This window comes from Marmota monax, unplaced genomic scaffold, assembly GCF_021218885.2.
Source record: "Marmota monax isolate L192 unplaced genomic scaffold, Marmota_monax_Labrador192_F-V1.1 WCK01_AAM20220418_F8-fsc00052, whole genome shotgun sequence".
In the NCBI taxonomy this organism is placed as follows: Eukaryota; Metazoa; Chordata; class Mammalia; order Rodentia; family Sciuridae; genus Marmota; species Marmota monax.
In genome coordinates this window covers 10,565-82,653 of record NW_026693473.1, presented here as the reverse complement: position 1 = coordinate 82,653, position 72,089 = coordinate 10,565, and positions in this window count along the sequence as shown.

Below are 72,089 nucleotides of genomic sequence, written 5' to 3'. Positions count from 1 at the left end.
CTATGCAAATTGAATTACTCAGGTATTGCCACTATAATGCTGTGAATCAAATTATCCCCAAAGATGAATAGTGTATTAATAAGCTTTAAGTTCTTTGGGGATGCTGGAGCAACCCTGCTCAGGGTGAGAGACACCTGGATTTAGCTTCAGGCTCCAGGTTAATCACAGGCCTTTTCCATTTGTTGCTTTGGCTGAGTGACTGTCTAGGAGTAGTTCCTTGATGGATGACTGGAGCATAAGAGAGCAAAAGGAAACATGAAGCCTCTTGAAGACCCACCTTAGAACTCCAATGCTTTTACTTTCACCTACATTTCCTTGGCAAAAATCAGACATGTGGCTAAATTCATCAGCACTGGGGAGGGAAAATGTACTCTGCCCACTATGAGGGGGATACCAGGAAGTCACATAAAAAAGGACATGTGTAAGTAATTCTTATGCAAAAAGGGCATGAAGTGTTGTAAATAACAACCTATCAGTGAAGAACACAGGAAGAAAATCTCCCTGAAATGGTGGAAGAGAGGAAAGTTTTCATTATTAAACAATGAAATTATAGATGTAAGGAATTTAAGTAGTTCAGTCTTGGAAAGGTGAACGTAATTAAAAAGAGCATGTCTTGAATGGAAGACAGCCAATTAGAGGATTTGAATGTTATTACAAGTAAGTTATTAACCATCCAAGTTTTACAAGTTATTAAAAAAATTTCCCCCAAAAGGTTTATCAGTTAAGAAAACTCTGATACAGAAAGAAAGAAGAGAGGTTGAGTGAATAAGCATAGGAAGGAGAGAAGAAAAAAAGTAATTCTAGCCAAGAAAAAGACAAATTGTACTAGTGAGAGACATCCTGGGAGGGTCAGGAGGTCAACATTCCAGAACCACTCTTCCTCAAGCAGACTAACTGGTCTCTAAATTTCAGGCATTCTCTTTAGCTTAAAAAAAAAATCATTCTCAACATTTTAAAAAGATTCACTGTGTAAAGGCAGTAAAATGACAAGAAATACAGAATCTTAAAAAAATTACAGCATATTCTGCTCAGATTGACTACCCAGTGTCTATTCTCCTCTTCATATTAAGAGAATCCATTGTTCATGTGGGTGGCTATGAACCCAATTTAACGTGTATATTTTTCAACCTTTCTTGCTGCTATGGATGAGTCTGTGACATAATTATGACTAATTAGATATAAGTTTTAGGGTGAAACTTTTAGGTAAGCTTTTACCAAGGGGGTATGTTCATCTGAAATCTGCCTTTTGACCTTTCTGCCTAGACACAATTGTTACAGACAGAGTGACTATCTTGAAATCACAGGTGAAAAGCATGAAACCACAGTCAGTCACTGAGCAGAAATATTGGAGCATTACTCTTTGCTGGCATCGGGGAGCCTCTGTGCCAGCATCACTACCTAATTCCCATGTTTATTATTATGTGAGAAAAATAACCCTCTACATGTGGGTTAGCCACTGTGGTTGCTTTTCTGCTACTGGAACAAAATAAGTTCCCTCAGAGAGTGGTGGAGGGTTACTGTAAGTCACCCTAATCAAACTTTTCCCCTTATTTTACCATGAATGCAATAGCCATTCTGAAATTAAAGTGATGTCCTCAAGGTCAGGTAGCTAGATATCTCTACAATCCTTTTTGCACTGTTACCCTTACTATCGGGACTAGAGAAGTATAAGTGAATTAACCCCAAACAGTATCCAATCAAAAGGATCCACAGCATAGCCACATTCTGCTCCAACTCCCTGAATTCAAAGCATGTTTCTGCCCATGTTAATATGAACTTGAGCATGCCAGGCTCTTCTGAATTGATAGGCCAGAGTCAGTTGACCTACAATTCTATTGGCATTCCCTGTGCTCTCCTGAAAGAACCAAACAGGAAACATACATAATTGTGAACAGCCATGCCAAGAGGCAAGCCTGGCATTTTGGAGACTCTCAGATGTATGTTAACTAGAAATGGGTAGTGGTTCAGGGAAGCCAGAACATCTCCCTCCATTTCCCAGAAGGAGAAGCAGCTGGAAAACCAGCTGGCTTCACTTGTAGGAGATGTTCTTTGAAGCCACAGGTGGGTTTTAGCTGCCAGGAGCACAAACACCAAAAAAGCATTATGAGATCAACATCATGGTGTGAGGGCTAGAAGTTCATCTGCTGACTGGAGATTAGGAAACCCCATTCAAGTATTTCATTCCCTCCTTTGAAACTATTGATTAAGGATCTTTACATAGGAATTTGTCACCCCTATCTTTGGGATTTTAGTGAAGTAAATTTTATGCTTCCAATTACCTAAAGAAGTCTAATGCCATGGGCCTGAACCCCAACCTTATGTGTGCACATGTGCACACACACTTGGGGGCCCATTGTTCACATTTACATTATGAGACTTGGAGCATATTTAACATTTTCCTTTTGCAAAACAGAGGCAACTATCCCCCATTTGGGGGGAAGAGTGGGCAAGGGAGATGTGTCTCTAGCTTTTAAACTGCCTCACTCAAATTCTTTTTACAAATAACTGTAGTTTTCTTACTGACATCAGTTAAAAGGCCTTTCAATTGAAATTGTCGAAGTGACAAGATAAACGGGTACATTTATCTTAAAGCTTTAGGAATACACAAGGGAATGAGTCTCTGGAAGAATTAGAAAGAAGCCATGAAAATCCTTAGATTGAGCTAAATATGCAAATGCAGTGAGTTTACTCAATTTTAATTTACTTACAGGAAAATCAAAACACCATAATGGTCAGATCCAAACACTATTTTCTTCTTTTTTTAATTACCAATTTTTTTTCTTTCTTCCTGTCTTCCCTTGTATATCTATAAGTTATCATCTAGTGTTTTTTTTTCCCTTTCTACATTAACTCTTTTAAATGTGCTTGAAGCTGCTATTTGTAAGAACTTGATGAATTTAAGTTCTGGTAGTGATTCTCATATTAAAATACTGATGAGAGAGCACATGATAATCTCACAAATGAAAGGACATTTCAGAATAAATTAAGAATATTTTATCAATTTAGAGGGGAAAAAAAACCCTTGTTCTTGCAGGACAAATCAAATTTTATAATGATAGTTAAGAAGTGAAGTTGGAAGTATTCAAAGTAATGAAAATATTTTATTTGAAAGAATAATGAGAACTCCAAGCTACTTGAGGTCTCCCTGTCTCTGAAAGCTTCCTGAATAGCATTTCCAGATTTAGCAAATAAAAAATGCAGAGTGCCAAGTTAAATTTGAATTTCAGATGAACCATGAATTGCACAGAATATAATCATACTAATAATTATTTATTGTTATTTGAAATTCAAATTTAACCTAATGTCCTGCATTTTATTTCACAACCCTATGCCCCATTGGCTCTCCTTTTTGACCATTGAAAGTCTCCTAAAGACTTTGGTCCTCCTTTCTCCATCAACATCTCTTATGGAGATAGAAGGGCATCATATTAGCAGCACTGATATGGTTCTAATTAGGCTCCCAGAAAGGGGGCCAGGGAGCTAGTTTTACTCTTTTCAATTTCAAAATTTCAGTATTTCCAGAATTACAATTTTACTTAAATTTAAGTTAATGATACTCTGAGTTTTTCCTGTCCACCCCCTGCCCCACATCAGGGCATATTGAAATAATCTCCTAGGTGTTGATTCATTGATAGTAAAACATAAAATCATGGAAAATGTATCTTTTTCTGATAAAATTCACCTATGTTTCTAGGTAATAAGATTTTATTTCACAATGAATTTTTTTTTCTCCATCCCAAGTGCAACAATTCTTTAGTGGATCAGGATGAACTCTCTTCATTAGAAAGTCCTTTCCACTAGTCAGACTCTTAGAGAAATGTCTTCTTTTTTCTTTTCCCCATAAGAAGGAGTCTAAGTTATTCATTCCTAGCAAATACTAGAAAATCTTTGAACACCATAAAGATTGTGAAATGGACTGTCCAGATTGAAGATTGGATAAAACTTGTAGGGTAATCAGAATACTTACCACGATTAAGTGAATTAAGAAATACAGTGAGGGGCTGGGGATGTGGCTCAAGCGGTAGCGCGCTCGCCTGGTATGCGTGTGGCCTGGGTTCAGTCCTCAGCACCACATACAAACAAAGATGTTGTGTCCACCGAAAACTAAAAAATAAATATTAAAAAACTCTCTCTCTCTCTCTGTCTCTCTCAAAGAAAGAAAGAAAGAAATACAGTGAACAACTATAATACCTGCAATATATTAACTGAAGCATTTTCATTAACCTAGAATGGTTTGTGGAGGAGTTCTTATTGTTGTTGTTTGTATGTTTGCATTTTTTTTGCCTATGATTTTGGCCCAGATCAATGTCTTATATTTGTCTTGGTCAATATTATTCTTACTTACTTGGATTTAGATTGTGTTTACCTGAAAATTAACTAGGGGTGCCAAAAAATGGTACACAAAGAACAGACATGTGTGTACATATATGATTCAAGTTATTACCTATGAGTTGCATCATGTAGGGGTTGCTAATTATTTATTACAGATAGATACACATCAAATGAATTTCTCGAATAATGACTATGAAAGTACTATATTCTATCAATATTATTCATGCAGCAAGATTTACCTTTGAGTTGTTTCACCAACTTTTGAATGATGAGCATTTCTAGGTGGTGCAGAGAGATGTAATGGAAGTATAACATGGGGCAGCTGTCACTCTGTGCTCATATCCTCATGCAGTAAATAATAATCTATATCTTTTCAAAATTGTTTGATATGTGTATGTGGCTTAATAATCACTGTTGTTGAATGTTTGCACAAAGCCTATGCACCTTTGTTTTAACCAGAGAAGCAAATTTCTTGTCTTAGCAGGCATCTAGGACATGGTAGCAAATTTGTCATAGAGGAATGGTCATTATGATGGTATCTATTAGACTAAGCTGGAGAGCCTTCCTAATTTAGCATATATTAAACTAAAGGATGTGGCATAAGTCAGGTTATCACTGGGTAAACAGAAGTAACGAGTGATCTGAAGTCCAAGGAGTAAATCTGAATTATTTCATGATAGCAATTATAGAAAAATGTGTGTGTACACTCAGGCATGCACATGTTTGTGTTTTTACTCAATGTGTCGGTTGAATTTAAAAACAAGTTGAAGGCAACCCAACTTACAAAAAAAGAAAAAACAAACAGCAACATAGAACCTGCACAGTACCAAAAAAAGCTTCTAAAAGATTTTCAATTATGCTTAAAAAAAAAAAAAAAACCACACACAACAAAAAACTGTGCTACTTAGAAGAGATGCACTTAAAACACAATGGCACCAAAGAGATGAAAACACAAATTAGTATCAGGCAAACTCAAAAACAGAAGAGAAGATCGTAAAAGTTCAAACAAAGACAAAGGAAAATTGTGCATTTCTTTGATAATAGTAAAATCTGTATCAAGAGGTTCTCAAAGAATATCAACCCAAACAAGACAATGAAGTGCACAAAACACCACTTCATTCTGATAAATGATACAGTCCAAAATAAAGGTATGAATGAAAAAGATTTATGCCTAACAATAACTATAGAAAATATATAAACTAAAAACTATTATATAGATGAATAGATCAGGAACACAAATCTCTGTAAGTCCTTTATATAACAAATAACAAAAGAGATGATCTAAATAATATATTTAATATAAATTACCTATTGAATAAAGCATAAATACATAGGCATCTAACTTGGTAGTCATTATACAGAAGATTTGTACTTTCTAGCCTCTATTCTATTTTTTCAGTAAATACTTTAAAATTTTAAAATACAGAAGATATAGGCTACATTTTCTGCATTAAATTAGCAAAAAAAACCCTAAAAATTAAAAAAATCTGCCTATGTAATCTTATCACGTAACATTAAAACAAACACACTGACAAAATATTCCCGTGAATAACTTCAGAATTTAAGAGGAAAGTTAAATTGCAATTCATAATTCCTAACATTTGTTAAGTATTCATTATATGTCAGGCACTGGACAAAGTACTTTAGATACATTATATATTATAACCCATAATCATTTATTTAGAATATCTGCCCAGGGCTATACATACATCCTTACCATGATTTATGTTCTCTTCTAAGCACTAACTCACTTCCTGACATTAGGTGACATATTTGTGTGTTTATTTGTTCATTTCCAGGCTCCACTAGAATGTAAGCTCCACGAGGGCAGGGGTGTGGCTTGTCTTCCAGCCAAGCATTCAGGTCAGTGCCTTGACAGGGTAGATTCTTCTAAATATTTGCACATTCTATGGGGTAGATACTATCATTGCTATTAATTTTGTATGATAAAAGCAAGGTATAGAAGGGTTAAGAAACAAGTACTGAGAGACAGCTACTGAGAGACCAGAGTTTGAATTATGGGACTTATGAAAATCTAGCTCTTAATCTCTGCATTGCACATATTTTGAGAATATAATGATAATAAAATAACAGTAAATTATATTAAAAAAACAAAAATTAACTTAATAGGAAGGTTGTAGCTTAAATGTTTTTATTATCAAAGAAGAATAAAATGAAATACAAGAACTTGTATATTGATTTATGATGTCAGAAAAATAGAAACTATGAAAACAGAAGGAACAACATGGAAATAAAAATATAAATGAATGTCAACAATTTCTATGAATAATAAGTAAAAGGTAAATGTCAAACAAAATATTTTTTGAAACATAAAACAAAGAGATGATGATATTAATTCATAAAACTTGTTACAATTCAGTAGTAATATACTGCCCAGAGGAGGAGAAACAAAGATTTCACTCCAGCCACTGAATATAGCACAACATATCATTTTAAAAGAAAAATGACAATTAAAACAGCAAATTCATTTACAAGATTTAGCCAAAATTGTCTCACAGGTAAAGCCATGGCCTAACTATTTTCATTACAAATTAAAAGTAACAGGAAAATCAATAAACCATTTTATACTGGACAGAGGACATGATTTCAGGCATTTAACAAAGGAAACTCAAATAATATACAAGGCCATCTTTCTATATTTCATGCAGTAATTGCAAATTAGTTATTCATGCAATAATTATCAAATGTATGGATAGTCCAACTGTGCTGAGGATGTTAAGAATCAGGCACTTTCAAGTCTTTGCTTGGTAAAGTGAAATTGGTATATCCTTTTTTTCAGTGCCTTGTATTGTAAGCCTTAAAAATATTTATGCTGTTAAACAATATACCATTGTTTCTATATGTGAATAAATGAAAATGTTGTTGAAGGTTTAAATCAAGAATGCTCATTTCAACATTATTATAAAATAGTCAAGAAATTAGAAAGAACTATCCAGTAATAGAAAATTTGTTAAATTGTGGTAAATAAAATTCTCACTCGACATGTAATTTCTCAAAAGTTATCTAATCAAATCTGTATCCAGTGCCCCGCTATTAGCGACCACCTCGGCTGTTGTGATATGATAGAAAACACAACATTCCTACCACTCAGGGATTGTTGTCTGATAGTGATTTAAATTTCTGCTTAGATAGCTGGCATATCCAGAGACTCACCATGTCCTTCCATTACAAGGTGGTCAGGATGATATTGTTAAACCTCAAGATCTGTCCATATCCCAGTTCTTTAATATTATGGCTGAGCCCTTAGTGATATGGCTCCTACTTACCTCTCCCACTTGGAAAATTACAACCTCCAATTATCCTCAGAAGGCTTGTATGAGTCAGTTTAATGAACTTCAAAGAATCCCTGGCACATATTAAGCATTGAGTAAATGCTAACTCCTAGTTGCAAAACAAATAAGCACATATTAATAATAAAAAGAAATTGAAGTACAAAATACTTAAGTAATTTCTTTAAGATTACACAAACATTAAGTGGTTGGAGCCAACCCATCTCTGTCTGATTGCAAATGCTGGTCCCTTAATCACTGGAAAATAAAGCTGAACCCTAGTTTTACTGAGAAGCCTAGTCATACATAGTGCTAGGGGTAGCAGAGGAAGATGATGATGAGCAGTGCTTATAGCCGGGTAGACGTGGAATGTCAAAGATCATGAAGGCACACAGTAAATAAAGTTTTGAGCATCAGTATATCTGGGCTCCACTCATGTTTTAAGATGATGTTCTTAACACTAGTACTGTTTGGTTGGGCTAATTTCTGTTTCTGGTTAAGGATAACAAGCTGTGTGAAGTTTGGCAGTATTTATTGCTAAAGGGACATGAATCACTAAAAACTGTCTGCAAAGTATATAGGAACTAGCAAGTTGGAACACAACTGTAATCCCAGACACTCTGGAGGCCAAGGTGGTGAATCACACATTCAAGACCAGCCTGCAATTTAATGAGACCCTGTTTCAAAATAAAATAGGCCTAGAGATATACAGCTCAGTGGTAGAGTGTGTTCCTGGTACACACAAGGCCGTGGGTTCAATCTTCAGTACAGTGAGGGGGAGGGGAAGATATGTAGCAAAAAGGATTAGTGGTTCCTGATTTTTCTTTGTAGATAGTGAGAGATTTGGAAAAGATTATAAAATAATTTTATGTATTCAAAAGCAAACTCGTTAATCCAGACTTAAATGACTTTCAGGTACAGATACTACATACTGCTGGCTTATTATCCAAATCATTAGTCTAACATTGTGTGGTAAGCACAAAAATACCCCTGTTAGGGTTAATAGTTCATGACCTCTTATAGCACTGTAAATTTTGCATAAAACTTTGTGAACACTTACCTCGACCTGTGTTTGTGGGTGCATTAGGACTGAAATGCCAGAGGTTTTGCCTTCATTAGTGGTGGGAGCTGAAGTATTGTACAGGGAAGCAGCTCCACCACTTTGAAAAAGGGCCAGAAACATGAGTGGGTGCAGAGATGCTACTACATTAAATCAGGCATATAAACAACTCCAAAAATGTTCAACCCAATATGAGAATAGACTGCTCTTCATAACCCACCCACCTGGATCTATATAGTAGCAGACACATTATCAGCAATTCAAGAAAAAAAAAAAACAACATGAACAAACAATTCTGTAAGTGTCCTGATATTGCACTTTCTGTTGTCCCTGAAAATGATCCTTACTCAGATTTTGGGAAGTTTAAGTGACAAACTCTTTTAAAAAAATGTATATATATCACATCTTCCATCAATCCTCATGGAATTTAGACTTCCAAAACCTAAAAAAAAATTACAAAATTATATTCTGTATCAAATCAGATAAAAGTCGAGTTGTTTCAGACAAAGAGTTTTTCTTTTCTTCTTTTTAAAAAATTCTTGACAGACCACCATTATATCAGGTGAGCATTGCAGCAAGTAATGATATTTAAAATTAAGGAAAATTTTCCATTTCACTGATGCCAATTTTAACATTTCACAATGGGTCTTTTGGCAGTCTAATTATTGTTCTAATTCTATCAACATTTTTTAATAGAATTTTCTTCTAATGATTAGTTAAAATTTTTCATTTGGACTTATATCACTTCATTAATCTTGATTAGTTATAAATTAATCAAAAAAGGCTTTGTCTCACATTTAGTTCTCAGAAATGTTTTTCTATATGTATTTTGTGAGTACCTTACTAAGTCTATGTTAGCATTTTTTTTAAATGAAAAAGATTCTTCATCTGGGAAATGATATAGTTGAGCAGATAAAATCATGGACTCTGAAGTCAGTCTATTTACATTCAAGGCCAGTTCTTCCTTATTTTAGCTGAATATGAGGGGGCAAGTTATTTAACCTTTCTATTCTGTTTTATTTTAAAACTGGAATTATATTAATACTATTTAGCTCAGGTAGTAATTATAAGGACTTAATAAAAATAACTGCAAAATGCTATACATCTGATCAGAGACAGGTGTATAGTAAATATTTAATAAGGTTGGAATTTGTATTATTTTTTCCACTTTAAAAAAAATGTTTTCTTAGTGAATTATAGTTGTACGTAATGGTGGGGTTCATTTCACCATAATCATACATGTATGGAATATGATTTTCTCCATTTCTGTCCTAATTACTTCTTCTTTACTTCCCCTCCTCCCTCCTCTTCTCCCCTACCTGTACTCTTCCTACTGTATATTTATTGTTTTTTTTTTTTTAATTGATGCTTTATAGACATACATAGAGGTGGAATTCACTATGGTATACTCATACAGGTTTCATAGCTTAATTTGGCCAATTTCATTCTGCAGTTCCTCTCTTTTCTCAAACTTCTTCCCTCCCCCTCAATCCCCTCCCTCTATTTCATTTATCTTCTATTTCCATGGGATTTATTTCCCGTTTCCTCCTTATTTTGCTCTGGCTTCCACATATGAGAGAGAACATTTGATCCTTGACTTTCTGAACCTGGCTTATTTCATTTAGTATGATGCTGTTCAGTTCCCTCCATTCCAGCACATGCCATTATTTTGCTCTTCTTTATGGCTGAGTAAAACATCATTTTGTATATAAAGAATTTACATCATTTTGAAATTAGAAGCAATTAGTAAACGGTGAGGGAAGATTAGGGTATAGCCTGAGGAGGTCAGGCAAAGAACCATGGACAGGAAAACTGATACGCCAAAGATCCAAAGAGCAAAGAGGATTTGACCCTTTGTGGGATAGAAAGAGTTCAGGGTGTCTAAACATGGAGGAGGGGAAAGTATAAAGGTCCCCATATCACTAAAATGCACTCTAAGGTCAGGCTATTATATCTTCATTTTACTACCTCCTCTAATTGCTGATTATAATACTGTTTTTAGAGAGTGAATGAATTTAAGTATTCATTTGTATTTTACATGCAAAATGCCTAAAATAGTTCCTGGGACTTAGTCCTTACTAAATCATGAGATTATTTATGTGCCTCAATTTATTTTTTTTTTAAGAGAGAGAGAAAGAGAAAGAGAGAGAGAGAGAGAGAGAGAGAGAGAGAGAGAGAGAGAGAGAGTTTTTTAATATTTATTTTTCAGTTTTAAGTGGACACAACATCTTTTTCTATTTGTATGTGGTGCTGAGGATCCAACCCAGTGCCCTGTGCACGCCAGGTGAGCGCGTTACCGCTTGAGCCATATCCCCAGCCCCATCAATTTCTTAATTCACATTTTACATTCCTTTCTTTATTTGGGGGGAATATCTGAGCATCAAATTTCTTCCTGGAGTTCTGACGATTTCTAATCTCCCTAATTCTCTCCAGCCTCATTTTTCCAAGATCCAAGCCCTGCCTTTTTCTTCTGTGATACTGCATTAAAGTTATGGATACTCCCAATACTTGTGTTTATTTATACAATATTATTGGCTTATTTCCACGTGTCACCAGCACATCAGAGTTGATCAACCCTCAATTAGACCACCCAATTCCTTGGACACTGGGAAGCTGCTTAATCCCCTTAAGGTCAAACCCCAAGAGCTTAGCACCCCAGCCCTGGCCCTTCTGGTTTTTGTCAGCTCTTCCCCAGGAGATCTTGCATTCATGGTCCCACAATTCACCACATCTGTGCAGTACAGCTAATTATTTAATTAAAAGAAAGAACATGTAAGAAGGTATGGTAAAAATCACCGCTAAAATGAGGCTTAATTTTGCTCATTTCAACCATGCCAGCAGAAAGAACTTCATGTTTCTGCAGACTTAGATAATACCAAGGACTGTCAAATCTAGAAGCTTTTTCTTACAGCTATTTTTTTCCTTATATATCTCTGTCATACAAATCTGATGCAAGGCTTTTTACAGTGTCCTATTGTAGGAACAGGGATTTAATCACATTAATATCTTAAGAGGACTTCTTAAGAAGGTGAGTCACTTAATCTTTCTGAACCTCAGTTTCCTCATTTATGAAACGAGGATAATATGAGGATCTAATATAATGAAGATAATTATGCAGTGATCAAGGACAGAATTATCGGCTTAAAAGCTGTAGGAAGCAGGAAGCAGAGTGGTAGCATCTCCTTTGTCAAAGCATTGTCCTTATCTCATTTGAAACCAGAGAGACAGCTGTAGAAAACTGTCCTACTCTCCATTAAGAGGCAAGAAGAATAAAATTGAAAGGCAGATAATAGATGGCAGCAAGACCTCCCTAACTTCCCTCTGAATTTCTTTCAAAACACAAGAAACCTCCCTTTGACTCATCTTCTGATACTTTAATGTAAGCCTTTGTTACTTTTGGCCTTCACAATAGGAATACTAAAGAGCTTTTTACTTTTCAAATCTTTTGTTATTTTTTTTTAATCACCACAAAGAGATGCTTCAACCTTCTAGCTATGTTTCCCTTCTTCCTATATTTGATCCTATTTAATTTATTGTTGAGGTCACTTCAAATGCACTACCACCCATTGCCCAAGTTCATTGAGTGTCTGCTCTGTGCTCAATTCTCTGCTAGCCATTGTAGAGTTAAGAGAGGAATAGAAGGCCCTCCTCACTTGGTTGTGATATGGCCATAAGGTAAATCTTATCATTTTCATTTTGCAAATGAGCAATCCAAGACTCAAAAAGGTAAATGACTTAGCAAGGTAATTACCTAGTATGGGGAAAAGCCAAGATGTGAATCTAAGGCCTTGTAACTCTAAAAGCCCTGAGATATGTATTGGATGTAGCCTGGGAGTCAATCAGGTTAACCCAAAGAAGAGCGCATACTGAGGTTCACTGGTGAACTCAATGCCTTAGTGAGAGTAGGAGACAGGCTGCTCAGGTTCATGATGAAGTTAGAGAAGAGGAAGTTTGGGCCACACAGAGGCCTGGTCATGATGGAATAGAGTGGAATGAATATTAACCAGAGTTTTACCATCAAGAGCCTGTGGTAAATAAAGAGAGACTGAATGAAAGCAAGAAGTACTCTGGCTAGAGAGGGAGGTGGGGTTAAGCAGGAATGAAATGTGGTAGAGGTTATGTTTAAGTTTAAAAAGGATAAAAAGGCATTTCTTCTTGTGCTTGGGGAACAAAGGACATAAAATTAGGCAGAGGGAATATTGAGACAATTTTTTGAATGCCTATGGCATTGTCTTGTTTTTCTTACCTAAGTAGGAGGAACACTGTCATCTTTTGAGGTCCAGGGCACAAAGTAATCCAGGATATCTCTTTAGATCTGGGGGTTTGAGAAAAACTACTTGAAGCATAATAGTGAGCAATGTGGGATAAAAGTTTTTCTGAGAAGTGGCAGTTGAAATAAGCACAGAAAATGTCCTTCCAAACCAGTTCTCTGGGGTTTATTATATTCCCCTGGCAGCACTCAGAACTTGGGGAGGACTGGAGAGAGTAGGGGATATGAACTGATTAAGGTGATGCAGTACTAAAGGCAGTCGGAGGCCTTGGGAGTTCAGCTGGGGCAGTGTCAGCATCTGAGGCTCTGAGGCTGGGCATACGGGACCTGCTTCAGCAGTCATGCAAGTGCCCTGAAAATCGGTTGCTTACTTACAGGGATGGGGTTGGGTGGAGGATGGGACTGGTGAGGAGGGTGTGAACAAGAAACACACCCATTTGTTGGATGACTCAAAAATCCTCACTGCGCAGGCCCTTAAGATCAAATCCTCTGACCTTTGTCATGTTGATAAATGGAGAAAAGATTGTCAGGATCACAGGATCACCGCATACAGTTGAAAAAGGAGGCGGTCTTTCTTTCTCTGTACTTTTTTTATTTTTATTATTTTTCTTGTCAGTATTTAATTGCCACCTTTATTTCCTTTGAGCATCAAGACATCTGCTTTCCCAGTTGAGAAGTACAGTGCATGGAGAAGACAAAGAAAAGATGAATACATTCTGCTCCCCCATGAGTCAGTTTCTTTATCCTCCTCCTCTCTCTCCCTCCTTTTAATTATTCACCACCATCCTTTTTCTTTATTCACTTATCGTCTCATCTCAATGTTCATGTCACATTGTTATTCTTAAATCATACTCACTGGAGGGGAGAGACTGTTGCCTAAGACCTAAAATATGGAGGTTACCGATTTATAATGCACATATGTAAAACGGAGCTCTGCAGTGTTCCTCTGGCCTCTTCAATACCACTCTCGGAATCTGCACCAGAGCTGAGCACAAGGACATGAAAGTTTTCCATTAGCCTCCCAGTCTTTCTTTCTCTCTCTACCCCTCCCACGGATGAGGACCTTTGAGCACAGACGTTCATAAATTAAAGTGTGTTGTTAATTATTCTCAGACACCAGTAGCAGTTCTTTCAAATAGGACATATATTAGACTTCAAAACGAAGTTCTATTCCTAGCTCTTTAACACGATCTCATCAGTGGATTTCTAAAGAAGAAATAAAAGGGATTTAAGAAAAAATAAATAAACAGTAAATATAAACATGTAGAAGTATTTCTTCATGATACACATCAAATGTCCCATTTTTGTTGCCAACTGTTTGGAGGGTGCTTTTGTCACTAGAAACAACTGAAGAGTAAAACAATGAAGCATGTAGTCTGGGGTAAATCAGGGTGGGGTGGGAGATGAGGTCACTTCTTCCTAAAGCACTTGCATTCCTTCCTCTCTCCCACTGTCTCTCTATCATCATCGTCTTCTTTGTGTTTTCATTTCTTTACCCAGTCATTTATTTATTTATTCGACACTTATTGAAAATTGTGCTAGCTTTTCAGGACAAAAAGATGGATGAGACCTGGTCCCTGCTTTTGAAAGTTTTCAGATGAAAACACAACCAGTAATTCAATTAATATTTTAAAAAGCAATTGGAGAAGATGAAAACTGGTTCCAGGGTATCAATGTAGCAGAAAGCCCCACGCCCCGCCCATGGGGCAGTTCTCTGCCATTCCAGAGTCCCTGGAGGGTGGCCATTTATTACCTTGATTTGTTCCTTGTTTTCTAGGCTTTCCTCCTTCTCAGCATACTCAAGGCCAGGTATCACTGATAACCCCACCACAATAAACTTCATCTCTACAGAGCAGGTGCACATGGCATGACCTCACAGAGATTGACTAGGACCAAGAATGTCAATAGGAAACATAACTGTCAAGAGGAACAAATACTCCCACTCCCTGGTCAGTATATCTCTCTGAGTGGAGACACATGGGACACTGAAGAAACATCAGAATACTGTTTGAGGACATTGACTATTTATGCTCTGCTACATTGGGTGTTGGAATCATATTTACATTCCATGACTGTGTTTATCTTCCTCCAACTATTAAGTGAGTCTTCATTTTTATCCTTTCTCATTCTGTTTGAATAACATGTAGACATTTTATTAAAGCATAATTTTGTGATATAATTTCATATGGGGAGACTGAGGCCCCATGTTACCTGTCATCCATTCCAGCTTATCCACCCCGCTCCAAAATGAAAATTGCACTCTGCATGTGCCAGCATAAGAACATGGTGGGTAATGGTGGAGCTATAGATTTTCTAGAGAATAACACTAGAAGTAATTTAAAAAATATTTTTTCCTAGGTAATTCTTATACACACTAAAGAGTGAGAGCCATTGTTCTATAAGAAGAGATGGCATTAATAATTCATTTTCTAGGTCTTGTTCTAGAACAATTGAGGCACAACTGCAGATTGAAAATTATCCAATCACTCTTGGCTACATATTACAGGAATGTATTCTCTTGATCCTGAATAGAGACCTTAAAGTCTTTACCTTTATGAGAGACTGCCTCTGGCTGACTATGTCCCAATGTCAGCAATTCAAAAAGTAAGGCAGAGTTCAACAGTTTCAAAGTCTACTTTTTGGACAACAAACTTGAAGTTGGAATTGGGACATAATTAATATCTAAATGATAGTGAAAGGGAAATTTGGGCTGATGGGGCATATCAAACAAACTATAAGGACAAATCAAATATTAAAGCTATAGGAGCTAATCTAGTAGATAAAGCAAAGTAATAAATAGCTATGTCATGCAGGTAGATTATCGAGGATATGATTTGAAGCTGTCAGAGCTACTTTAACAGCAAGGCTTTTGGGCTGATCTTTCCCAACACCAAAAGTACCACATTAAAAAACCAAAATCTGGCACTTGTGTCACCAGATCCATTCCTCCACCTGATCTTTTTTTTTTTAATATTCTTTTAGTTGTAAATAGTCACAATACCTTTATTGATTTTATGTGGTGCTGAGGATCGAATCCAGTGCCTCATACATGAAAGGCAAGTGCTCTACCACTGAGCTACAACCCCAGCCCCACCCCACATTGATCTTTGACTTTGGATTTTTCTCTTTTCTATTCATAGACATCATTTGCAGTCTTGCTTTGTGCTCCAAATTTCAAAATCAGGTATGTTTCTGCAGCCTGTTGCTGACCAAACTAATCCAAGGGTAGCTTAAGCTTGAGTCTCCAATTTGTAGCCTGTGATTAACAGACTATCTCCAATTTTTGGCAATACATTTTAATGAGAGTTTGATTTCTGTGCTATGCTTGCCACTCCTGAAAATGCAACCGGAAAAAAGAAAAACTACATGACAATCTTACTCCCACAATTCTTGTGGATCAGCTTTCCTAAGGAAAGACAAGGGACAATCTAATCCTCTGATCCTTTATTTCTTTTATTCTGAGTCAGTAGCAAGTGGCCTGTCATACCTAAAAGTACTCAGCCTCTGAAAACCTTTTTCTCCAATTGCAGGCTCGCAGGAATGCTAACTTTTCCTTTCTGAGAAACACAGCACTATTCAGACCAAAGGAGAATGACTGCCTTCTTGGCAAAATTCAGAAAAAATGGAGCAACGACAGTAATAACCCTTGGTAATGATGTATGTCAGTGTTCCCCACTTAAAGCAATGTCTTGATATTAACAAAACATGAAGGCATGGGATGGGGCTTGGAATTGTGCTTAACTGCCTTGGCAGGGATTTATTGTTCTAAGAAAAAGATAATAGCAGAGATCCTTTTGAAATGTTTTTGACATAGAAAACGCATGAGGTACACACATAATTTTTCTTTTACTCTTAAAGGGCTCTACTGATATCTCTCCTCAGTATAGAGTAACTCACATCCAGGGTGAAGATCATTGCTTCATTTGTTTGATTTGTCCCTCATTGGAGGAGTCCACTGAGGTTGCTTCAAGAGATATGGTGGTGTAAGTGCCTTGGAACACTATATGGCAGCCTGAGACAACTCCAAAGAACCTGATGTGAACCTGTCTCAGAGTTTTTTACATTTGGATGCAGAGAATCATACTGAAGTTTGGAGAAAGAAAGCCTTTAAATGGAATTTATATACACACACACACACACACACACACACACACACAAAGGTTTCTGTGAACCTGAAAAATAGGGGGAAGAACTGGGGAAGGGTATTGGCCAAATTATATTGTTATACTGTGTGCATGTACTAATATGTAAAACAAATCCCACCATTATATACAACTATAATGCATGAATGAATAATGTGGAGGGAAAATCTCCTTCAATTATATTCTGTGATGGATCTGTTAATAAGGTATGAAATGTCCTCAGTTCTCCCTAGCCCTATCTCAGGATACGATATGTGCTTCTGTGGTTAATTCATAATAAACAGTGTGATACTTTTTGGATTATTGGATTATTGTGTGTGTGTGTGTAGGAGAAGGAAAATTTATTTAAATAAATTTTGCATGGTATCATTCTTTTAAATTTAAGTTGGCATTTTTAAAATTATGATATTTTATAAAATGTGATAACACAGCAAATGTGAAGAAGAAAATATAATATCATTGCCCAGAGATTGTGATGCCCATATTCTCATGTTAATTATATAAAGATATTATATATGCCATATAAATCATGCATATATACAGATATATTTATACTTGTGTATATATTATATAAATATGTGAAAATACAAAGGCATAAATATGTGTGCATATATGTGTATCTATAGATAGATGTAAAAATGGATTTTGCAGTATACCTAGTTTGGGGATTTTTTTTTGCTTTGCTTAAATTACATTTTGTTATATTACTGATTAATAAAATGCACTTTAATGACACAATCTTTTATGACTGTATAATATTATGTAGTTTATATATGCCATTATTTATTATTCATGTGTGTGTGTGCGTGTGTGTGTGAAAGAGAGAGAGACAGAGAGAGAGAGAGAGAGAGAGAGAGAGAGAACTTTTCCCTTCTAAGAAGTACAGCACTATTAGAGAGAGACCCTTTCCATAGATTCGTTATTTTGTAATTTTGCATTTCTTTTTTATTTTTAGTGGGTGTAGCAATCTAAAGAATAGTCTCCAAAGATATCCATGTATTAATCCCTGAAGTCTGTGAATATCTTATATTACATGACCAACAGGGAGTTTGCAAATGAAATTGTTATCAAACTCAAAATTTGTTATCCTGAATTATCTGGGTAGACACAATATAATCACAGGAACTCTTAAAAGCTGAAAACTTTGTCTGGCTGCAGTAAAAGACAGATTTGGCAGAGGGAAAGTCAGAGATACTACAGTCATGAGAAGGATTTGGCATGCTGTTGCTAGCCTTGAGAATCGGGGCCCATATACCAAGACTGGGGTCGGAGGGGCCCCAACTGACAGGCATCAGTGAAAGGGGGACTTCAGTCATTAGCTGAAAGGAACTGTATATTCTTCCCAGAGCCTCCTGATAAGAGACAGCTCACAACTTGATTTGGGTCTTATGAAAGCCAGAGTAGGGAAACCAACTCAGCCAAACTACTACAAAAACATGAGATAATAAATTTGTGTTATTTTAAGTAATTAGGGTTATGGAAACTTATCAGGGCAGTAATAGCAAACTACTATAATAGCCTAGAATATATTTTTTATTAATTATCAATTTGTTTTTAATATTCAATTGAAAATCATTAGTTTATTATTGTCTTCAAAAATCCATTCTTTGAAGTTTTCATACATGAAGCTAAATTTGGCATATACAATGAATGGAATAAAAACAAATATTGCATCATTACTATTTTTTTCCAGAGCAATGCATGTTATATTCAACCACATAATTCATTAGAGATTGCTGAGAAAGAGTTATACACTGTCCTCCTAATTTGGGTGAAGCTGTTTTTGATAGACCTTTTGGATGAACTGCATAATACTGCAGAAGTGACATTATTGTGCCTAAAAATAAATATGATGTAAAACCAATTAATCATTTGACTTCTAAATTATATGTTGAAAAGGATTCTAGTTTATAATGATTTTTAAATTATATTTACATATCTATTTCACTGTCACTTAGAAAGGTTCTGGCAGAATAAATTCAAAAGAAAAATATTCTTTTTATGATCTTGATTTCTGAAATTCATCTGACTATTCCTATGAAATGATTGGAAATAAATGAATTACTCTTTTATATTTTGTGAAAGTATGTGGAAGAAGGAAAATCTACTTTTTGCAACATTAGATAAATAGAATCAGCACTTAATGTTTTCAGAAAACACTACTCTGAATTCTCTAAGAAATCTTAATATAAAAGTCATTCGGGCAGGGTCTTTCTTTCAAATAACAGCACAGGCACACCTAGAAAGCAAGACTAGCAATAAGAACAATAATAGTAATTCACAACAACTTATTTTTCCTAAAAAATATTTCAACTCTAATATAATAAAGGTATTGAATTCTAATTAGTGCAATGTTACTATCAGACACTTTTCTCTGAAGATAACACTGTGTTACTGCCTGCAAAAGTAAAGTTTTTTAAAAAAGGCAAAATCTTTCTCATCAACAAAACCTAAAATTCTGATACTAAGAGCTCTGCATTGGTTTTATACATGGAAAACAGTTTTGAAAAATAAAGAAATAATGAACAATGGGAGAGGCCCCAGTATTAATGCTCCTGGTTAGGAATGAGATAGTAAGGAACTAGAGTGAAAGAAGCTTGTAAAGGTTCTTAAATGTCTTAGGATTTGGGGAAGAATATGATAATCCAAAAAGAAAAAGGAAAAAAGAATAGATTTTTGTATTTGCTCATTTGTGATGGTTATTACAAGATGAATGGTCTTATTTTTAGTGTCTGAATGTCCAGAGGGACTCAGTGAGCCTTCCTAAATTTCCCTATAATAAATATACAATTGAAGTAAAATTAATGTTGTTTCTTTGAAAATGCAGACTTAAGTCCTATACTCAAGGTTCTATCTTTTAATTAAATTAATTCCAGATCTCTCTACATAAAATATGGACTCTCTTAACCGATGAGAGAGGTTGCATAGACTACAAGGGGTAGCCCCCAGCTAATTTCTTAAAAGAAGTCCAATTATAGAATATGCCCCACCAGCCTTTCCAACTCTCAAGGCCCACGCTTTGTAAAGGGCCACTAATTGTATGTTTAGCCTCTTGCCTCTTCCTATTGCAGCTTCCTGTCTTATTATATAATTACAAGCATACTATTTACTACTGCCTAGCATAGATGTCACCTGGCCAGTGAATCCCTAAAGCCACTAAGCCTCTGCTAATACTTAATGGAATTTGGTGAGGTCAGAGGGTACATAAAGCTTAAGAGTTGTTGGGTTAGAGTCAAATTGCTGAAATTCCTGTTTTTTTTTTTTTTTTTTTTTGCTTTTTAATTTTTTTTAGCTTTCACTGGTTCCATAATCTAGAAAATCAGATTTTTTTTTTGCAGTTATGTTTTCAGTATTTTTGTTGTTGTTTCTCATATCTGACAAAATGTTCCACTCCTCACTTTTCTCAGGGATCTTTTGAATTTTAGAAATTATTACAAGATCCATAGTCTCCAATATAGTCTTCATCTTGCTATATATTCCCTCCAACTAAGTGCCTTGATTAAACCAGGGTTACCCTGCACATGCCATATTTACTCAACTTATATCAAATGGAAATTAGTTTTCCTCCATTTCACAGATTTGCAGGTAAGAACACAGGTGACTTTGTCTCTCCCCAGTTTTCTGAAAGACCATTATACACCCAGTTTGATATTAAAAAATAAGCATAAAATTCAATTATGCATAGTTTCTTGCTATTTTGAATACACCACTATTTTTTTCCTCATCCTGTCATACAACAGCTCTTCATTGTCCTACTTCATTCACTGAAACATCTTTCTCCTGATTCCAAGTCTTTCTCTTCAAGCCAAGCTTTGTTCATACACCTAAGAACGTGAAGGTCACAATAGGGGACCCATCTGTCAGGGCATCTCGGTTCTTTGCTTTCCTCATATCTTATGTCCTCGCCCTTACAACATTTTAGCAACATTAGATTGCATTGTGATTAGGAACTATCAGTATTTCTTACTTAACATTGATAGAATGGCTTTTTAAACTCATCTTCGTGTTTCCATAGCAGATATCCTCCAATCTGCTTTGTATACTAGAGTAATCTTTTAAAAAGCAAAATTAGAATTATACCATTTCTGTTTTTGAAACCCTTTGAAAAACTTCAGGTCTTCGGTCAACATGAAAAGAGTTGAAAGTGTTCATTGTTGTCTTATAACAAGTAAAAGTATAGAGTAACTGAAAATCAATTACTTTTCTTGTTCCACTTAGAGAATGGAGGTCACAAGGCAAACCATAAGTATATCCATAGAGAATGAGCCTGCATATCTGCAGCAGAAGTTGAAGGTCTCTGTTTAACTATTGTGAATATGTTTAAGTCTAGATTCAGTATTTGAGCAAGACTGGCATAAATATAAGTAATTGTGTAAATAAAAATATATGCCAATAATTCTATGGTTTTTACATATTTCTTCAGCTTAGCTTTTTGTAAATTCCCCAAATATTCTCTTGTCTTTACATGGTGCTCTTAGGTACTGGAAAGTCCAAGCATCTCAGCTCACCATGGTTTCCTAGTAAGACACCTACATTTTAAGCTCTTAACTGCACTTTTTATTGCTGTCAAAGTTAATTAAAAATTATCCATGGCACAGCTTTTTCAAGTCTTTGTTCAGCTTCACCAGATAGGAAATCCCAGTCTCAGAAAAAAAAGTTCTTAGGAGTTTCAGAGAAGTCCTGAAGTAATTTCATTAGACTTCATATGCATTTTTAACAAACATATATTTGGCTGAAAGAAAAAAGGTCAAATCTGGAGATTTTATTCCAGGACTTCTCTGAGTCTCATTTTATATATATATATATATATATATATATATATATATATATATATATATATATATATATATATATATATACATTATATATATATATATATTGAGAAGGGTAGTGCCTTTCTGATGAAGCAGAACAAAGACTTCAAGAAAAAAAAATATATATATAGAGAGAGAATACACATGTACCCATATATATTTACATACGTAAATATACATATTTTTATACATGTACACACATGTAAATATACATATTTATATGTACACAAGTATATGAATATATATAAGACTTTGTGTCTCTTTCGTTAGTTTCCTTAAGCCCATGATCTTCTACCATAAAAAACAAAAAATAAAAACAAAAATAAAACAAAGCACAAAAGAACTTTGTGATTAAATTGCTAGTTCATCCAATTCCCTTTATCCTGTATCAATGCTCAATTGAGATTATTTCCCCTACTTCTTACAGTTTTGCAAACTTCTTAGACCAACTCCATTTCCTTTGAATACTATGAATATATCTGGCCACGGAAAGGTAATTACAATGATTGGCTCACGATGGTTATTTTAGTAACTATGCCTGTCATGTATTCCCAGCATATAATGTCATGCAATAATTCACAGTGACAATACTTCTAAGTATTACTTGCACCTTTCCGAAAACTTAGTTACTACACAGATTTTTCCAATATTAAGTTGCTTAGTGCAATATTTCCAGGAAAAAAAATGTATGTTACTGAATTCCTTATCATAAATTTCATAATTATGCAATTTTAACCCTTGAAAAAGGAACTATCCCTAGCTTCATTTATAGTGCTTATAGGGTTCATCACATAGTTTATTGACTAGTTGCTTATCTGTTTCCCAAAATAACTTATGGCTTATTGTGAATAGAGATTTACTTTTATGTATGCCTTAAGCATTTAGCACAACTCTTTGAGTGGGATTTGGTAAATATTTGTTGAATGGATAGATGAATGGATGAATCAATAAGTGAATGGATTGATGAATAAATGAATATAAATAATTAATATATTAAATGTGGTTAGTGTATTGATAGGTAGGCTTAGTTTGAAGGAAATCTATACTTTTTTTTTTTAACTTTAGAAAGAAATTCAAGCCAACAAACTTCTGGGCTTAGTAGTGCCTGGAATGTATGACTTCTGTCTGTCAGTAATACTTCTATCCTTTGTTGCCTCGTACAACACTATAAATTAAGTACTCTTCAACAGCAACTGCTTTTGTTACCTCCTTCAGTTTCCTATCCAATTACATGTAAGTTGGAAAGATATGAGTAAAAAAGAGGTCTCTTAAATAAAACAGGCTAAAAGTGGATAAAAAGCAGCTAGCAAAGCTTTTTTTTTTCTGCTTTCCCTTTTTGAAAACAACTGATACTATGTGCCTTCCTAGACACTTTATTCAATGTCCAGGGTTCTCAAACAGTTTCATACATATATTTATGAAGATCCAGAAGAAAGGTCTTGGGTATACTAAGTGACACCATGAATTAACATTTCCTAAGAAAAATAATGTTAAGAGGCATGGAGACTGGTTGTCTGAAACACATTTTGTTTCTTACTTTATATTATAGAAGTAAGGAGGGAAGATCATTGTCAAAGCAGAATTTTGCTGCAGCCCTATGATAAGCTCTCTAATTAGAATAAGCAGAGTATCCAAGAACAAAGATTTTTAAAATTGGCTTGCAGTGAGTGCAGGTGATGAAGCAGCTGGCAGAGTTAATAACATACCTTCTATAATTGCCAAAGATCTAGTTCCAAACAGAGCAGGTAATGCCATATTGAAAAGAGATGAAGAAAAAATTAGATAGGCATGAGGGGGCAGAATACATGGGTGTGTTAAAAAAAACCTGCATGAGTGTGCAAAGCCTTTTTGATGGTAGGTGCACAAGTTGCTTCATATTAATAAAATGCAAAGAGGAATTTCGGGGGAAAGAACAATAGTGTTAGGTAGGAAAGCCAAAGACACATAGGATATTTGCAAAGTGATAAGAGTTTGATGAAGGAGCAGAGTTCTGGTTGCTGATGCCGAGACTGATCTTGGCTCTGCATAGTTTGAATTGGAAGAAGCATGTTTGCAGAACCCTTGAGATGGAATTTCAGTGTTTATTTGCATATTTAGGGGTAAATATATGACTAAGTGTTTAGATTGGGAAAGAAAAGGATAGGAAAGCATTAGAATGAATTAATTGCTGATTATTGAAATGTGCTAGGACAAAGAGAAACCGTAGGCTGTCATGTTTAAATTCATTAATGAAGACTCAGCTTCAATTGGTAAAAATCCACCATGCAGAAATTTACCTATGTCTCTATTCTATGACTGTCACATCACCATCACCTGGAATCATTTTTTTAATATCCCATTATATTCTGCTCTAATGTTTTTTTCTAAATAATGCACCAATATTCTTAGTTTTGCAGTTGGTAAGGGCATATGATTTGTTAAAGAACATAACAAAATATAAAGGTAATATTAACTAGAATGTCCAGAAGGGCAATCTAGGGTATCAACATAGTCCTTGCATGAAAAGAAAACTCAGTATATGCAAACAGTCAGCAAAACCTGGAGTGTAGAGGAAGTAGAAGAGAAAACTATTTTTTACTGTGCCCCAGGGGGAAAAAAAAACAAAACATTTAGAAAGGAAAACAAGATTTGGAGAAATTTGTTATTCTGTTTGGGTAATTCTGTTCCTGAATTCCCTGTAACTGTGTTCTGCTTGTCTGCCAGGGACCTTCATGTAAAATCTGTTCATCTAAGCATCTGTGTCTCCCCTGGATTCCTTTACCCTTTCCAACTGTACTGTCTGCCTTCCTGGGTATCCCTAAGGTCCAATGCCACCTTTCCAGATCAAAGTTCCAATTACCAGACAAGATGACCCCCAGAGCATGCAACTGTATCTGCTCCAGTAGTGCCTGTTCTTCCCAGGAGGCAATACCTGTGTTTGCTCCTTTTCCACCTCGTTCATGGCCATGACTGGTGTGTTCATGATGAGACCATCTATGCTTAATGGCTTGTTTAATTTTTAGATGTTAGAATTTCAGCATGCTGTTCAGTAATGATTTCTTTTTTACTTAAACATTTGCTCATTTCTGGAGTTTACCCAAATGCATACAGTAAGAAAACTAAGCATCATCAAGATGGCAGGCATAATAATATCAGTTCTCCAATTTTTTTTTATTTTGAAATTTTCTGGCCCATAGGCTGAGTTTGCCGCTAAATTAAATAATCCTTCATATTTAGAATTGTTTTAAGTGAATTGCAGTTAAGCAAGGTTCACATAGAAGAGTTTTGAATTTCTGTGACAAGCGACAGATGGCAAAGCCAAATGCTGACAGCTATGGCAGCTATATATCTGAAACAGGAAACATTTTTCAAGAAGTGGTACATTCATCCCATTTTCCAATTTGAATGTAAAATGCAAGTTAGGAAGCAGAAGTAAAGGATTCCTAAGTAAAAAAATACAACTTACTCTCCTTAGTTTTTGTTGTTGTTGCTGTGCCTTCACCATCAATATTGTTAAAAAGAAAAAAGTGGGTATCATCATTCAACTTCTGTGTTCTACTCATGGCACCTTGGAGACACATGCACTTTGTACACAAGAAGTGGGAAGAGGATTATGCTGTGCATCGCTTTGCTCTGTTGTAATCTCATTCTGATACTCTCTTCAGTCCCTGTGACACCGTGGAGAGATACTGCTATTTCAAGATAAGTAAAAAATGTAAGTAATCAGGTTGCCTTGATTTGGGGGAAATTTCTCATTATTGTGAAAATAAAGCAGGTTTTTTTTTTTTAATAGCTGGGAATTAAACCCAGGAGAGCTTTACTACTGAACAATATCCCCAGTCCTTTTCACTTTTTATTTTGCAATGGGGTCTCCCTAAGTTTCTGAGGCTGCCCAGGAACTTGGAAACAACCTGCCTCAAGTTCCCAAATTGTAATATATAATGAGATACCATGTTGCCACTGAACCCTCATTTGGGCCATCTTCGTTGAGTCTGAAAAAAAGAAAAAAGCCGTAAATTGGATGAGGCATGGAATTTCTATCTACAAGTTGGTTCTTACTCTTCATAGCTGTCCTAAGAAGTTGATACGTTGGACATCAGGGGCTGAGACGACCTCTGTTTGTCACATCCCATTTGCATCACCCCTTAGCTGCTGGCACTAAAAATTTTGTGACAAAACTAGTTGGAATAAATACTTTGCAACAACTAGTCTTCATTCCACTCCTCTCCCAGGCTTACTGCACAGTCTCAAGCACAAGGAATTTGTTTTGTTTTATTTTGTTTTACCCCAACTAGTAATATTTTGCATTTAGTTGAGAAAACACTAATTAATCCCCAGCAGGAAGGGTGTTCTTGGGACTGAGTTCCTAGAAGCCACCAGGGCTGGATCTTTGAGAGTCTGGATCTTTGAGAATATGTGAATAGTAACCATCAGGTCAGGGCTGCTTTAAGGTCTCACTGAATCTTGCATCTACATTGTCAAAGACAACCAGTTACCTCTTCTCTATCTTCTCTGTTCATCTTCACCTCCCCCACATACACATGCACACCTAAATATTCACAAGGACTTTGAGGGTACTTCTTAAATGCCTTTTGAGCCTGTCTTCTTCTTCTTCTCACACCCCGCACCCCCTTAGGGAAGCATTGCAATGGCCTTTAAGCAAATGACCTCCTTGCAGCCAGTTTTCCTTCTTTCAATCCATCCTTTTCCCATGCTTCCTCCACAGACATCTCCAAATACATAAGTCATGACTGTCATTCTTTTGTTCATGCTCTAGTATTTTCCAAAACCCAAAGGATTGTATCTAGAATCTTTAGCACGGGCTATATGGCCTTATTGTTCCACTCAGTGGGACAGTAATTCCCGGTGTGGTCCTGCCATACCACCTGCTAGAAGGTAAGCTGGGACCTTTGCTAACAATGATATTACAGGACCCCACTCTAAGGTGATGAATTAAAGTGTGGGGGGAGGATCTACCAAATATGCATTTTAAACAATAGTTTGAGGTGATTTTTATGCTTAGCAAAAGTAAGGAATGTTACACTAGTTCTAGACTAGGGATGACCATTTAGTGACAAGAAAGCGATTGAGCCTATTCCTTTTGGGTCTATACCCATGCTTTTTCTGGCACTATTGTTTGCTTAGTAAATATTCATTTAATAAACGAGAGATATAAAATTGCCCTAACTCAAAATTCAGTGGGAGGGATGAATGACTGTTAAATGGAAACAGGCATGTATGTAGAAACTTTGTGATGTGCTGGGAAGATTTTATATTGACCTGGATTATATTTCAAGTATGTGTATAAATGTGAAAATCACTTAATATTAATGTACTTCATTATTCAAGTATGCATACTATACTTCAACATGAATTAATAATGAATTAGTTAATTAACCTTGCCCAGCATTTTCCTTCTCTTCTTTTCTGTACCCCAAGTAGATTTTCTCTCCAGTCTTCCTTATCTTGGATAAATGTCCACCTTTCCCTATTACCAATGCTTAACACCTCAGTCATTTTATAAAAACAGATTTCTCTTCTTAATCCTCACAAAAGTACTTTCTAAGTCCAATGTTTCATCCACATTGGCTCTAAGTCTGCCCTCCTTGTCCATCTCAATGACATTGCACTCAGTGACATTGTTACTTAAGTTCCCGTGTAATTAGACCATCCCAACCCAATTTAAACCTCTGTATTCCACAGGAAATACTCTGTATATTTGACCTTTACTACTTGATTTTTTATCTACTTCCCTTATTGTGAAAAAGTCATCATAAAAAAAATTACCCTAACAATTTCCAAGTGTATAGGATTTTCAACCACATGCATGCTGTTGTGCAACACATCCAAGGACTTCCCCCATCCTGTATGACTGAAAATCTACATGCACTAAATAGCAACTCTCCATTTTCTCCCTTTTCTAGCCTCTGAAACCACTATTCTACTTTCAATGAGTGACTATATTTGATGCCTTATATAAATGGAATTAAACTGTATTTGTCTTTAAATAACTGGCTTATTTCAATTAACATAATGTCATAAAGATTTGCTCATGTTGTAACATCTGATGCATCTTTCTTTTTACGTTTTTTTATTAGTGTATTACACTTTCACATAGTAGTGGGGATCATTTTGACACTTTCAAAAATGCATAAAACGTAATTTGTTCCATAGCAATATCCAGTACTTGACGTATCCTTTGCTTCCCCTCCTTCCTTTACTTCTCCTTCATTGACTTTATTGATCATTCTTCTATTTATTTTTTAATTTGTGCATTATATTTATATATAGAAGTGGATTTCACTGGGCTATATGCATACATGCACATAACATAACTTGGTCAAATTCATTGTTCAATTCCTCCCTTTTCCCATCCCTCCTTTCTAACATACAATCCCTTCTTTTACTCCACTGTACACCCTTACATTTCATGAAATTCCCCACCCCTTGCAAATTCCTTATTTCTTCATAGATTCTGCATATGAGAGAAAACATTCAACCCTGGAATTTCTGAGTCTGACTTAATTGACTTAGAATGATGTTCCCCATTTCCATCCTTTTACCAGAAAACAACACAATTTTATTCTTCTTTATGACTGAGTAGAATTCCGTTGTGTGTATATACACCATATTTTCTTTATTCATTCATCTGTTGACAGGCACATATGTCTGTTTCATTACTTGACTATTGTGAATCGTGCTAATATAAACATTGGTATGGATGTCCCTATAGTATGTTGATTTTAGTTCTTTTGGATAAGTACCAAGTGGGATAGCTGGATTATAGGAATGTTCCATTCCTAGATTTTAAGGAATCTTCAAACTGCCTTCCAAAGTGGTTTTACTAATTTGCAGTCCCATCAGGAATGCATGATTGTACATTTTTCCTCAAATCCTCACCATCAATTATGATGATTTGTGTTCTTGAATATTGCCATTCTAACTGGGATGAAATTATATCTCAGTATAGTTTTGATTTGCATCTCCCTGTTTGCTAAGGTTGTTAAGTATTATTTTTATATATTTCTTGGCCATACGTGTTTCTTCTTTTAAGAAATGTCTATTTAGATTGTTTGCCCATTTATTGATTGGGTTATTTGGTGTTAAGTTTTTTGAGTTCTTTTTTATTCTAGATACTAATCCCTTGTTGGTAAAGTAGCTGGCAAAGATTTCATCTCATTCTGTAGACTTTCCCTTTCTATTTTTAATTGTTTTCTTCACTGTGAAGATTTTTAATTTTATTACATCTCATTTATTGAATTTTGGTTTTACTTTATGAACTTTAGAAGTCTTCTTGATGAATTTAGTGTTTGTGCTTATATATTAATGTTCCCCTTCTATTTTCTTATAGCATTTTCTGGTCTAATTCCTATGTCTTTGATTTACATTGAATTGACTTTTGTCCAGGGTGAATGATGGGATCTAGTTTCATTATTCTATATTTGTGTGGATTTGTCTATTTTTCTTCTAATCTACTCCAATGATCTTTATTTCTATTTTTATGTCAATACCATGCCATTTTTATTACCAGTTCTGTAGCATAATTTGAGATAGGGTGCTGTGATGCCTTCAATCTTGCTCCTGTTCTTCAGGATTTCTTTGTCTATTCTTGGTCTTATATTCCTCCACATGAATTTTAGGACTCTATTATCTAGTTCTGTAAAAAATGTCATTGGTATTTTACTGAGATTGCAATGATTCTTTAGATTACATTTGCTAACATGGCCATTTTGATGATGTTGATTCTGCTAATTCATAAACATTATAGGTTTTTCATCCTCTAAAGTCTTCTTCAATTATTTTCTTCAGTGTTTTATAATTTTCATTGTAGAGTTCTTTTACCTTCTTGGTTAGATATATTTCTAAGTCTTTTATTCATTTACTTTGAGGCTAATCTGAATGGAATTGCTTCCTTGATTAATTTCTCAGCAGATGTGTTATTGAAATATAGGAAAGCTATTGAATTTTGTGTGTTGATTTTTTATCCTGCAACTTTGCTGCTGAATTTGTCTACCAGATCCAGAAATTTTCTGCTGGAGCTGTGGGTGTATGTGTGGGTGTGTGTGTTGAGAGGATTTTGAAGTATAGAATCATGTCATTGGCAATAGAGATAATTTAACTTACTTTCTTTTCCTATTTGTCTAACTTAATTTCCTTCTATTAACTAATTGCTCTGGCTAGAGTTTCAAGAACTATATTGAATAGGAATGATGAATGTGGACATATTTGTGTTGTTCCTGATTTTAGAGAAAATGCTTTCAGTTTTTTTTCGGTTCAGTATGATGTTGACTTTGGGTCTGTTACATATAGCCTTCATTACATTGAGGATTAGTTTCTTCAGTTTTTTTTTTTTTTTTTTTTTTAACATGACTCAGTGCTGAATTTTGTTGAAGACTTTCTCTGCATCTATTGAGATAAACATGTGATTTTTGTTATTGATTCTATTTATTCTATGAATTACATTTAGTGATTATGTATATTAAATGAATCTTGTATATCTGAAATAAATTCAGCTTTTCATGGAGTACCTTCTTTCTGTATTTTTGAATGTGGTTTGCTAACATTTTATTAAGGAATTTAACATCTATGTCCATTAGGAATATTGGTCTGTAGTTTTATTTTCCTGATGTGTCTCTACCTTCCTTGGTATCCTTCTTGATATTAGTGGTATATGGGCTTTGTAGAATAAGTTTGGGAGTGTTTCCTCCCTTTCTAATCCATAGAATAATTTTAAGGGGATTAGTGTTAATTCTTCTTTAAAGGTCTTGTAGAACTCTGCTGAGAAACTATTTGGCCCTGGTTCTTGTTGAAAGACTTTTTATTAGGGCTTTGATCTAATTGCTTGATATTTGTATGTTTAGGTTTTTTTATCCTCTTGGTACAACTGGGCACATCATATGTGTGGAGAAATTTATCAGTGTCTTCTAGATTTTCCAATTTCTTGGAATATAACTTTTCAAAATACTCCTTACCATCCTCAGAATTTCAGAAATGTCTATAGTGATATCTCTTTTTTTTACTTTTTTTAGATTCTAATTTATTATGCATGACAGCAGAATGCATTACAGTTCAAATTACACATATAAAGCACAATTTTTCATATCTCTGGTTGTATACAAAGTATATTCACACCATTCGTATCTTCATACATGTACTTAGGGTAATGATCTTCATCTCATTCCACTGTCTTTCTTACCCCATGCACCCTTCCTTCTCCTCCCACCCCTTTGCCCCATCTAGAGTTTGTCTAATCCTCCCTTGTTCCCAATCCCAACCCCATGATTCAGCCCCCTTATATCAGAGAAAGCATTCAGCATTTGGTTTTCTGGGATTGGTTAACTTCATTTAGAATTATATTCTCCAACTCCATCCATTTAATAGCAAATGTCATATTTTTTTTTCAGTTTTGTTTCTGAATAATGTTCCATTGTGTACATATACCACATTTTCTTTATCCATTCATCTACTGAAGGGCATCTAGGTTGGTTCCACAGTTTAACTATTGTGAATTGTGCTGCAATAAACATTGATGTGGCTGTGTCCCTGTAGTATACTCTTTTTAAGTCCTTTGCATATACACTGAGGAGTAGAATAGCAGGGTCAAATGGTAGTTTCATTCCCAGTTTTCCAAGGAATCTCCATACTGCTTTCCATATTAGCTGCACCAATTTGCAGTCCTACCAGCAGTGTATGAGTGTCCCTTTTCCTCCCACATCTTCACCAACACTTATTGTTGTTTGTATTCTTAATAGCTGCCATTCTGACTGGAGTGAGATGAAATCTTAGAGTAGTGTTGATTTGCTTTTCTCTAATTGTTAGAGATGTTGAACATTTTTTCATATATTTGTTGATTGTGTATCCTCTTCTGAGAAGAGTCAGTTCAGTTCCTTGGCCAATTTATTGATTGGGTTATTTGTTTTTTGGTTTTGTTTTTTTTTTTTTTTTGGTGTTTAGCTTTTTGAGATCTTTATATACCCTAGAGGTTAGTGACCTATCTTATGTGCAAGTGGTAAAAATTTGCTCACAATCTGTAGGCTCTCTATTCATCTCACTGATCATTTCTTTTGCTGAGAAGAAGCTTTTTAGTTTGAATCCACTCCATTAATTAATTTTTTCATCTTAATTCTTGTGCTATCGGAGTCTTATTAAGGAAGTAGGGACCTAAATGATATGATGGAGGTTTGGACCTACTTTTTCTTCTATTAGATGCAGGGACTCCAGTTTAATTAATTCCTATGTCTTTGATCCACTTTGAGTTGAGTTTTGTCCATGGTGAGAGATAGGGGTTTAATTTCATTTTATTGCATATGGATTTCCAGTTTTCCCAGCACCAGTTGTTGAAGAGGCTATCTTTTCTGTAATGTATGTTTTTTGGCACCTTTGCCTAATATAAGATAACTGTAATTATGTGAGTTAGTCTCTGTGTCCTCTATTCTCTAGAGGTCTACCAGTCTATTTTGGTCCCAATACAATGCTGTTTTTGTTACTATTGCTCTGTAGTGTAGTTTAAGGTCTGGTATAGTGATGCAACTTGCTTCACTCTTCTTACTAAGGAATGCTTTAGCTATTCTGGTCTCTTATTTTTCCAGATAAGTTTAATGACTGCTTTTTCTATTTCTATGAGAAATGTCATTGGAATTTTGATTGGAATTACGTTAAGTTTTTATAGTGCTTTTGCTGATATGGTCATTTTAACAATATTAATTCTGCCTATCCAAGAACAAGGGAGATCTTGTCATCTTCTAAGGTCTTCTTAATTTCTTTCTTTAGCGTTCTGTAGTTTTCATTGTAGAGGTCTTACACCTCTATTGTTAATTTGATTCCCAAGTATTTTATTTTATTATTTTTTTGAGGCTATTATAAATGGAGTAGTTTTCTTCATTTCCCTTTCAGAGGATGTATCACTGATACACAGAAATGCCTTTGATTTATGGGTGTTGACTTTATATCCTGCTATTTTGCTGAATTCATTTACTAGTTCTAGAAGTTTTCTGGTGGAATTTTTTGGGGTCTTCTAGGTATAGAATTATATTGTCAGCAAATAGTGCTAATTTCAGTTCTTCTTTTCCTATCTGTATCCCTTTAATTTCTTTCGTCTAATTGCTCTGGCCAGTGTTTCAAAAACTATATTAAATAGAAGTAGTGAAAGAAGGCATCCCTGTCTTGTTCTAGTTTTTAGAGGGAATGCTTTCAATTTTTCTCCATTTTGAATGATGTTGGCCTGGGGCTTAGCACAGAAAACTTTCACAATGTTGAAATATGTTCCTGCTATCCCTAGTTTTTGTAGTGTTTTGAACATAAAGGGGTGCTGCATTTTGTTGAATGCTTTTTCTGCATCTATTGAGATAATTATATGATTCTTATCTTTAAGTCTATTGATGCAATGGATTACATTTATTGATTTCTATATGTTGAACCAAACTTGCATCCCTGGGATGAACTCCACTTGATCATCTCTTTTTTATATGTTTTTGTATTCAATTTGCTAGAATTTTATTGAGAATTTTTGCATCTATGTTTATTAGAGATATTGGTCTGAAATTGTCTTTCTTTGATGTGTCTTGGCCTGCTTTTGGAATCAGGGTGATATTGGCCTCATAGAATGAGCTTGGAAATGCTCCCTCTTTTTCTATTTCCTGAAATAAATTGAAGAGTATTGGCATTAGTTCTTCTTTAAATGTCTTGTAGATCTTTGCTTGTGTATCCATCCAGTCCTGGGCTTCTCTTGGTTTGTAAGTTTCTGATGGTGTCTTCTATTTCATAGCTTGAAATTGAACTGTTTAAATTATGTGTATCATCCTGATTCAATTTGGGCAAATCATATGACCCTAAAAATTGTCAATGCCTTTGATATTTTCTATTTTATTGGAGTAAAGTTTTCAAAATAATTTATAATTATCTTCTGTATTTCTGTAGTGTCTGTTGTGATATTTCCTTTTTCATCACATATGTTAGTAATTTGAGTTTTCTCTCTCTTTCTCTTCATTAGCGTGGCTGATGGTTTGACAATTTTATTTATTGTTTCAAAGAACCAACTTTTTGTTTTGTTGATTTTTTTCAATTGCTTCTTTTGTTCCAATTTCATTGATTTCAGCTCTGATTTTAATTATTTCTTGTCTTATATTGCTTTTGGTGTTGATTTGTTGTTTTTCATCTAGAAATTGAGACGTAATGTTAAGTCACTTATTTGTTGACCTTTTCTTCTTGTAAGGAATGAACTCCATGCAATAAACTTTCCCCTTAGTATTGCCTTCAGAGTGTCCCAGAGATTTCAATATGCTGTGTGTGTGTGTTCTCATTCATCTCTAAGAATTTTTTACTCTTCTCCTTGATGTCCTTTTCAACTCATTGTTTATTCAGTAGTATATCATTTAGTCTCCAGGTGTTGGAGTTGCTTTATTTTTTATTTTATAATTGATTTCTAATTTTATTCCATTGTGATCTGATAGAATGCAAAGTAGTATCTCTACTTTTTCATATTTACTAAGAGTTTCTTTGTGGCATAATATATGGTCTATTTTAGGGAAGGATCCATGTGCTGCTGAGAAAATGTATTCACTTGTTGATGGATGAAATATTCTATGTATGTCAGTTAAGTCTAAGTTACTGACTGTATTGAGTTCTACAGTTTCTTTGTTCAGCTTTTGCTTGGAAGAACTATCTAGTGATAAAAGAGGTGTGTTAAATTCACTCAGAATTATTGTGTTGTGGTCTATTTGACTCTTGAACTTGAGAAGAGTTTGTTTGATGAATGTAGATGCTCCATTATTTGGGGTATATAAATTTATTATTCTTATGTCTTGTTATGAATGATTCCCTTAAGAATTATTAAATATTCTTTTTTTATCCCTTTTGATTAACTTTGGCTTGATGTCTACTTTATTTGATATGAGGATGGAAAACCCTACTTGTTTCTGCAGACCATGTGAGTGGTATTTTTCTCAACATTTCACCTTCAGTCTGTGTATATTTTTTCCTATGAGATTAGTCTCTTGAAGGTAGCATATTGTTGGGTCTTTTTTTAAATCCAATCTGCCAGTCTATGTCTTTTGTGAGTTTTGGTCATTAACATTCAGTATTATTATTGAGACATGATTTGTATTCCCAGCTGTTTTTGTTTATTTTGGAATTTAACTTTACTTGTTTCTCCCTTGATGAGTTTTTCCTTTAGTGTAATACCTCCTTTGATTATTTACATTATTGGTTTTCAACTCCTCTTCATGTAATATTTTCCCAAGGATGTTCTGTAATGCAGGCTTTTAGTTGTAAATTCTTATAACTTCTGTTTATCATGAAATGTTTTTATTTCATCATCAAATCTAAAGCTTAATTTTGCTGGATATAAGATTCTTGATTGGTATCTATTTTATTTCAGAGTTTGATGTATGTTATTCCAAGGTCTTCTAGCTTTCAGGATCTGGGTTGAAAAATCTGCACATAATCTAATTAGTTTTCCCCATATGTAATCTGATTTCTTTCTCTCACGGCTTTTAATATTCTCTCCTTATTCTGTACGTTATGCATTTTCATTATAATATGCCTTGGTGTGGATCTGTTGTGATTTTGTACATTTGGTGTCCTGTAAGCCTCCTGAATTTGGTTTTCCAATTCATTCTTCATATTTTGAAAATTTTCTGATATTATTTGATTGAATAGATTGCTTATTCCTTTGGTTTGGAACTCTATGCCTTCCTCTATCCCAATAACTCTTAAATTTGGTATTTTTATGCTATCCCATATTTCTTGAATGTTCTGCTCATAGTTTCTTACCATTTTCACTGTGTTGTCTACATTCTTTTTAAGATTATATATTTTGTCTTCATTGTCTGAGGTCCTGTCTTCTAAGTGGTTTAATCTGTTGGTGATGCTTTCAATTGAACTTTGAATTTGGTTTATTGTTTCTTTCATTTCAAGGATTTCTGTTTGGTTTTATTTTAGAACCTCTGTCTCCCTATCTTTTGCTTCCTGTTTTTGCTTATGTAGCTCTTTTTCAAAATGATCTTTTGCTACCTATATTTGATCTCATATCATTCTTTAATTTGCAGAACCATTTTAATTATGTACATCCTAAACTCCTTCTCTGTCATTTTTTTCTGCTGTGTTGCTCATGGATTCTAATAATATGGTATCTTGATTTGTTTGGGAAACTTTCTTCCCTTGTGTTTTCATATTCCTTGTGTGTCTTCCCTTACAGCACTGTGGATCTGAGGCATTACCGTTTTTACCTTCAGGCTTATAGTACCCCTGTAGGGATCTAATACCTCTCCTTTGAGGTGAAGGACAGTGTTAACAAATCCCAATATAAACAATATACACCCTAAAAAAATAAATGTTTGCTGTTAAGATGTTTACAGTTTGGTCACAATATTCAGAAATGGTGAATTCAAATATTATCTACAATATACTCAGTAGGTTTGTAAAAGGGTTTACAGTTTCTGATGGTGGACATAGAACCAGGGGTGATGATATGCTGAGGATATAAGAAGTGAGGATATAGAGTTATTATATTGTAGGAAGTGTGAAAGGGAAATCTAAAGAGGAAGATTAGTAGCAGTAGCAGGAGAAGTGAGAGAAAATAATGGGTAGACAAGTAAGTGGGAAGACAGTAGAATACATAAAACAAATGCACACATATATTAAGAAAATAAAAAATGTTAAAACAGTAGAAATTGGTGGAAAAAAAGAAAAAGAAAGAAAGAAAAAAGAATATACAACACAACTGAAATATACTATTCAGACTTCCCAGTCCGCAAAATACTAATTCATGTATATGTTGGGGATGTGAGGGCAGGAGAATAGAGAGGGAGAGGGAAATAAATCTTGAAGGAAGAAACAGGTGTTGTTTTCCTTGAAGCTCAGTAACTTTTCTGCTTCCCTTCTCATCCACTAGGTGGGGTTGTCTGTTGTTAGTTGGTATCTTCGCCCTCAGTATGGTGAAGGTAACCAGGATATCACTATGCTGGGTAGCGACTACTGGGAAGAGAGGGCAATCAGAAATGGGAACCTGGCCAACCTGAGTTCCAAACTGGAAGATGCCCCCACTGAAGATGGTGATGAACATGGGCCAAGATGGAGGTGCCTGTTTTCAGTGGTAAGGTGTCAGGTCGGGTAGAGGGAACCGGGCATTGGAATTGGATGATGAGTTAAGAGATGAGCTCTGTAGCTTGCAGTTAGTGGTTTTCAGCTGGCTTCAGAGCCTGTGTGAGGTTCTCAGGTGTAGGCTCTCTATTGAACTTAGGGTTCTATCTCTGCTGCTGCAGAGTCCCAAGATGGCAGTGACTGGGGCAGCCCCATGTTTGTAGATGGGGGTCCATGCAGCAGTGTCTGCTTCTGGGTGTCCTGCATAGGAGCGGCATCCATGATTTCTGTTTAGGAGGGCGGCCAAAATTTCTGTGTGGGTACTGCTGTCTCAGATGGTCTCACTCAGGTGCCTGCTAGTCCTGTGTGGGCGAGTAGTTGGGAGACCTACTCTGATGCTGAGCCCTGAAGCCCTGGATGGCACGGACCATGATTCCTGCACAGGAGCAGGGATGTTGCTTGCAGAGAAGCATATTCTTACTACTTGAATCCCAGGTCAGAATGCTACCTCCCTTTGGCCCACCATCTTGGATCCCCAGTGATATCTCTTTTTCATCTCTAATTTTGTTGATTTAGATCTTCTTTCTCTTTCCTTTAGTTAATTTAGCCAAGATTTTATCAATCTTATTTATCTTTACAAAGATACATCTCTTTTGTACTGATTCTTTTTTAAAAGTTTTATTTGATTAATTTTGGCACTGATCTTAATTATTACTGTCTTCTATTGGTTTTGAAATAAGTGTTTTTATACTTTTCTAGGGCACTGAGATCTTAGAATGTCTACTTTGACTTATTCTTTTTCTTCTCTTTCTTTTTTAGGCACTTAATGCTATAATCTTTCCTCTTTGAACCTCCATCATAGTGTCCCAGAGATTTTGGTGCATTGGAACACCAATCTCAGTTGATTCTAGAAATTTTTAAAATTTCTCTTCTCGTTTTTTTCTGTGATTCATTTGTTCTTTAAAAGAGTGTTGTTCAATCTCCGTGAGTTTATGTGGTTTCTATAATTTCTTTTACAGTTTATTTCTAATTTCTTTCCATTATGAACTGATAACATGCATAGGATAATATTGACTTTTTTTTTAGATTTGCTAAGACTTGCTTTTGTGACCAAAATATACATAAAAATTGATTATTTTGGAAAAGATTCTATGTGCTACTGAAAGTGTATTCAGCTATTGTTGGATGAAATATACCATATATGTCCCCTAGTACCATTTAATTTATATTATTATTTAGGTAAAATATTTGGTGTCTGGATGACCTGTGTATTAATGAGAGGGGTATGTTGCAATCACCAGTATTATTACAGTTGGGTCCATCTGGGGGACTTAATGTCGAGAAATGTTTATTTTATATAATTGAGTGCATCAGTATTTAGAGCATAAATATTTACTATCATTATATCTTATTGAATTGTTCACTGTAACAGTATGTAGGATATTTTCTTGTTTCTACTGATTAGTTGTTGCTTGAAATCTGCTTTGCTAGATATAAGAATATCTACTTCCACTTATTTTTAGACTCCATATGCATGGAATAGTTTTTCTATCCTCTTACATTCCACTTTGAATATATTTGCCTCTAAGACAAGTCTCTTGCAAATATCATAAAATTGAGTCTTGTTTTTTAATCCATTCTGCCAACCTATGTCTTTTAAAGGGAGTATTGAGACATTTATATTCACAATTATTATGCAGAGAGATTTATTAATTCTAGCCATTTGCTTTGTTTCATATATTTAATTCATCCTTAATTTTCTTTTACCTTTTTGGTCTTCTGAAGAAGTTTATCTGTTTGAGAGCTCTGGGATTTGATTTGAGTTCTTCTGTGTGTAGTATTTCTTTTAGTATTGTTATATAGTGCTAGTTTAGTGTTCACAAATTCTTTTAATTTATCTTTATCATGGGAACTTTGTATTTTTCCTTCAATGTGAATAATATCTTTGCAGGATATAGCAATCTTGGTTGGCAACTATTTTCTTTCAGATGCTGGATTATCTCATTTCCAAGCTCTCCTGAATTTTAGAGTCCTGGAGTTGAGAAGTCAGAAACGAACCTCACTGGTTTACATCTAAATGTGACCTGATGTACTCTGTAAGTTTTAATATTCTCTTCTTATTCTTTATGTTAGGCATTTTAGTTTTGATGTTTTTTTTTTAAATTAAAATATCTTTATTTTATTTATTTATTTTATGTGGTTTCTGAGGATCGAACCCAGGGCCTCACATGCATGAGACAAGTGCTCTACTGCTGAGCCACAACCCCAGTCCCAGTTTTGATGTTTTTTGCATAAGTTTTTTTTTAATCTTGTCTCTTTGGAATTCTATATAACCCTTTTGTTTGATGTCCATCTTATTTCCAAGGTTTTGAAAATTTGTCTGCTATTATTTTACTGAAAAGTTTCTTAATGCCACTAGCCTGTCTCTCTATGCTCTCTTCTGCCCAAATGATAATTAAGTTTGGATTCTTCATGTTGTCCAAGATTTTCGTACATTCAGATTATGATCTTTTTTTCTTCGCCTTTTGTGTTCTGTATACCAAGCGCTCATATATCTTGTCTTTGAGGCCTGAAGTTCTATTTTCTACCTAATCTAGTCTACTGGCTATACTTTCAAGGGGATATTTTATTGTATTTTTGTTTCTTTCTTTCATTTCTGGGAATTCTAGTTGGTTTCTTTGCAGAATCTCTCCTTATTAGATGGTCTTTCACTTTATGTATTTGCTCTCTTAATGAATTCCTTAGATCTTTTTTTAATTCATTAATCATTTTAATAATCAATTTTGCCAGGCATAATGGCACATGCCTTAATCCCAGCTGCTCAAGAGGCTGAGGCAGTAGGATCTCAAGTTGAAAGCCAGCCTCAGCAAAAGCAAGGCACTAAGCAACTCAAGGAGACCCTATCTGTAAATAAATTACAAAATAGTGCTGGTTAGTTACAAAATTACAAGTCCAGTGCCTCTGAGTTCATTCCCCAGGAACCTTTTCTCCACTGCCCCCAAATCAATTTCATAGCCTTTTTAAAGAATTTCATCCTCACTCATTTTTGTGTGTTCCTTTTTTAGGGGATTGTATGTTTGGGGTGTGGAGATACTTGTTTGACTGTTTGCTCATGTTTTCCAAGATCTTGAACCTGTGCATCTGTTGAATTGGTTTCCTTCCTTTTTTTTTTTTTTTTTTTGCAAGAATATATTTTGCTGTGTAGTTTAGCTCTTTCAAAATAAGTCCTGTGTTGCTGGTATCCTTTAGCTTCAACACATAGATTCAGTGTAATCCAAGTGTTACTTTCAACTACCAATGTCTGTCTGATGCCGCATAACTGCTGGTCTAATTCATTCTTCTACAGATGCTGCAACACTGTGGATTCCTTTGATACATTGTTTTTGGAATTCTTCTCTGATATGGCTATTTCAGTAAATGTCTATGTGTAGGACTTGAAGTGCCCCTGGAAGCAATTGTATTTGGGGGCTTGTCATTGGTTTGGAGTTTTTCCTCTTCCATAGTGTAGGTATCAAAGTATGTGGAAACTCGAGTGTGATCACAGTTTGTGCATAAAGTAAGGTGAGCTGTCACTTGGCTGAGTTGTGGGTGTAGTTCAGCAGATTTTTCTATCAGTGAATTTTTAGTATTACAGTCTTTTCCCATTCCTTCTCCGAAAAAGGAGAAATGAGCAACAGTGACAATAGTAGTGACCAATATACAGCATTTAAATAAGTGCCCAATGTCTTCTATGACATCTACAACACTAAATACTGCGAAAAGAATGACAAGTCAGCATTTAAAATCAATAGCTATGTACTATATCTAGCATTGAATTATACTACAAATTTCAACTTCATACCAGTATGAATATTTGCAATGGTGGGGGAAGAAATTATGTAAACTAGTTCTAAAAGATAGTAGTATTATAGTTCATTAAAATAAAAGAAAATGAGTAGAAGGGCAAAAGAAAATTTCAAATATTAAAAAAGTGGAAAGAGGGAAAGCAGGAGCTATGTAGTAAGTGGCTTCCATAAAGAAGGTGGAAAGAAAGAAAGAACAAGAGAATTTGGCTATTAGAGGGAAAAGAAAGGCAAAAATAAATAACAAGAACAGGAGCGGTAACAACAAAAATATAAGAACAACACAAAAATCCAACCAAAACAAATAAACAAAAAACCCTAACACCCCGTAAAGTCCAAAGAGGTAAAATAACAAATGAGTGAAGGAAAAAATGATAAAAATAAAGAGAAAAATGTGTGTGTGTGTGCGTGCGTGTGTGTGTGCATAGAGGCAGGCAGGGAGAGAGATGCACAAACCAATCAACACAGTAAGAATGCACAAACACAAACAATAGAAAAATGAAAAAATATACTTAATAAAATATTAAGGGATTGGCTCTGTTGAGGTGTTCAAAACTTTGAAAGGATAGATGTTTGCTGCCTATGACATAATGCCCTTCTTTCATTTTTTTTCTTGGGTTGTACCCCTTAGACTGAGGATGGGGACTATTAAACCCATCAACTTTGAATTGCTCACTTACTTCCAGCTGGATTGGCTTAGAACTGAGGCTGGTTGTGATAGCTTCCAACTTTCCTTCTCACCAGTATAAGGTAGGACAGAATGGGAAAGAGTGACAATTGGAGTTTTTTTTGCCCAGGAACACTTGATAGTTGCACTCCCAAGGTGGGGTTGATGCAGTTTTAAATGTAAAGTTCCAGAGATTAATATTCAGTCTTTGGAATATTGGCCTTTGGAATTTTGTCAGGTGGTAACTGCTCTAAAGAGAATAACTTTACCCACCCTATTGCCAGGCCTATGCAGATCTGTCCTGGGTGTCTGGATCTCAGGAACTTCCTGAGAACTGCACTCCTAGGGCAGAACAACTAAACCTCTACAGGTCTTGCCAACTCCATCACCCATGAATATAATCTTTCCAGGATGAGATCCTAATTGCAAAGTGCCTGCCTTCCCAGCTTCTGGCTTATCCCTGCTCATTCCACACACTACCATTCCCAAAGGGAAAGAGAACTGCAGTCTGTGAAGTATCCCGTGCCTAAATCACCTTGGGTGCAATCCTTTTTGTTCCCACCTCAGTCATGAGTCATTTGCACTTTCAACCTCATGGCAGGCACTTGCTGGGACAGTCTAATGATGCTTGTTATGATCTCCTGTGCTCCTGTAGCAAAAATTCATCCCATGGACTGCTTCAAGATGGCTTACTACATCAGATCCTGGCTCACCAACCAGGAAGCACAGAGTGCTCTTCAAACCCTGGCTCACCATGCACCCTCTCCATTAATTAAGATCAGAACCTGTTCTGTACATTCTCCCATGCCAAATTTTTTGTGTGATTTTTCTCTCTCTTTCTGCCTGTGTCACTCCTCCCTGCTGTGTTGACTGGCAGTGCAGACACTAAGGTTAGACTCAGTGGTATTCTTTTCCATACTCTGTTCAAAGCACTCATATATCTGCATCTCAATGATTCTGATATTGAATTTTGGTGAATTACCTCTGTCACCCACCTGAGATCTTCAAGGCTTCTACTACTCAATATATATACTTTTAAGAGTTTAGCTGTTGAAAATTTCAACTGCATGTAGGTCTCCTAAAATGTATGTAGAGAGTGAGACAGCACTAAAAACCCCAGCATCCCATGTAGCTTTACATATTGAAGAAGAAAACACAAGTCAAAACAGTGAGAGTGCCTTGATCTTATTTTCATGTCAGATTATCTTTTTTAAGCACTACTGGATTTTCTCTAAATAAGCCAAAAGTCTTTGATTCTGTGATCCAAGGAAAGTTCAATAATAAAAAGAAAAATAACAAAAGTCATTAATCTTGATTTTATATTATGTGCCAGTCACTATTCTTTCTCTTAATCATTATAACTATCATGAGCCATTAGTATTACCATCACATAGGTCAGGCAGGTGAGACAAGGAGAATGTAAGTAACTTTCTCACCATCACATATGAGATGGTTTCAGGGATGGGATTTGTCTCTATTTAGTATCCTTGAGGAAAAGCAGATTTAAGGGTGGTAATTACAGGGATCACGAATAAAGCACTGTGGAAGATAAAAGGGGGATGGATAAAATGTCGGTTCTTGAGCCTATTATCGAAAATACCCAAGTGAAATCCACCATTATGTGTATCTACAAGACTGAGGTCTTAATCAGAATAAGATATACTCTGCCTGTGTCACTCCTCATCTTTGATTCCAAAATATATTTTTTAAAAAATTTAAAAGTAATAATAATTCTGGCTGGATGCCAGAATAAGATATACTCCATGCTTGTATAATTAAACCAAAATGGATTCTACTGTTATGTATAACTAAAAAAAACCACCAATAATAACAATAATAAAAAGATTACTGCTGTTTAAATGGTCAATCCCTTCTAAGAGAAGAGAGACAGTCAAATGATTCTCAAAATTGCCCATCAAAGGTTGAATAGAGGTGGTCATTTACCCATTGACTACCATCTTTTTTCATTAAATATTATCTCTGGGGCATTATTTCCCACTGCGATCTCTCTCTCTCTCTCTCTCTCTCTCTCTCTCTCTCTCTCTCTCTCTCTCTCTCTCATACACACACACACACACACACACACACACACACACACACCTTGCCCTTCTGGGCCCTTCAGAACTGTATGGGCCTCCTGTTAGTGAGTTCCAATTGCAACCCTACACTTTAGCATTGGAGAATCCTTGGGTTGCAGAAAAAAAATATACAGGAACAAGTCAAAGCCTATTGCATTTTGTGTGTGTGTGTGTGTGTGTGTGTATTATTGTTTTTTTGTTTGTCTTGGTACTGGGAATTGAACCTAGGCACTGGCGTAGGCTAGGCAATTGCTCTAACACTGACCTACACTCCCAGATCTTTTCATTTTATTTTGAGACAAGGTCTTGATAAGTTACTGAAACTGGCCTTGAATTTGTGATCCTCCTGCCTTAGCCTCCTGAGTAGCTGGCATTACAGGTGTGTGTCACTGCTTCCAGCCAGAATTATTATTACTTTTAAAATTAAAAAAAATATTTTGGAATCAAAGATGAGGTTGAGGGTGTGAGACTGGATATAAGATACATTTAATACAGTTCACTTCTCATATTACTAAAAACTGCTTGTGCCTTACAGGAAGACCTAAATTCTCACTTCATCAAGATAGAGGGCAAATGAAATTTATGAAAGATTTAATATCCAGTCTTTAGTGGAACAAGATGCCTGCTTGTTCCTTAATTGCAATTTATCTTTTCTTTCACATGACAATGCTATACACACTGCCACTGCAGGGCCCACATTTGGCACTGGACAAGTCATTGCACAGTAAGAAAAGATGTTTGCCATGTCTTGGAGGAAATGCTACAAGTGCAAGGTAAATCAAGTACAGTTGGAAAAGTCAATTATAGTTGTGGCTAGAAGACTAGCGGGGTCATAAGATATAAAGTGGCACAAGAAGTATCTGATACAGGATTCACAGACTTTCTGACTCCACAGTCCAGATACTAGATTATTATATATAAAATCTCCAGGGAACCAAGATAAATATTCAACCCCCAGAAACTTTGTGTTCCCAAATCTCTTCATTAGTTTGGGTGAATTTAAAACCATAATATTTATAACATCACCAAATGTGTGATAGATTAACAAGGCTTTGTAGACAGAAATCCAGGATATTTTCCAAGAATCTTTCTTTAAACTTCTGTGTGGTGAAATTCAGCATAAAGCAACTTTAAAACTAACTGATAATTAGCACACAGTAAGGGTCATACAAATATACTGACACAAAACCCATGCTTTCTAAGGCTTTTATGAGAACATAATTCTTTCAAAACCTTTCACAGCCAGAGTTAATTTATAAGCATTATTCCCTTAGGCTTTGAGACATGGCCTATGGACCTGAAGAATAATGTGGCAGAACTAATGTTTGTGTTTTGGCAAGACTTTATTTATTTATTTTTTAGAAATGCTAAAAGTGAATCACCCCTTTCAAGCTCAGAGGGATGTAATTAATGAGTGTGGAGAAGATGGAAAAACCTTCTCCAGCATTGGAAATAAGTAATTTCAGCATAGAGAGAAGCAAGCTCTTAAATAGCAGGAAAATGCCAGAACTACACTAAAACCAAGGTCTCCATATCTTGCTCTGGCTTTGTTCTGGTGGTCTGGGGATTAAGTACCAGAACACAAGCCTCTACCTCTAACTCAATACATAAAGTTATGTGTCCAATTGACTTTTAAAGTTTCATTATATTCATTGGCAATGTGGGAAATAATTAAGGCATTCCTTCTTGCTTCCTGAGGCTGCTGTAAGAGTTAAAGTCTCCGGTATTTGTAAAACTCTGTGCAAATGTTTGCTGTTGTGGTTGTAGTGGTTATTAGATCAAGCCCTAGATTAACTGTGGTTTGACTTCTTGGCTTCCTGGTCATTGTGTTTTCCTCCCTCTATAATTTTCCTGTCCAGCTGACTTCCAGCTTACCAGGGTTATGCCCTCCTTACCCAGTGCACTCTTATTATTACATGCTCTGCTATACAGCTGCCTTTTATAAATGTACCTGATGAACAATTTCAGGCTAAAATGCAATGACTGATCCTTATTTTTCAATGTTAACCTTCCTCCTTGAAGAAGTCTTTAGCCACAAAAACTTTGAAGGTCAGAACCAAAAGAACTGTATAAAAATCAAGTAATTCCCCATTTTTATAAATGAGAAAAATCTAAGCCCAGATTTCAAGGGACCTACATAAGTTCACAGAATGAAGGAGTAGGAAAGACATAATTTCAAACTAATTCTTCCTACCCACTCTCAAAGCACTGATTGAACAAATACATATTTACCTGAAGCAAAGGAGCATTTGGAAAGAATGGCCTGGGATAAATATTTCCAAAGTTGCCTGTCTTTTAAAAGCCCAGCACTTCCATCAGTATACAGAAGGCAAAGCTTAAAACTGCAAAATCCATAAGAATTTTGACTAAATCCTCCAAGAGAGGGTTTTTCAAGGTGGCACTTTTGACATTTAGAGCTGAATACTTATTTGTTGAGAGGAGCTCTCCTATGAATTTGGGGATTTATCAGCATACCTGGACACTGCTTTCTACCTAAAATGGCACTTTCCCCAGTTTGGGCAACCAAAAATATCTTTAGAGATTGCCAAATATCTTCTGGGGATTTACCGGTCTCTTTCAGTCAATTTATCTAGATAAATTATCTAGATTAGCTATTGTGAATTGAGCTGCTATAAACATTGATGTGGCTGCATTATCATAGTATGCTGACCCATTTCAGGTGAATTTTCACTTTTAGTTATTCATAATTTTACCTGATTATTCTTTATTTTCTAAAGCATATCTATATTAACATTTTTCATTCTTTATATTTGATACTTGTGCATTTCTGTGTTGCTAGGGTTACATAAAATTCAATAATAGTTTTAAAGAAGAAACAATGGACCTTTCTTTTTCTTTTTTTTAGTATTTTTTTGGCTACTCTTTTTTTAAAAAATCCTTGAGATGGATATTTAGCTTACTAATTTTCATTCTTTCCTTTTTTCTAATATATGATTTTTCTTAGACTGATAGGTTATTTAACGGTAAATTTATTAGTTTCAAACATTAAAGAAATTATTAGCATAATTAAATCTTTGTGAGAAATACTATGGCTTAATTCTATTGTGATCAGATAAAATAAGCCATATTGCTCCAGTGCTTTGACATTTATTTTATTTTCTTAGATGTGTTGAGTTATGGCCAAGTATATACCAAATTTGAGTAAAATTTTCATGCACACTTTAAAAAATGTGTATTCTATAGTTGATTAGCCTATAAGGTCAAATGAGATACAGATCTTTAAACAAATTTGCTATGCATTATCAGAACTTCATCTCTCCTAATCCTTTGTCTGCTGCCAGTTATCCATGGTCATTTTGGACTTGGTTATTTATCCTTTCAGTTTGGTGAGTTTGAGGTTGTATGTCTGAATCTGTATTTCAGGTGTATTTACAGTTATATAATTTTAAATATTCCTATTTAGTAGATTTTAACCTTTAATCCTACTCTAGAATACTTCTACATTTACACACTTATGGTTGTTTTACCTTAATTGATATGTGCATATTGTATGATTAAACAAATTAAAGATAGTATAATGAAAAAGAGAAAAAAAATTGACTAATAAATGCAGAGGTAATAATAGAAATAGAAATATTGTAAACACCCAACAATATTGAAAAAAAAGCAAGAAACACCAATGGTTTGTAAAACCATTGGATGGAATATTATTCAGGAGCCATATATTTAGAGCTTCTTTTACCCTCAGATTATTATTAATTGGGAAGTGGGCAGGTACTCCATCAGTATAAAAATCTGGTGAGCAACATTTCAGCCAAATGACCAAAATTTGCATCACTGATAATGAAAAAAGATTGAAATCTTGTCTCTATTTATGTGATATACTAGGTGTAACACAGCATCACCCATGTAGTATTTCACACAAAGGTTTTCAACCTAACTTAATTATGAGAAGTCATCAACCAAATCAGAATTGTGAGGCAGTCTCCAAAGGGCTGGGGAATTGTTCTAGATTAAAGAGACTAAACATAAGTGACAGCTCCTTGTAATTTTTGCTAGAATCCGTGAACTATAAATCTACTTTCAAGAATTGATTTTTCTGTGTCCAAAATTTTTAGTATGGAGTAATAGAAGTAGAGTAAGTGCATGTGAATATGAAAAATGTTTAAACACATGGTTATTTTAGGTAAAGTATATATGGTGTTATTCTTTCAAATTTTTGGAAGGTTTGACATATTATCAAAATTAAGAAGGGGTGGGAAAAATTAGATTTTAGAAAATGGTAACAACTCAAATATCTGTTAATAACAGAGTGGATTAATAAATTGTGTCATGTCATTCAATGATTTAATATATAGTAATAAAAATAAAGTACAAGTATAAGCATCAACTTGGATGAACCATTTCATGCAAACATGAAACAAAGTCACAACACAATGCACATAGAATTAGTCCACTAATATAAAATTCAACAACAAGTAAGCTACATAATATATTTTACATTATACAGCTGAAAGAAAGAAAGAAAGAAAAAGAAAAGCCTGTCCATGCAGAGGGGATGGAATGCAAAGCAATCCTGCAGCAACCCAGGTATTACCTAAGGTGTAGGTAGTATTCTAGTTCTTAACCAAGTGGTGAGTGCAGAAGTTGTCATACCACTTTTATTTTAATTGTTTTATATACTTTCATATGTAGGATATACTTTGTAATAATTTATTAAAGTTCAGGAATTTCAGAACATTCTGAAGAAGGTAACCATTTCTATAAAAGATGTAACTTGAGTTTTATTTATCAAGAGTCTTTTTTTTTTTTTTTTTTAAAGATTACTCACTTTCTTCACTTTCCCTGGTTCCTAGCTATAGTGACAGTTATTTGGATAGTCTGTCTAGGACAGGGAGAAGTATGGAACAGGGTCTAGGAGTCACCTTTGTTTCAAATAAACTCTTAGTAGCAATGTCCACTCTAGATAAATATTCCTTTGAAATGCCTGTTTGTCCCACCCATGCACTTAACAGTCATTTCTTCCCTGTCACACTCATGCAGCACTGATTTATTTAGCATCTTTTGCATGATCATATATGACCCTTAGGGAGAAATGCAATTTGATTCACATCCAACTGTCCTTGAGTTTCGCTTGAAAATGTCACTAAAGCTCTTCTTACTTTTTATTGATTAACATTTTCCCCACTTAAATTATTCACTGTAGAAGAGATTAGTTAATTTGAGAACTATCCTAAATTCTTCATGAAGGAAATATTACAGAATATTTTTCTTTTGGTGATCTGTATTTAGACTAGAAAATTTTAAATAAAGTAATATTAATAAAGTTAAATCATTTCTTATTAATGCATACAGGTTTTAATATGCAATTGAAAAGATCTGGGATAGATAAAATATTGGAATTAGTTTGAATCTTTAATATAGTCTGTATCATCAAAGAATTTTTTTTTTCTCTTATCTAAGGAAGGACTTCAGTTTGCTTTCAAATTTGAAAAAAAAAAAAAAAGGAATAATAAACTTAGGTAGTTCCGGTGCTAGCAAATTCTACCAGAGCTGTATTGAAGAGTATTTTAGGAAGAGGTCTATATTGATTCTTCAGAACAAAAAGACCTGCCCTAAACAGTAGTTCTCAGCTTCAGTATCAGCACTGCAGTTTCTAAGAAAGAACTCTCTAGCACACATTGTTCCTGCATTCAGACATATATTTACACATGGTTCCACCATACTTGCAATGAAAAGGCTTCTCATTATAATCGAGAAAGCTTATCTTATACTTTTTAAAAGCATATCACACATGAAGGAATAATCATTAAGCCTTTTATTTTTTTCTGAAGTCTTCAGAGATTTGTGGTGAAAGGCAACATGCACACTCTGTAAATGTCAAATCTCTTTACAGAAATGCGAAGGAGGTATTGCAGGCTGTCATCTGTTCTTCATGCTGCCTACTGACCCTCATTGGGAGCTACCAATTCCCAAAGATTCTGTGCCCACTGAAATAAATAGCTCTCTCAAGCACAAAGTAAAATGTTAGACAACATACAGCAGAACAGCACCCACTTTAATTATACTATGCAATGTGTTTTATAAAGAACTCGGGATCTGAAGGGTTAGACATTGAAGGACAGTTCCAGCTGGCAGGCAATGAAGGAGAATGCTTCAATGGTGGCAAATGACATAAAAACACTAGGGGGGAAAGTGGGAGTGTTTGCAGGCATGTGATGATAGAAAAAGGATGATGCAGATTTTAGTATGCAAAAGAACAAACATATGTGAATGTTAAAAATAAAAATCATATTGCCTTGAGTCCAGGTATATTTAAGTGGCTTTGAGAATGGGCCTCAAAATAGAGTGATATGGCAGAAGTGTTTCCATCAGCATCAAACTTATCCAAATTTTCTATAGGGAAATGGACTTAGACCAAAAGTTTCCTGTATGTTTCCCCAGATTTATTATCAATAATATTCTATTTCACTAACCAAAGTTTCTACTTGAAAGCAAGTACATAGGGTCACTTGAAGTGTAGATAGAACTACTCATTAAGATAATGTGGCATAGTGAACAGAGTAGTTATAGTCCCACAAGACCCAATCATATCCATGATGATGACTTGATATATAGACATTAGGCAAGGTATCTAAGTTCAATAAACTCTATTTTTGCCATCTCTATATACTCAAATATTTTAATCTTGGATGGGAGATTATAATCAGCAGCACAAAGCTTGCATTAAGCTATCTTTGAAGTTCATTGTGTCTTTTTGTCATATTACTTGGTTTTGTACTTGCTAATTGAACTATTGGATATATAAAATAGATGTCATTTTGACCTTCAGCCTTCTTCCTTGACTTAGTTCTTGATTGAATTATTTTATTATCAACAGTTGTTTTTCAATTCTAGCACCCCCAAAGCCTTGTGTGACTACAACAATTTAAATCCCTCTTGATAGACTCAAAGCCCATTGGACAGACTATCCTTCTTCATGTACTGTGTTCATTAATTTTAATCTCCTTTGCAGTCTTAGATCTGTTAGGATTTAAATCTTAAAAGTAGTTCTGCTATCAACCAGTTCAATGTGTAGAATTCCTCAATTACCTCTTCTAATTAGTTCTGCTATCCCATGAACTCATTGTCCTTTCTACTTTTAATAGATCTAATTGCTAGAGTGACCATTCTTACATAGATCTAAAGATATTCTGAAGTGATTGGGTCATTACCTTTCTATGAGTCAGAAAATGTTGATCTATCATTTTTAGATGTATAATGGGAAGATGTCCTGAACCTCTAAGTCTGAACCTTGGACTGAGAGTTTATTTTATTTTAATTTTTATAATATTTTTCAAACTGTGTTTTGAATCTTTATATTACTGATTTTCAAAGTGAGGCCTATGGACAAGTACAATCAATATCACCTGGGAACTAGTAAGTAATCCTAATAATTTGCCTCCACAGCTACTAACACATAAATTGTAGGAGTGCGGTGTGGCAATCTGTGTTTTAGAAAGTCTTCCAGGTTATTTTAAAACATACTGAATTCTGAGAATCACTGCCTTAATGGTTGTTAAGTGAGTTCAGAGGATTAAAACTTCCATTAAAAAATACTATCATATAGTAAAAAATGACCCAAAACTTAACTACTGTGAAATTACAAATTGGGCCTCAAATAATCCATGGATGAAAAAGCAATACAAAACAAAAGCTTAGAGACTTTAAAATGAAACAAAAATTTTATATTTATGTATATAAAGCTACCTATTAAAGTTTTCCTAAACAAATACAATAAATAAAAGATAATGAAAAGTATTTTTATCCATCTGAATGATAAAGTCCAATATATAAAGAATTCTTAGAAGTAATATTTCCTCACAAAAAATAGGCAAAGGATATGATCAAAAAAGTTCACAAATATAAAATTTAAGTGTGCACAAAAATACATCAAAGAGTCAATCTCTGTGACATGTGGACTATACACCTGAATACTCTGTTGAGGTACCACTTCATACTCATCACAACAAACTTTTAAAAAGTATCATAAATTCTTTATTTTGATATTTATTTATTTTTTTCTTAGTTGTAGATAGACACAATACCTATACTTTATTTATTTATTTTTGTGTGGTGCGGAGGATTGAACCCAGGGCCTTGCACGTGCTAGGCGAGCACTCTATTGCTGAGCCACAACCCCAGCCCCAAAAGTATGATAAATTCTAATGCTCATAGCCATAGCTATAAACATCCTTTTTCTAGTTAACTCTCTGTTGCCATAACAAAGTGTCCCAAATAATCAGCTTGAAATGGGGCAGATTTATTTTGGATCCATGATGAGTTGGCCCTGTGGCTTTTGGGCCTGTAGTAAAGCAGTACATCATGGTGGGGAACACATGGTAGAGAAAAGCTGCTAATCTCATGGTAGCCAGGAAGTGAAAAGCAGAGCTAAGAGGAGGGCTGGTGGTCCCAATGTCTCATTCAAGGACATGTGTCCAGTAACCTGTCTGCCACTAGGTCCTACCTCCTAAAATTTCTACCACATTTCAATAGTGCAACAGACTGGTGAGCAATCTTTCAACACAGACTATTGGGGGACATTTAAGATACAACTATAGCAATGCATTATCATATATTTCTGTTAAAATATTAATTATTACAACAATTTTTGAATGATCTTAAAGTTCATTAAAAATGAAAATATATATACTTTAAATCAGCAATACTACTACAGTAAATCTATTCCTTACATGTAAATTACCAAGTTCAAAGGAATTGTATTAATAAATATGTTAATTACAGTATTGTGGTGATGGAAAAATTAAAGAATACAAATTCCCAGCAGTAGGAAAATAACTGAATAAAATGAAATTTAATTTCTAACATGGAATTTTATAGAGTTCTACCTACATGCATTGATTAGAAAGACTAAGGAATTTTTATCTGCTGTTGTTAGTTGAAAAATAGTGACAATGAATCAGAAAGGCCTAATGTTTATGAATCTTTACTTCTTTTAAATTCTTTAGCCAATCAGCCTCTTTGTCCAGTAAGAATTTTGGTTATACTTTTTTTTAAAGACAAGAAATCTGAAATGTAGAGAATTTAATTCAAGGTCACTCAAATAATTAACTTGACAATCCACAGTAGTCTTTGTCTGCCTTCAGAATTTATATTCTTAACAACTACTGCCTCTTTAAGATAGACATAGAGAAGTATATAATGCCGTCCATTGGGGAAAATTACACATATGACTTTATTTAAATATATAGGAATATAGAATCCACAAAAGGATGTCCAACATTTTGTATTACTGTTCAGGACAAAAGTAGTGGCTTTGAGCATAATCTCTTCAGAGGTCGTGATAGTAAAGATAGGAGAATGTACATGAAAGAAAGTCCAAAAAAGGAGGGAAGGAGAGAAAAAGGAAGTAAGGAAAGAAGGAATAAAGAAAGGAATTAGGAATTCTGTATTCAGAAAGTATGTAAAATAATTTTTAAATGTTAGTGTAGTATGATCCCATACATTTAGCATTATATGCTTGAATAAGTTTATGGAAACATATGTATATATGCATACCTAAATATAAATATAAAAATCATAAAAAAATCTCTTCCAAAATGTTTATTGTTATAATGGTTACTTTTACTTTCTCCTTTATATTTTGTGTATTCAAAAAGTGTTGAATGAGAAAACTTAAAAAAATAAAAGTAAAACCAGAGTTGCAAACAACACCATTTCTTAAGTGTGGGCTGTGCATAGTGACTCTCTTTGAAAAAAATAGTACCATATGAAAAGGGAGAAAACACAAATTTACAGTGGAGAAACTTGACAAACACTACCTTAGATGTGACAATCAAGGTAAACAACAGTGATGAGTCCTATTGATATAATTCATCTTTGATATGATGTGATAAAAATGGCACTTACTTCTATGTACTCCCTCACCAAAACATATAACCCTACTTTAATCAGGAGGAAAACACAGGGAAAATTCCATTTCAGAGACATTCTAGAAAGCACCTGACCAGCTCCTCAAAACTGTTATGACTATTAGATCATCAGAAAAAAAGAAAGTGGTGAGACATTGTCATAGCCAAGAGGTGATTACTAAATTTAATTGGTATCCTAGATGGCAAAAAAATTAAGGGAAAACTGAAGAATTTTTAATAAAGAATGGACTTCAGTAAATAATAACAGGTCAATATTCATTCATACTCATGACAAATGTCTTGTATTAATGTAAATTGTTAACAGAGGAACTGGGTATGGGATTATATGGAAACCCTTTGCACTATCTATGCAATAGACCTGTAAGTCAAAATGTTTATAAATTTAAAAGTTTATCCAATACAGAGATATAAAAAGTTGTGCTCTATATGTGTAATAAGAATTATAATGCATTACACTGCTGTTGTGTATTAAAAAAATATAAATCAGTAAAAGATTAAAAATAAATAAAATAAAAGTAGTTTATCCAAAAATCAAATAAGAAATTTCAAACCTACAGTGATTATAAGTAGTAAACAAACAATATGCTAGGTAATCTTTTTGGTCATAGAGTTACTACAGAATACCAAGAAAACAAAACAAAACAAAAACAAAAAAAACTAACAAAAACAGTTCCTATTTGGAGCTTATACACTAATAAGTTATCAATAGTTGTATATTTTATCCCAAGAAGTAAGTGATTTCATGTATTCAAGATATAAACTCTAAGCTCTGCTATATCAACCATGTTTCTGTTGAGTGATTTAGTTCAACTTTTTTGAAAAAAATAAACTTAGTTTTTTCTTACCATAGTCAATAATTATTTAGATTTATCAAGTTAATTACTAATTTATTTGTCCTCCATTGCTTTTCATATCCCACTTTTGATTCAGGTTCCAGTTTTCCTTTTGCTAAAATAACCCTCTTAGTGATATTTTATTAGTAGCTAACATTTAAATTTTTCAAAATGTTTTTATTTTTAGATATCTGCTCATATTTTTATTAGATACATAATAATTGTATGCATTTATGGGATATAGTATGACATTACAGAATGTTTATACTGTATTAGTCATCTTTTTGTCACTATGATCAAGATACCTGACAATAATAATGTATAGGAGGAAAAGTTTATTTTGGCTCATGGCTTCAGAGATCTATGTCAATGGTCTGATGTGGTGCCAGTATTTATAATCCAATGTTTCATCTTTGTACATTGTTGCATTGCCTCATATGAAAGCTTTTGGTGGGGCATTAAACATCCAAATCACAGCATATACCATGTAATAATCACATTAGGATAACTGACTTATCCATCAGTGCAGTCTCTGGATTCCAAAAAATTGAGTACATTTTCATTCACATTCCTCAAGATTTTTCTCTATAATATCACCTAGTTGCTTCATTATAAAATTACCAAGTTAATGATTTGCTTTTATTTTTCTTTTTTTAGTATGAAGGTTTTGGATTTTGTAGGACTTTTCAATCATTTTTTTCTTTAAATATTTCCTATTTGCCATTAGCTCTTTTTCCCCTTTAGATTTATATTACACCTTTCTATTTTTATTCTGACTTACCTATTGTATGTTTCATCACTAAGTCTGTACCACTTTCTGCTCTTCTGGTTCTCTAATTCTGTCTTTAGTTGTGTTTAATCTAACTAGTGCTTTATTTTCTTATGGGTGCCTCTTTCGTTCATCTATTACTTATACCAAACTATTCTATGTGATATTCCCAGGCCAGTGGGTGCAAATTTAATAGTTGCCATTTACTATTGATGCTGTGTTCATACTTAGAGTGTCAGGGCAGATGACTCAAGTGAGATAGGTGGAGAAAATGCTTCATATTGCCTTTCTACACATCATCTTCAAAGAAATATTGCTGGCCTTGTTCTAACCTATCTTTTCATGAGAGTGGTATTTTTTGTTTGTTTTTAGTTAGTTAGTTTGTTTATTTAACAAAAAAACTGATTTGAAAAATAAATAAAATATCTCTCTTGGGAAAAGAACAGATACTCTCTCGGGAATGAATAATTAAGATAATATCTTCCTTCAGGGAACTGTCTAGGTAAGTATGCCCTATATTCAGGGTTCCTTATGTTCAGTGTTTCTTAACTGTGACTCAAACTCACTGTGTGCGCGGCATTTGCTTGGGCCTACCTACACAATATACTCATGGTACTTGGGATATAAGAAAAATTAATAAAAACATGAATATCATGTTTCTTGCTGGGCCATGTCTCCCACCCAGTAGGTTCTGACTCAGGAGATTGTGTCTTCTACCAAAATCTATAAAAATTGGCTCAGATCCTGCTCCTATGTACAGAGCTACCGCACCCAACTTCTCCCGGTAGTCATTAAAAATATTAGAACTTAGAGACAAATACGTGGTTCTGGGTTTGGCTACCATCATGAATTCTTGCACTCCTTAATTTGGCTTTGAATTCTTTCCTTTTTCTGCCACTTTGGTTTCTTTCTTCCTTCCTTATCCTCTTCATCCTTTTATCTCACTCTCTACTAATTCTTTCCTCTATTCTCTCCTCTCTCTCTTTCTCTATTTGTCATCAATAGTTTTTAAAAAATCTGCTATTTTAATGAGTTTGAGAAGAAATCTATGTTCCCTTTACCCATTGATCTCTTATAGTGTCTAGGCAATCATAGATCTTTTTTTCATGCTGATTTAATTGTTTTATTTCAGTTTCATTGTAGTTATTATCAAATTTGTTTGTGAGGTCCACCATATCATCTAAAAAATTTCTTCCTTTAAAGTCTCTGGCTCTAAGATTATAGATAAATGATATACACAATATTTTCTCTTCTAAATCAAGGACAGACATGTCAACAGTCCTTTGCATTCCTTTCTGTGTTTATCAGAATTCTTACTGGCAAGTCATGAAAACCATTTTTTAATATAAGTTGAAAATAAATTTACCATATGAGGTGTGTCTACAGATTTCATGAGTTTAATGATTTTTCCCAAAGAAGATCGGATTTTTCGGCTTTACTTTAGGCCACAATTTTTCACTTTATGGGTGTTTTTAAGATTCCCTCAGTTAACTTAATTAGCACAGAGTAGAAACTCTCTTTACTAGACAAACCAATTTCAAAATTTCTCTCCCATCAGTTTTTTGACATTTTCTTATATATAAGCTGGAGGTTAAGGCATAAAGTTCACAGAGCCTGTTTTTAATGTCTAATAGCAAATCCTTCAGCTATGTCCGCTACTGAGGTTGTTAAATATTGTCACTTACGAGATTTCAGTAGAAAGACAAATTCTCACTTAACACATCCTATTATATGAAAGATGTTCAACATGTTTGGGCAGGGAAAAACATTCAGTCCTGACATGAGCATCCTTATCTATGAAGCACACTGCTTCTAGTTTGCCAATCACATTTCTATATTTTAATTAAGTTCAGATACCATTATCCTTGCTAAAAATTGTATATTTTGAGATAATAATTATTTAGAAATTAAGTTAAAATTTATTTCATGTTCTACCATTGGTAAAATGACACTGTTAGCTAATATCTGGATAGTTGAAGTTTTTCTATCTTTTCTATTGTGTCTATGAGTCCTATTAGATTATTTATTGTAAGAGCTTTATCTCTACTCTGCAAATTTTATACTTTCATTTAACAAGTATTACTCATTCTAGTGATAATGGCATAAATAGTAGACATGGTCCCTACTCTTATGGAACTTCTGATATAGGAAGGAATATAGACATTAAACAGATCATTTCATAATTCCTTATTTCTAATTGTGATGGTTACCATAAAGAAAAAAATGTAAGAGTAAAAGGAAAGCATATAATAGGAAGACCTGATGAACTAGAGATTCTGGAAGAGTTTTATTTCATTTTCAATTTATTTATTTGTTTACTCACATATTTATTAGGTACAACATTCCATACAATGGAATTCCCTAAGGAAGTCACATCTAGTTGAGTCTGAAAGATAACCGTGAGTTAGATTTATAAAGATGGGTGGAAGAGAAAACCTTGGAGATGCAAGCCACAGAATATTAGCTCTCACTTGAAGTACTGGGGGGGACCTATATTTTTTAAGGATGGAGATCAAGTATAAGGTTATGTGATAAACACTGTAAAATATCAAGTATTAGATTGTTTTTGGTCGAACATTGATTTTTGGAATTGTGTTAAAATCATTGAAAAACTCTTGGTAAGGAAAAAATTATATTCTAGATTGAATTTTAAAATGATTATAGGTGTGACCCAAGTGAGATGGCAGAATGGGAGAATTATCCCTCATTCCTCCCACAGAAACACCAATTTAGCATCCATCCATGAATGAAAATACTTTCAGGAGAGTTACAGAATACAGATAAGAGACTTCGACACTCCAATAGAGTACAGAAAGGAAAAATAACACAAAGAAAATGTTAAGAAAATTTAACTTCACCCACATCACTCTTCCAATGTGTAGACAGCAACGAACATTCATAAGGATCACAAATAACCACAGAAATGGTTACCACTAAAGGAGAAAAAAACCTTCAATAATTTAACCTAAGTAATGAGAATCTATGAATTTCCTTACAAATAATTCAAACTAATCCTCTTAAAGAAGCTCAGTGAGACACAACAGAACAGAGAACTATAAGAAATATGGAAACTAATGATGAAACAAAATATAGATATGGAATCCAATAAATATCACTAATAAACAGAAATTCTGGAATTGTAAAATACAATAATTAGATTAAAAAAGTAAATATAGAGCTTCAATTGCTGACTCGATGCAGTGAACTTGAAGATAGTTCATTTGAAATTATCAAGACATAGGAACAAGAAGAATAAAGAATGAAAAAGAGTGGGACTTATGAAATATCATAAAGTGCATGTATACACCACTGGGGAGTTTCAGAAAGAGAGTAGACAAAGAAGAATGCAAATTTAAAGAAATAAAAGCCTAAAAAATGGCAAATCTAGAGAGATAAACAGACATCCAGATTAATGAAGCTCAAAGGAATCCAAATAGATTTAAAATAAAGAGGTCTACATAAGACTTAGGATCAAACTTTCAAAAGTCAAAGAAAGAATTTTGAACGTAGCAAAAGAGAAGTAACTTTTCACATATAAGGGAGGTTTTATGAGTCTAACAGTATTTTTTTTTCAGCTGTATTCTTCAGGCCAGTTGGAAGTAGGGCAGTATATTCAACGTATTGTGAGAAAAAGAAAAAATACTGTCAGTCAAGAATATTATTATCTGATGAATTTCCTTTAAAATAAAGAGAGAGAAATACATTCCCAGAGAAAAACCAAGGTAATTCATTATCACTGGATCTGCCTGTTCAGAAGTGCTAAAAACAATACTTCAAGCTAAATTAATTAATTTAAATTAATTTAAAGCAGCAAAATAACAGCATATGGAAGTGTATGTATCACTGGTAAAGGGAAATATAGACAGCTTTATATATAGAATGATGTAATACTGTAATTATTCCTGTAATGTTAGGTATCAAGACCTGACTACTCTGGTGAAAGGAGGGGGGAAAACCTACTTTCTGAAGGCCACATAGAATGGGTTTTCCATGTATATTATAGCTATAATTATTGAAGAAATCTCCCAGTATGTTACTTGCCTTTTTATTTAACTAATGGTGCCATTAAAGGAACAGACATTTTCAATTTTGATGAGATCAAATTTTTGCCATTTTTCTTTTGTGCCTTATCATTTTTTTTGTCCTCTGTATGAAATTCTCATTTTATCAAAGCTTTGAAGCATTGTGATGACAGTTTGTCTCACAATATTTTTTCCTTGTTTTCTCAAGGTTGTGAACATAATTCTAAATTTTCTTCTTGTGGAAATTTCATGGCTTTAACCTTTTTTAAAATGATGTGACTTTTGTGTTGATGTTAAAAAAATCATCACAAAGCAGTTCATAAATAACTAAAAATAAATACAATTCCTATTAACCTTTGCCAACTAATCAGTGCTAAGTATGTCTTTAATCCAAATTATGATGTATATATACATAAAATAAACATAAGTAAATATGCCTTCAGCATATAAAAATATTTAAAAAATAAAGTAGCTTTAGTTTTATATTTTGGACCATGCTTCAGTTTAATTACCTTTTTGAATATAATGTGAGGTTCATTTTCTCCATTTAGATAATCAATTATTTCAACAACAATTGCTGAAAAGACTACTTTTTACTCATTGAATGAATGTAGTACCTTTACACAAAAAAATATACATATATAGTATGAGTGTGCCTACATGTGCAGTCTGTAGTCTGTCCCATTGATCTATATGCCAATAACACACTTTCTTAATTACTATAGTTTTAGACACTGTTGAAAACAGGTAATATAAATCCTTCAAATACTTTGTTTTTTAAAATAAGTATTTTTACTGTGGTGGATCTTTGTATTTCCCAACAAATTTTAGATATGATTTATTAAGTTCCAAAAAAATCATGTTGGGAATCTGAGAAATGCAAATCAAAACTACACTAATATTTCACTACAGCCAAAATGGCAATGATCAATGATATGAACAGCAATAACTGCTGGCAAGTTTGTGGAGAAAAAGGCACACTTTGGTTGAACTGTAGACTATTACAACCACTCTGGAAAGCAGTATGAAGTTCCTCAAAAACTAGGGATGGAACCATATGACCCAGATATCCCACTCTTTGGCATTTATCAAAAAGATGTAAAATCAGTATACGACAGCAATGCAGTCACCTCAATGCTTATAGCAGAACAATTCACAATTGCTGAATTATGTAATCAACCCAGATGCCTGTCAATAGATGAATCAATTAAGAAATTGTAATACACACACACACACACACACACACACACACACACACACACACACACACTGGAGTCCTACTGACCCATAAAAAATAATGAAATTATGACATTTGCTGGTAAATGGATAGAAAAGGAGAATACCATTCTAAAAAAAATAAGCCATACTCAGAGACTCAAAGGTTGAATATTTTCTCTTATGTGCAGAATAAAGAAAAGAGGGAAGGAAGGATAGGATAATATAAAGAACCAATAAGTTAATAGGTGAGCAAAAGGAAGTCAGGCAGAGTAGAGGAAGATGACTGGGAGAGGGGAGGGAACTAGAGAGGGGAAGAGGAAGGAAAAGGGGGTGGATCGTGAGCTGAGATTGATGTCCATTCATGTATGAATTGTTGGAATGAACCCATCTACTATAAATAACTATAAAACTCTAATAAAATTCTGCTGGGAATTTGATCTGCATTGTAGTAGATCTAGATATCAACTAGAAAGGAACTGACATCTTAACAATATTTAGACTTCTAACACAAGGACATGGTATATCTATCTCCTCATTAATCATGGTTCTTAATTTCTTTTGGGAAATATATATATATATATATATATATATATCACTGTATATTAAATATTTTGGGACATGATAATAAGTGATCAATTTAAAATCATTCTCTAATTATTTGTGGCTTTTTATAATTCTGCCTAAGCAAATTTCTAGTTCCATACTTTTGAGTGAGTTATTTAAATCCCCCAAAGTGCAGTTAAACAGAGAAAACTGTTTGTCTCATACCATGTTCTAGCCATGACTCCTTCAGATTCAAATTACAAAAATTCAACTCAGCTAGTTTAAATTAAAAACAAAATAAATGTAATTTATTTGCTGCTGAAAAAACCTAGCAGTGCATCTGGCTTCAGGCCAAATGCTGTTTTCAGGCCTCACTCTTTCCTCACTTCTCAAATTTGCTCAGCAGGCTTACTCCATATGGCATCCTATCTGACACTCAGAGGCTCCAGGATAACATGTTCCTTAAAGAAAGAGTGCTCCTTTCCTTCCTGACAGTACTAACAAAAGTTCCAAGAATGATTTATGTAGCCAAGGAATGTCATGCTCTTATTGCTCATGTCTAGGCTGTCTTTGCATCCTTGAAACCAGAGGGGAAAGTTAGTCTCACTTGAAATATATGACCCAACAGATAAAGAGGGGTGGTTCACAGAAATAACATAGTTCATATTATCAAAAGAAAGGAGAAGCATTTCTGAGAAAGCAAATAAACAGGGAAACAGCAACAAAAATAGATCAGTACTGTGTGACTGAACAAATTTGTTCTAACAGCTCAGGGTACCATTTACAACCACCTAACAAATATCTGATTCTTAATATCTATTTTGGGGTTTAAATACTTATTTATAATACCTGTGTCTTTTTCTTGCCTGGTCCATGAAATGTGATATATTGTAGCTTCTTCATAAGAATTTAATTTAACTTTTTGAGAAAGAAGCAAAAATGCTCCAGGATTTCTTATCTTTCTCTTTCACATCTACGTCATTTTCTGATGATCTCTGAACATTTGACATTCCTTTGATTCCCTTTTACCTTTATAGAGTGTGTTTTCCAACTTTCTGTAGCATAATTTGTGGATCCTGCTACTGATAAAGAGGCCAGACTCCTCCTTGATCTACTTCTGCCAACGGGTTGGCAAATGGTGTTGCTGACTATGTATTACAGCTTAAGTTTCAGGTTAATGAGGAGATAAATTTTCAGTTCCTAACTCTAAGCAGCAGGGACTCTTCCTCCAAAATGGATACAACACATATAACTTGTTATCACATATTATAAAAACATTACCAATTGGGACAAAAAGGAACATAGGTTTAAATTTTTAGTATATCCTTACATCCTGTGTTTTGAAGAACATATTGAAATGGAGCAAAAAAAAGATAATTTAATCAATATTTAGCTCTAAATGTCTATATCTTAAACATTCAAGAGATAAGTGATAATTGGGGTTACAAATTAAGGAACCGACCACTGCAGACTGTCATCCTATGAAGCATTCCAGCTGGACCAGGCAGTATTCTTATCCATACTATTTAAGTGTCATTTCAAATTTCTTACAGCAGAGAGTAGAAAGAGCTGACAGAAACACTGTACATTCTTACACATGGAGAAAATAAGGGATTGAACCGTTCTCATTTCAGGTTATGGGTCCAGGAACTTTCTGTAAATCTTGTTGTCTCCCTGAAGCTTTGTGTTTAAAAATTATATATATATATATATATATATATATATATATATATATATATATATATATATATATATATATATCATTTGTTATTCAAAGAAAAAATTCTAGTGTTCATAGTAGACAAAACCAGGAAAACAGCATTATTTGCAGCATTCTTCAGGGATTATTTCTTCTGAGTTACCTCTGAATGCTTCCTTCAAATAAAGAACTCTGGATTTAGGGAGGAATTACTCTAACCTTTTTTTCTCCTTAGGCAGAAATATCATTTGCATTCAAGCCAGAAACAGTGGATATGGTAAGACATATTCCTTAGCTTTGTTCTCCCAGAATTTGCTTCACATTATAGTCAAATCCACTTCATTCTCACATAAGTCATGTAAAGCAGAAAATAAATAAGTAAAAATAAGGATGAGTACACAGCTAGTGCTCAGAAATTTTGGTCAATTCAAATCTGGATCCCTCAGCTAGAGAGCTGACCTCATTTCTGAGAGTAGTTGCAGATGAATTCATGAATTTTAACCTATCGAATATACCTTTACTTTAAAAAAAACATTTTATTGGTGCATTATAATTATGTATATAATGGTAGGACTCATTGTGACATATTCATACATGTATATAACACACTTTGATCTATTTTATTTCCTGTACTTCTCCTTTCCCTTCCCTCCTCCCTCCCCATGAGCTCTTGCCACTTCTCTACTGGTCTCCCTTCTATTTATATTTTTAATTGGTACATTATAATGATACATGGAAGTGGGATTCACTGTGATATATTCATACATGCACATAGCATAATTTGATCAGTTTCATTTCCCATTACCTCTCTTTTACCTTTCCTCCCCCTCTCCCTGGATCCTCTTTCTCTATTTTATTTTTCTCCCTTCTTTTGTTGTGAGACCCAGGTTTTAATCCTGTTTTCTTACTAGCTTCCACATATGAGGGAAAACATTTGACCCTTGTTTTCTGGAGTCTTATTTCACTGAGATGTTCTCCAGTTTCATACATTTTACTAGCAAGTGACATAATTTTATTCTTTTTATGGATGAGTAGAACTCCATTGTGTGTATATACACCATATTTTCTTTATCCCCTCATCTGTTGATGGACACCTTTGTTGGTTCCATAACTTGGTTATTGTGAATTTCACTGCTATAAACATTTTTATGCAGGTTTTAGTATAGCATGCTGATTTTTAGTTCTTTTGGATAAACACCAAGGTGTTGAATAGCTAAGTCATATGCAAGTTCCATGTCTAGTATTTTGAGGAATCTCCATACCAATCTCCATAGTGGTCCTAGTAATTTGAAGTCCCACCAACAATGCATAAGTGTTTCTTTTTCCCCTGTGTCTTTTCCAGCACTTATTATTTGTATGCGTGATGACTGCCATTCTAACTGAAATGAGATGAAATATCAGTGTAGCTTTGCTTTGCATTTTCCTAACAATGTGGAATATTTTTTTGCTTTGAATCCCACAGTAACAGATTGAGTTACTTATTTTGACTTTAATAGATTCCTAAATCTAGATTAGATTTTAAAAAAAAAAGAAAAAAGAAAAACTGAAAGGAGCCAAAGCTTTCCCAACTGTGACCCTGGCTGAGAAATAGCTTGAAGAATAGTTGGTAAATTTTATTAGAAGCAATCTTTCCTACAGGACTATGACTATATGATCTCTTTTTAAATGATCTAATCTTTTATGGTACCCAAAGTTTTCTTCTTTTTTATTTTGTTTTCAGTTTGTAACTGCTTAAATTTTCCTATAACATGAATAAGATTTTCAGGGATTGAAGTGTTTTAACCATGAGAATATAATGAGTCATGAACTATGAAATAATCTTTTCTCTAGCCATCTTTAGGTAATTGATGACACACATTTTCCTTTTATTCCTTTTTCATGTATTTCATTTTACCCAGTCACTTTTATAAGCTGAATAAATTATTTTAACAAAGAATATATGAGATATCTAAGGTCCTTGATAATTGTAGTAAGTTTTCTCAATATGTAAAACTAAGATACATGAGTAGGTGAGTTACAGCAAGTTGGTATAATATTAGTGCATTAAAAGTCATTTGCTTGGATCTTGGAATGACTTTATTTTATGCATAGTGGTGCTTTAGTTTCAAAATCAGTATCCAAAATCATCTTAACCCTTTATTCATCAGAAATAATAATTATAAACCTAGATTTATGTGTACAAATATTTCTCTGGAAAAATATTTCAGTAAGTTCCATTTTAAGATGGCAGAAACACAATTCATGTACAGTGCAGAGGAAATGATTCATTCCTTAATCATTATGATTCCTAATCATTTATTTCTTGTTCAGCAGGATTGAAGAATTCCACCATGAAGAAATAATGAGTTGTGTTTATGACCTGAATAAATGTACAAACAATAAAAATCAATAATTTTTCTGAAAAGCTCTGGTGGGTGTTTCCAAGTACAAAGTCACTTGAGTCTGGCTCTTATTTATAATCGCCTGATGGAAGGCGGGATGGGAAACTTTGCATTTAACCTAATACTAGTACTTAAAATACTACAAATAATTGTTCACTTCTCTCTCTGGTCTTTTAGTGAGCTGAGCAATACTATTTACAATAGTGTCCACAGTTCCCACAATGGTGGTTAGTATGTAGGATTACAAAATAAGTATTGGTTAGCCAGGAATGGAGAGAAACATAAAGTGAATGATGGAAATGAAAAGGATAAAGGCTTCAATCAGAAAGGCTCATAAATTATTGCAAAGGTATGGGGGGTCCTACAGAACTCAAATTTGTTTTTAGATATCTACTAAGTTGCCCACTTCTCAATTCTGTGAAAACTCTTGCTCCTCTTTAGAGCATATCAAAATTTCCTTCCCAGCAGAATAGAATTAGAGTTTCCATGCCTGAGGCTATCACAGATATTTTGAGATTTTAAAAGTGATTTTGCTAATAGTGACAATGGGGAGATGCATACCACAACTAGAGCTCCCTCACATCTGTTCATTCTTCGGGGTTTATGTGTAGATTAGGAAGGGTAAGACTATTTGGGGCATCCATGCTGAATCTTTCTATAGAAAACAAAACCTCAGGGAAGTTTTAATTGCATTTGAATTGAAAACTCTTGACCAGCCTTTTGGATCACTTTACTGCTTGTACTGAAATGGGGGCTAGTGACTCAAAAATAAAAGTTAACAAATAAAATCTGGAGGGAACTGAAAAGTGAGATGAGAATCCTGGTACAATAAAATAGCATTCCTTAGTTAAAGTAGTGCTTTCCCTATCTCCCCACTCAGTGTGTGTGTGTGTGTGTGTGTGTGTAGGCAAGGACTATGGAATAATAAGTAAATAACATATGTGTGTGTGTATACACACACACACACACACACACACACACACATATATATATATATATATATATATATATATATATATATATATATATTTTTTTTTTTTTTTACTGTCTGTTACTTCTTACTTCCTAAACATCCAGTCTTGGGATCTGAGAAACCATCTTGGACTTACCTTTCTCCTGGGAGAAAGCCAAAGAAAATTCTAAGTGTCAGAGAGGAGGGAAGAATAATGTCCATGGTCTCCATGAAATAAAGCACATGTAAAGGACACAGGTACAAACCACAAGGAAAATCGCCATTCAAGGAGAACATCCTTCTAGAATATTGTTACAAGGGTTTGCATCAAAATCTTTATAAATATGAGCAGTCCCTGAAAAGATCCTGTTAATGCAGGATTATTCAGAGGTGAAATGATTGGATTATGTAAGTAATGAGCTGTAAGTTCATTAGTCCATCCTAGAATGAATGGACTGATTGGCTGGTAGCTGTAGTGGAAGGTTCATGCCTAGAGGTAGGTCACTAGGGGCATGTCCTGGAAGGGTGCATCTTTCATGTGACCCCTTCTCTCCCTCTCTGTCCTTCCTGACCCTGACATGAGGGGAGCAATTTCCCTCCTCCACACCCTGTCACCATATGTGCTGCCTCCCCTTGGCTCACAGCCATGGAGTCAGCCGTCTATGGATTGAGACCTCTGAAACCATGAGACACAAATAAACTTTTCTACCTCTGAGTTGTTCTTGTTGAGTATTTTGGTCACGGTGGCAAAGAAGCTGACTAAAACAGGAAGCATATATATTTCTTTACTCTTTTATCTTAATGTTTCCTCACATCACCACATAAGTCTGTGTGGATATATTCAGTACTTTCTAAAAAGTTGAATACAAAGAGATGGAAAAGTGATTTTCTATCACTACACTGCCACAAACAAAAATAACAAACACAAGCCTCCAGCACATTAAACCTGGGATTTTGACATGTATATTTATTAAAATGCCTACCACCAAACTTTTGGCATTTCTCTGATGACTTAACTCCCCAGGTTCCACACTTTAATCACCTAACACATATATTTAGCTAGTTTTGCTCTTCTCTAAATTCCTCCATTCTCCTCTTATTACCATCCTTGAAGAGTAATTAAATTATCTTTTCCTTGCATACTAAAACACGTTCTTAACACTTTATTCCCTGCACCCAATACAATTGAGCAAAAGCAATTTAAAAAAAAAATAAAAGCAGAGGAATTCTGTTAGCAGTTATTCTAATAATTAAGGGAAACACCCATGCATTCTTACATTTGTTAGATGTTACCAATCTCTGTGGGATGAGTATTCTGCTGAAAACTTAGTATGCAAAAATGAAGGAGATTTCAAGACTAACCTAAGTTATACTCTAAGAAACAGAAACAAGGACAAATAATTTATTGGTGTAAGTTGGGCTCCATTTGTGTACAATGGGTCAAATTGCATGCTACTATCATTTGTAATTAATTAGAACAAATAAAAAAATAAATACATTAAAAAAAGAAATACCACTGGGTATTAGATATACATTAGGAACTTGCCAGCAAACATCACATTTGGCTTTATGACAATCACAACTGAGTTAATAGTAAAAGGGAATCAAGAGTGCCAGAGGAAGAAGAGAGATGTTTATGATATAAGTTGGGGAAAATACCTAAGTAGACTTCTTGCTACATGCATGGGAGAAGAAGCATAGTCAGCACAAGAGGCAGAGTAATTTATTGTCAGTGGAATACAATTCTGGAGAAAGGACTCACCAGTAAAGAAAACACAGTGATAGGCAGAGCTCATCACATGGAAGGATGTCCCTTTCACATTGAATAGCTTGAATTTAGCTTTGAGTTATTTTAAGGAGGAGGGTAACTAGATTAGTTGGAGAACAGTATTTGATCTGAACCTAAATGGAAAAGGAACAGAAATCAGCAAGCACATCTAACTCTTAAGCTTGCAAAGTGATAGCGAGGGAGTAGAGTGGTAGGAGTTGGATTAGGGTATAATTTAGCAGATCAAATTTGTGGAGTTTAATGAGTTGGTTTTTTAAACTATTGGAGTCATTGAATGCTTGTTGTAGTGACTGACAGTGGATATTATAATGGTGGAAAAGATAACTTCCTTTCAGATGCTTGGAAGAAATTGCACTATTATCCCCCATATGATAGAGGTTCAGTTGTTGTTATTGTTTTTTATGGAGAAAAGTTGGCAAATGTCCTTTTTAAATATGTTTTTATGGGTTGTTCTTGGAATCTGCCCAGGGCAAAATCGTGTACTTGATATATTGGCCAGTATTTAGCATAGAGTACATCAATATTTTCAATCACAATAAATATGCTATAAAGACAAGTTCAGTGCTTACCTTAATTGGCTAACAGATAGTCAGGCTTGTGGTGTGGTTTTAATCTATTAGCATTAACAAGCTAGATATAGGTTTTATCAATACTGATACTTGTTCAGCCCCTGGAAAATAAGAATTTACAATCACAACCAACACTTCTTCATTAAAAGCAGTGTGTTAATCCTAGTGGTTTTAAACTCAAATTCTGTTACATCATACTCAAAAATTTACAGTTACCACTTCCCAATATTACCAGCTTGGGGACTCACCCCTCAAAGTATGGGCTGTAGACAGAAACATCTGTACCACCAGGGACTTATTAAAAATACAAAATCTCAGGTCTCCCCACAAACTTGCTGAATCAGAACCTGAAAGTTATCATGATTCCTGGATGATTTGTGAGTTTAAAATTCGAGAAGAACTTACCTAGGATGTGAGTTGGCTGAACATAAGTATTACAGAGGTGATTTCCAGCTACTGGTAATAGTAGAGAAGCTGAATGTGAATAACATTCCTCATAAAAACAAAGACACTTTTGAAAAATGATTTAAGGTACTGGAGAGCAATGCTGAGCCAGAAGATACTGGAGCACTACAAACTGAATAAAGAGAACCACACAGAGAGCTTCACTTTAGACAGTTTTGCTCTGAGGATACTGTCTGGTCAACAAAATGTCCTGGTAAGTAAAGCTCAAGCAGAAAGTCAAAATCAGAAGTTGAAGTGTGGGTATGCCAAAATGGTTGGAAATTGAGAAAATACAAGAAATAAAAGAATAAATCACATAAATCATCTTGATGTTCTTGGCTAACTTCTAAAATATACTCGCAGGTGTTAAAACTCAAAGTAGCCAAAGGGAAAAGAGTGAAAGACTACAGAAATTTACTTAGGGCTTATTTAAGTTGAAGACATGAAATACACACACATATATATTTATAAACTTATTATATGTATATAATTTTATGTTGCTGTTGATATTATTCTCTGGACTTATTATTGTTACTTCTTTCTTTACTTTGGAAATACTTTGCTCTACTTTTCTAGCTCTTAAGGTGGAAGCTTAGGACATTGATTTTATATCTTTATTTTTTTTCCAATGTACTCAATATATAATCATGAAAGATTAATAAATCACTCTTTGAAAAGTCTTTCAGGATCCCACAAATGTTGATATACTCTAATTTAATTATCATTCAGTTTGAAATATTTTCTAATTTGCCTTATTATTTATTATTAGGACTGCCAATTATTTAGTTGTTAAGTCATTCAATTTCTGATGGAATTTGCCTAGACTGAATCTTATTGTTATTGATTTCTAATTTGATTCCATGCTAGTAGAACATTCTCTGTATGATATTGGTTCATTTAAATTTATAGAGAGCTGTGGTGTGCCCCAAGATACGATCAATTTTGGTAAATGTACCATGTCCACTGGAAAATAATATATATTCTGAGGTTGTTAATTATACGTTTGTATAATGATCATTTTAGTCTAAAGTGTTTCTAATGCTTTCCTTATCTTCTATGATGTTATGATTTAGATCTAGAATGTTCCCCAAAAGCTCATGTGTTAAAGGCTTGGTCTTCAATGCAGCAATGTTCAGAAGTGCATCTTTGGGGAACTGATGGGATCATGAGGTCTCTGAGCTCTTCATTAATCCATTGAAGGATAATAATTTGATGACATTAGCCGGGAATGATGGAAACTTCAGAAAAGAGATCCTTTTTGGAGGAAATCGGTTCTTGAGACATGCCATGGAAGGGTATTTCTTGTCCCAATCCTTTTCTATTCCTCTTTTTCTGCTGTCTGGATTCCACAAGGTGAATGGCTGTGCTCTTCCATGCCCTTCCCCCGTTATTTTCTGTTACCTCAGGTATAAAACAATGGTGTCAATCTACCATAGCGTGAAACCTCTGAAATTGTGAAACAACATAAACTTTTCTCCTTTAAGTTGTCCTTGTTAATATGGAGGGAAAGACTACAGAATGGGTGAAAATCGTTGCCACCTGCAATCTTAGATACAGCATTAATCCCCAGGATATATAAAGAACTCAAAAAACTTCACACATACACACACACACACACACACACACACACCACAAATAACCCAATCAATAATAAACAAAGGAACTGAATAGGCACTTCAAAGAAGAATACAAATGGTCAGAAAATATATGAAAAATGTTCAACATCTCTAGCAATTAGAGAAATGCAAATTAAAATCACACTGAAATTACATCTCACTCCAGTCAGGATGGCAAGTATAAAAAATACAAGAATCAATAAATGTTGTCCAGGACGTGAGGAAAACAGTTTAACTCATACATTGCAGATGGGACTTTATATTGGTGCAATCATTCTGGAGATTCCTCAAAAAATCTTGGAACAGAACCTCCATTAGACCCAGTTGTCTTACTCCTAGGCATATATCCAAAGGACTTAAAATCAGTATAAAATAGTAACACAGCCACATCAATTTTTATAGCAGCTCAACTCACAAAGGCTAATGTATGGAACCAAACTAATTGCCCTTCAATAGATAAATGGATAAAGAATATATAGTATATATACACCTTGGAATATTACTCAGCCATAAAGAATAATGAAATTATGGCATTCTCCAGGATGGATCTGGAGAACATCATGCTAAGTGAAATAAGCCAATCCCCCCAAATCAAATATTGAGTATTCTTTTTGATATGTGAATGCTAATACACAATGGTGGAGCAGAAGAATAGAATTTTATTGGATTAGACAAAATGGAATGAAGAGAAGGTAGGATTGATGGAAACAGGAAAGACTTGGACACAAGTTTCCTATGTTTACATATGAATATACGACCAGCATAACTCCATATCATGTACAACCACAAGAATGGGAAGTTATACTCCATATAATATATATATATATATATATATATATATATATATATATACACACACACACACACACACACACATGATGTATTATGATGAGTTATACTCTAAGTAAGTCATTTATATTTAAAGAGAATAAATTTAAAAATTAAAAAAAAAAACAAGAAAGGAAAAAAGGTTTTCCTATGAGGTATTTTCAATGATGAAATATGTATATGAATATGGATTTTTGTCTATTATTTCAGCAATTCATGAGATAGTTATTAAAATCTGTAACTATGATTTTAATAAAATTTTGGAGGAATACATTCAGATGATCTGTAACTATGATTGTGGCATTATCCGCTTTCCCTTTAAGTCTAAATTTGTGAGTCATAAAATTTGGAACCACATTTATGATCATTCTTTTCCTGGTGAAAAATATTTTTTACATAATATGTGATATTCTTTTCTATTTCTGATAATATTCTTTGTTTTAAAATATATTTTGTATAATATAACTTTCAAGTTCTCTGTGCCTTATATTTAAAGTGTGTTTCACATAGGTAGCATATTGTTAGATTTGTTATTATGAGTTTTGACAATCCCGCCTTCTGAATACCATGTTTTAATCTATTAATATTTAATGAGATTCATGATGTACTTGTATTTAGCTCTTACAATTATATTTGCTTCTGTTCATCTTCTGCTTTTCCCCCCTCAGCTCATCCTTTCCTATATTCTTTTTTATTATTATTACTTGAACATATTTAGAAGAAATGGGTGAACACATCCATGTGCCAGGAGAATTTTGTACCCTAACTCTACAGGAACTAAAGCTTCTGCATGTAAAAACCTTCTTATCCCTTGACTTAAGACCTTCTTTATCTGACTACACATTCATATTCTTTATAATAAACTAGTAAATGTGAGGGACATTCTGATTCTGTGAATGATTCTAGCAAATTATTGAACATGAGAAAAATATGTGTAACTGCCTGATTTATAAACAGTTAGAAGTTTGAGTTACTCTACTA